The 51,636-nt window shown below is 41.4% G+C and overlaps 3 protein-coding genes across 4 annotated transcripts in view; 2 read left to right on the top strand and 1 right to left on the bottom strand.

Moving 5' to 3' along the window:
• LOC109882731 (leucine-rich repeat, immunoglobulin-like domain and transmembrane domain-containing protein 1) overlaps nt 1-4,854 on the top strand; it is a 6,729-nt gene extending 1,875 nt beyond the window's left edge. The window contains exons 1-4 of the mRNA XM_020474822.2: nt 1-476; nt 1,083-1,546; nt 2,203-2,508; nt 2,975-4,854. The exon at nt 1-476 is cut by the window's left edge and continues 1,875 nt beyond it. Coding sequence (XP_020330411.1) covers nt 352-476; nt 1,083-1,546; nt 2,203-2,508; nt 2,975-4,059 — 1,980 coding nt within the window. The 5' untranslated portion in view covers nt 1-351 and the 3' untranslated portion in view covers nt 4,060-4,854. The remainder of the gene's footprint in view (nt 477-1,082; nt 1,547-2,202; nt 2,509-2,974) is intronic.
• Nucleotides 4,855-10,356: 5,502 nt separating this feature from the next.
• Nucleotides 10,357-15,598, top strand: lrit2 (leucine-rich repeat, immunoglobulin-like and transmembrane domains 2). Its single transcript, XM_020474814.2, has 3 exons — nt 10,357-10,526; nt 10,791-11,578; nt 14,135-15,598. Exons 1-3 carry the CDS (start codon nt 10,414-10,416, stop codon nt 14,980-14,982), a joined length of 1,749 nt encoding a protein of 582 aa, XP_020330403.2. The 5' UTR covers nt 10,357-10,413; the 3' UTR covers nt 14,983-15,598.
• A 5,410-nt stretch (nt 15,599-21,008) lies between these two features.
• LOC109882728 (cadherin-related family member 1) lies at nt 21,009-48,223 on the bottom strand. Of its 2 annotated transcripts, none has more exons than XM_031800030.1 (18): nt 48,015-48,223; nt 47,882-47,884; nt 47,561-47,659; nt 46,490-46,635; nt 46,282-46,332; nt 46,068-46,157; nt 45,591-45,677; nt 44,722-44,838; nt 42,711-42,854; nt 39,621-39,699; nt 39,290-39,390; nt 38,126-38,332; nt 37,354-37,506; nt 35,308-35,472; nt 31,627-31,694; nt 29,749-29,977; nt 26,933-27,187; nt 21,009-23,490 (listed from the first exon to the last, which is right to left on the bottom strand). In XM_031800030.1, the coding sequence occupies exons 1-18, from the start codon at nt 48,085-48,087 to the stop codon at nt 22,873-22,875; spliced, it is 2,685 nt and encodes an 894-aa protein (XP_031655890.1). In that variant the 5' UTR covers nt 48,088-48,223; the 3' UTR covers nt 21,009-22,872. The 2 variants fall into 2 exon arrangements, with proteins under 2 accessions (XP_031655890.1, XP_031655891.1); XM_031800031.1 differs by having other exon boundaries at nt 21,015-26,228.
• Between the last annotated feature and the right edge of the window lie 3,413 nt (nt 48,224-51,636).

Raw genomic sequence — 51,636 nt, 5'->3', positions numbered from 1 at the left:
GTGTTTTTACTCTGCATTTAGACTAATGGTTCCCTCCCATCTCTATAATAAACCCCAACTATAGAGAAGTGTTTTTACTCTGCATATAAAAATAAGCAAACCTACACAGCTCGTTAATCAACTGCCAGGAGGCAATACTCGCGTAAATGAAAATAACCCAATTCCTTTCCACTAATCCCTCCGTTCTTTTTTATCTCAGGCTTCGGGAACGACGTTCAGACCAATATGGGATACTGAGATAGCAGGACACACACATGATGCATCGCAGGTTCGGGAAGAACAAAATAAACAGTACTTAAAAAAAAAAATCTAACTATCTTCTATATTTGATAGTGAAGTTTCGGAGAGAAAATGGTTCAAGGTTTTAGTCTGTGTTTCTGCTTGGCGTTACTTTGCCTCGGACGGTGTGTATGCAGCACGTGTCCGTTTCAGTGTAGCTGTTTCTTTCACAAACTATCTGACGGAACCAAAGCAAGGTAAGACCAATGCAATTATTACAACTAATTAAAATCTTAATGTCAACAACTTCTATATGTTTTTTTTCTGTTGTGTGCTACTGGGTCGGAATATGCAGGTAAAATCAGCTCTTTTTTTGTTTATATAGGTCTGAGGATTAATTTGCGCTGCTCTAATCCCCTTTCATTTTAACTAGGCAAATCAGTTAAGAACAAATTCTTATTTACAATGACAGTGGGATAACTGCCTTGTTCTGGGACAGAATGACATATTTTTAACCTTGGGATTCGAAGGGATTCGATCCAGCAACCTTTTGGTTACTGGCCCAACACACTCGGCTATCTACCGCTCTTCATTGATCCTGGTGTATTCATCACGTTTAGACCCAGAGGAATAAAATAAGCGAAAAAACGAACGATTAAGAACAGAGCAAATAAAATATTTAGTGTGATTTTTTGTTGTTGTATGCATTAATTGTCAAGCTATCCTATTTCATGAACACATACAAGGCCATGGTTAATTGAGTCAACCTTGTAATACAGTTGAATTATCTAGATACACCTGTTATAATAGGTTATACGGTGACATTCACTAACCTGTGTTTACCTTTCTTTCCATCTATCTAGGAGTGTCCTTTGCAATGACCCAGAGATCACTCTGATCCCACCCAACTTTCCTACAGACACCTTGAAACTGCGGATCGAGAAGACTGCCATCACAAGGATCTCCAGCGAAACCTTTCACTACCTCAACAGTTTGGAATTGCTCTGCATTTCTTTCAACTCTCTGAACTCTTTGAATGTAGACAGCTTCCGTGGCCTGAGAAGTCTGGATGAGCTGAGACTGGAAGGGAACGCTCTCACCTCTTTTCCCTGGGAATCTCTGACTGATATGCCCGACCTGAGGCTACTGGACTTGCATAATAATAAGATATCGTCGATCCCGGCCGAGGCGGCCATCTATATCAAGAACCTGACCTACCTGGACTTATCTAGCAACAGCCTAGTCACGGTTCCTCCTGAGGTTCTCTTTACGTGGTTATCTGTGAAACCATCTCAAGGAGATGGGGAAAGTTCCAAATATATTCTAGGTAAGGATCTAAACAACCAATTAAGCAATTAATTAATCAATCAATTCCAATTAAAGCTATCTTTATTTACCTAGAGGGAATCCCATTTGGTTTGCAAGCCGTAAATGACATGAAATTGATACACAGGTAAAGGTTGTTTAAAAAAAAATGCTATCTACAACATTGCTTGTCAAGGTGGTTTTATCCCAACGTGCATTTCATGAGTACCTTTGGTGTGTTACATAGCATTACATGGACAGTTGGAGGAGACAGCATCAGCATTTGGGTAGTAGTGTAAGGATTACCCTAATTATAGTAAAGGTAGCCATACTGTAGTGTTAATTGTGACTACATTCACTAGTCTCACTTCAAACTAGCATGATTACTTCTACTTTCAATTACTTTTTTTTGTTGCTAAACTGCCATTGTAAACACATAATACATGGTCATAGTTCAGACAGAGCAAAAACGTTAAGACCAAAAAGCATATCTATCTTATCTATTGCCATGCTAAAAATGATGTTGTTTTATTTTACCTTTGTTTAGCTACCATTGTTGTTATCTTACCTACTTTAGTTGAATGTACCTACTCTTAAGTCGCTCTGGATAAGAGCGTCTAATAAACAAAAACAAAAATGTATATCCTGGTGAAATGTTTATTTTCTTAATTGATGTAGGTCTCCATGACAACCCGTGGCTGTGCGACTGCCGGCTCTATGACGTGGTCCAGTTCCAGAAGTCTCCATCCACATCCGTGACTCTGATCGACACCAGGCTGCACTGCGCGGACCCAGAGAGCCTGTCGGGGGTGTCGTTCAGCGAGACGGAGCTCCGGAAGTGCCAGGAGCCCCGTGTCCACACGGCTGTGGCCCGGGTCAGGAGCTCCCTGGGGAACAACGTCCTCCTGCGCTGTGGGACAATCGGAGTCCCAGTACCAGAGCTGTCCTGGACCCGGGCAGACGGTAAACAGATGAACGGCACTGGTGAGTTCCATTGATCTATTGATTGAATGTATTTAATGTGTAACAAATAGATATACAGCCAAGAAGCAGTAGCTACAGTACATACGTAAAAAAAAATGGATAAAGGGTAACACAAAACAGTTAGTTTGGCTAAACCTGCTCCAGTCATGGCAGGTTGTAGCCTAGTCCCAGATCTGTGTGTGCTGTCTTGGAAACTCTTATGGTCATGTTTGGCGTAGTTGGCACGACAGCACAAGCAGATCTGGGACCAGGGAATACATGTCTGCCTGTTGCCTAAAATAAGTACGTACTTAGGAAATCTATTTTTGGCACTGTACAGTCAGAAGCTGAAATAGATTGGATTACAAATGGATGGATTTATTTCCTAGATTACAGATGGATGGATTTATTTCCTAGATTACAGATGGGTGGCCTGATTTCTTTTCACTAATTGATCCAACCACTTTCTTTCGTATTTCTTTGATAGTTCAGGAAGAAGTTTCAAAGGAGGGAATCATTTGGTCCATCCTGAGTGTTCGTGCTGTCTCTTACAGGGACTCTGGGAAATACATCTGCAAAGCGACCAACTTCCTGGGGACTGCAGATGCCATCATCTCCCTAGTTATCACAGACTCCTTAAAAAATGAGGAACAAGGTGGCAGCTCCAAGACTAGAAACCAAAGGGGACGGAAAACTGGTGGGTTTGGGAAAGCTGCCTACCAGGATAAACTTGTTGCAAAATACATACCTCCACCAACCACCACGGCAGCCACGCCTATCATCGAACCACTAGGACCGGGCGGTTTTACAGGACAGTATGATATCGAGAGCTACGATATCTCCAACAGCGTGGTTGACGGACAGACGCCCGGTCCTCCCATCACGGAGACGGCGATGCAGGAAGTGGAGAAGGAGGTCCTTAGCAACCTAGCAGCCAACGCCTCTTCTTTACAGGCGCCGGCACCACCGGAGAAACGGGTGGTGCGTTCGGTAAAGATAATCGGGGACACCGACCACACCGTCTCCCTGAACTGGCGGGCCCCGGCGGCCAAGAACACCACCGAGTTCAGCGTCCTGTACGCCGTGTTCGGCGAGAGGGACATGCGGAGGATCAACGTCGCTGCGGGAAAGAACCGGATCATTATTGAGGGCCTTGTGCCAAGGACAAAGTACATCGCCTGCGTCTGCGTCAAAGGCCTGATCCCTAAAAAGGAGCAGTGTGTAATCTTCTCAACGGACGAGGCGGCCAGCGCAAGCGGCACCCAGAAGCTCATTAACGTGGTGGTGATCACCGTGGCCTGCGTGATCGCTGTCCCCCTGACACTGATCGTCTGCTGCGGGGCGCTCAAGAAGCGCTGCAAAAAGCTACTGGGGAGAAAATCCAAAGATATCCAAGAATCATATGTGACATTCGAGACCCTATCCCCGGGACAGAACCCTAAGGGGATGGAGGGGGAGTACCTTGCCAGGCAACAGCCAGACGAGTCCAACAGACTGCTCTCTGCTAGGTGCAGTGTGGACTCCGAGGCCATTTGTAGGACTGAGGGACCGCCTAACGAGTACTTTTGTTGATACCAACTGATGGCCTCAAGCCTTTAGAGGGCAGAGATAGTCTGTCCTTTCCAAGCAGAACTTAAATATTTGTTACTAAGGTTTTGTATGATTTCAGCCAGTAGTTGACAGTAGCATGAGTGAAACTGCTCAGAGACTGGACAGAAACAAAAGGCTAGTTGCATTGACACTCTTTCCTTTGGAAAAAAAACGTGTGGTGAATATGTGAGTTAGATAAATAAATGTCGACATAAGTGTGATTATGGGAATACAGGCAACCCTTGACCTGGTGAACTGTAATAAAAAACATTTTTATATATTTTATATATATTATATATTTTTTTTCATAAATGATTTCTGATCTGCAAAGAAACATTTTGTATTTGTCATGCACTTTTAAGGGCAGTATTTAACTTTTCCAAAATTCCCAGGTTTTACAGAAATTCTGTGTGGAAGATTCCCAGATTCAGAATGGAATAAGGAACTCTAAATGGCCCATTCTACTAGAATACATTAAGCCCATCTTCTTAATGACGTTTTGCAATGAGATAGAGGAATGACAGAGTTATTCTGGAATTCATCTGACCTCAGAATTCTGGCACAGTTGTTATTTGACAAAATAAAGTATTTGTAAAGTATTGTTGAAGCAGAACTCATCTCTAGTGATATTTTATACTTTTTTGTATTTAACATGTATGTTAATGTGCCAGCTTTACTATCCAATCAAAGCTAACATACTATACATTTTGTAATATGTATCTATGATCTGATGTGTATGTATAAATGTATGACAAATAAAAACTTTTTTTAAATAAATGTTTGTGTCCTCTTAAATCCTTACCTGCTCTGTAAAAGCATTTTCCTCCCAAGATACATTTTTTCTCTTTAGGCATTTCAAATATTTATCAAACTCCCTGACAGTAGCTAAAGCAAGGGGCATAGCAGCACACAAGTAGACTACAAATGCAGGCTGGTCCGGGCATACTGTGAGCGCTCCTGGTGCGCTACTGGAGCGAAATTGGAGCGGGCGAGAAGGCCGGCGCTCCAGCCTTTGGGAAACTCGCTCCACGCTCCAGTCAAATTGAGCACGCTCCACTCCTCGCTCCATTCCAGCTCCACTCACATACTCTGGTATTGGCCAATGAGAGGCTTTGAAGCCACCGGTCAGCCATATTGGTACTCTTCAGAAGGCTCAACCATCAATAGGAATTACAGTTTTTTACAATCCCTTTGGCACTAATTTCAGAACCTTGTGGTCATTTTTCAAAACTCTAGACACAAAACTCTAGACACAAATCACTTGTAACACAGGCTGTCCAATGTTCAAAACATTGCATAGTGCATTCATATCTTTAAGGAAACCTTGTACTCGCAGAATCATTGGTTCAAATAACTCATTTATCATGAAATACCATTGGACCTTTCATTTAGATCACCCACACACAAGATACCGATAGTTTCACTGTGTAGTTGTTCGTACAATCATTAAATATTGTAGTACAAAATATGTGATACATGTTTCATTATGGTACTACACGTAAATACATCACTGTAAAAGGACTAGTAAAGAGAATACTACAGACACGGTGCAATCATTGAACAAAATATGAAATGTATTGATGAAATACAATAAAATCACTCATAGATTTCTTTGAATCAAAGCAAAAAATAATTAGCTACAAAAAAAGAAAAAAACTACAGTAAAACATCACTGCAGTGTTCCTCGCCTGGCTTACTGTAAAACATCACTGCAGTGTTCCTCACCTGGCTTACTGTAAAACATCACTGCAGTGTTCCTCGCCTGGCTTACTGTAAAACATCACTGCAGTGTTCCTCACCTGGCTTACTGTAAAACATCACTGCAGTGTTCCTCACCTGGCTTACTGTAAAACATCACTGCAGTGTTCCTCGCCTGGCTTACTGTAAAACATCACTGCAGTGTTCCTCACCTGGCTTACTGTAAAACATCACTGCAGTGTTCCTCACCTGGCTTACTGTAAAACATCACTGCAGTGTTCCTCACCTGGCTTACTGTAAAACATCACTGCAGTGTTCCTCACCTGGCTTACTGTAAAACATCACTGCAGTGTTCCTCACCTGGCTTACTGTAAAACATCACTGCAGTGTTCCTCACCTGGCTTACTGTAAAACATCACTGCAGTGTTCCTCATCTGGCTTACTGTAAAACATCAACTGCAGTGTTCCTCACCTGGCTTACTGTAAAACATCACTGCAGTGTTCCTCACCTGGCTTACTGTAAAACATCACTGCAGTGTTCCTCACCTGGCTTACTGTAAAACATCACTGCAGTGTTCCTCACCTGGCTTACTGTAAAACATCACTGCAGTGTTCCTCACCTGGCTTACTGTAAAATATCACTGCAGTGTTCCTCACCTGGCTTACTGTAAAACATCACTGCAGTGTTCCTCACCTGGCTTACAGTAAAACATCACTGCAGTGTTCCTCACCTGGCTTACTGTAAAACATCACTGCAGTGTTCCTCACCTGGCTTACTGTAAAATATCACTGCAGTGTTCCTCACCTGGCTTACAGTAAAACATCACTGCAGTGTTCCTCACCTGGCTTACTGTAAAACATCACTGCAGTGTTCCTCACCTGGCTTACTGTAAAATATCACTGCAGTGTTCCTCACCTGGCTTACTGTAAAAAGAAAAACAAAGGATTGATTACTGTACTTCTATATTTCCATCAACCCTGTCTTGTGGATTTGGCCACAGGTTCTCATCCACATCACAATTAATGTTTTCATTAGCCAGAAATCTTGGGAAGAATCTTCGGGCGAATCCAGGCCTGACACTAGTCTGCCATGATGTCATTGCATGCGTCATCCATGGCCTGGAGAAGGGTGGCTTGTTCGTGAGAGCGCCTATCATATACCTTCCACCTCCATGTGGAGAAAAATTCCTCAATTTTAGGAAAGGAGAGTATGGTGGTAAGTACAGGGTGGTAAATTGTGGATGGGCCTGAAACCATGCTTGCACCATTTGAGCATGGTGGAACCTGACATTATCCCACACAATGACATACTGTAGGTCATGCCATCAGCTCTAGACCTTATTTAGCCCATCAAAGAAGGTTACATTAGAACAGCGAATCATGTGGCTGCCTGCAACTCAATATATAGAGTGTATAGAGTAGAGAGCTTTAGATGTTGTTCGACCTAACATTAGAACGGGCAAGATGCATAATCTAAGATACTTTGACCGTGGCATGATTGTTGATGCCACACATGGTGATTCCAGCATCTCAGAAACAGCTGCCTTCCTGGGATAGAGACTACAGTCTCTAGAGTTTACAGAGAATGGTGCGATAAACAAAACACATTCAGTGAGCAGCAGTTCTGTGGTCAAAAACACCTTGTTAATGAGAGAGGTCAGAGGACAATGTCCAGACTCATTCAAGCTAACAGAAAGGCCACACATGCTCAAATAACAGCTGTTTTAAACAGTGGTGTGCAGAAGGGCATCTCTTAACGTACAACACTGTGGAAAAAGTGTTAGTGTTAGAGTTTTGAAAAATTTGCATTTTGATCATTGGTTGTGAGTTTTGTGTCTGGAGTTTTGAAAAATGACATCAAGGTTCCGAAATTAGTGCCAAAGTGATTGTAAAAAACTGTAATAGAATTATTCAGTATTTAAATTAAATATTTAAAGGACAATTTTTGATATATATATATTTGGATGTAACCTTTATTTAACTAGGCAAGTCAGTTAAAAACAAATTCTTATTTACAATGACGGCCTACCCCAGCCAAACCAGGACAACGCTGGGCCAATTGTGCCCCGCCCTATGGGACTCCCAATCACAGCCGGATGTGATACAGCCTGGTTTCAAACCAGGGTGTCTGCAGTGACGCCTCTTGCACTGAGATGCAGCCTTAGACCTCTGCGCCACTCGGGAGCAAATGTATTTAATCTTTTTTTTTGCTGTAGTGGGGACAGTGATATTGGTACTCTCTTAAAAACGATACTTTAACCCCCTAGAGTCGATGTCTAGCACGGACGTCTAATTAGCATAATAGACAAATCCACATCAAAATCCGTCTGTTTAAGCTCGGTGGCTTCAAAACAGCGCCCCCTGTCAGTCATCTAATGTATTATATAAATAATTGGTTGCGATCAGCACCATGGGTAGTGCCACCTGATATGTTTCCTGTGCAGTGTTGGAAAAAATACCCAATTGTCACACCCGAGTAAAAGTATAGATACCTTTTACTCAAGTAAAAGTGACCTCGTAAAATACTACTTGAGTAAAAGTCTAAAAGTATTTGGTTTTAAATATTCCTAAGTATCAAAAGCAAAAGTACAAGTAAAAGTATTAATAATTTCAAATTCCTTATATTAAGCAAACCAGATGGCGCCATTTTATTTACAGATAGCCAGGGGCACACTCCAACACTCAGACATCATTTACATGCGAAATATGTGTTTAGTGAGTCCGCCAGATCAGAGGCAGTAGGGATGACCAGAAATGTTCTCTTGATAAGTGTGTGAATTAGACCATCTTCCTGTCCTGCTAAGCATTCAAAATGTGATGAGTACTTTCTGGGTGTCAGGGAAAATGTATGCAGTAAAAAGCACATAATTTTCCTTAGGAATGTAGTGCAGTAAAAGTAAACGCTGACAAAACATATAAATAGTAAAGTACAAATACCTCAAAAAACGATTTAAGTAGTACTTTCCAGTATTTTTACTTAAGTACCTTACACCAGTGTTGGTTTGGTGTACAACTTGTTTCCTTGTCATGGTCACTGTAGTCCTTTACTTTGTACACGATCATCTGTACAAATACCCCAAAAAACGATTTAAGTAGTACTTTCTAGTATTTTTACTTAAGTACCTTACACCAGTGTTGGTTTGGTGTACAACTTGTTTCCTTGTCATGGTCACTGTAGTCCTTTACTTTGTACACGATCATCTGTACAAATACCCCAAAAAACGATTTAAGTAGTACTTTCTAGTATTTTTACTTAAGTACCTTACACCAGTGTTGGTTTGGTGTACAACTTGTTTCCTTGTCATGGTCACTGTAGTCCTTTACTTTGTACACGATCATCTGTACAAATACCCCAAAAAACGATTTAAGTAGTACTTTCCAGTATTTTTACTTAAGTACCTTACACCAGTGTTGGTTTGGTGTACAACTTGTTTCCTTGTCATGGTCACTGTAGTCCTTTACTTTGTACACGATCATCTGTACAAATACCCCAAAAAACGATTTAAGTAGTACTTTCCAGTATTTTTACTTAAGTACCTTACACCAGTGTTGGTTTGGTGTACAACTTGTTTCCTTGTCATGGTCACTGTAGTCCTTTACTTTGTACACGATCATCTGTACAAATACCCCAAAAAACGATTTAAGTAGTACTTTCCAGTATTTTTACTTAAGTACCTTACACCAGTGTTGGTTTGGTGTACAACTTGTTTCCTTGTCATGGTCACTGTAGTCCTTTACTTTGTACACGATCATCTGTACAAATACCCCAAAAAACGATTTAAGTAGTACTTTCCAGTATTTTTACTTAAGTACCTTACACCAGTGTTGGTTTGGTGTACAACTTGTTTCCTTGTCATGGTCACTGTAGTCCTTTACTTTGTACACGATCATCTGTACAAATACCCCAAAAAACGATTTAAGTAGTACTTTCCAGTATTTTTACTTAAGTACCTTACACCAGTGTTGGTTTGGTGTACAACTTGTTTCCTTGTCATGGTCACTGTAGTCCTTTACTTTGTACACGATCATCTGTACAAATACCCCAAAAAACGATTTAAGTAGTACTTTCCAGTATTTTTTACTTAAGTACCTTAGACCAGTGTTTGTTTGTGTCATGGTCACTGTAGTCCTTTACTTTGTACACTAACATCTGCAGACTATGTATGTCTGAAGACCTCTTCCAACATTCCTCAATTAAAAAGGCACTGCGAGCTCTTTGTTTTTTTGTGATCCTTTGTTTCATGCAGTATACAAATAATAGGCGTTGGGTATAGGGTGCCATTTTCTCAGCTGGTTTGTAAGTAAGGCACATCTATTGATTGCTTATTATGCTCCCTGATAATCTATTTCTATTTTTTGGGGTCAGGTCACATATTCAATATCAAGTCGTATTATTCCTGAAAACCTTCCCATTAATTCATAAGGATTAGTGAACATATGTTTAGTAGAGGCACATATAGACAGTCAGTCAATGAGGCTCATTGCTAAAAATACAAACCTCCGGTGTGTTTATCATGTCCTTTGGGGTCTTAAGAAATTGCGTCACTAGGAAGATTAAAGTAATAGCTTTACCTATACGGTCCGTCCCGGTGGAGATTCCCTGCTCAAATGCTTCACATGCGTTTCTGTTAAAGGAATATGGCCGCCAGCTTGTATTCAGTTTTAACTATAGCGTTGCTATTCTGTCGAGTTACTCCTGGATCAACATCTTGTTTACCCGGCTGCTCTTGCACAAATGACAACTCGGGAAGGTAAATTGTTTGTTGTCAATTATTTTGTAGGCTAACTAGTTTTGTACCGAGTTTCTTTACAGTGTCAGTACGTTATGCAGTCGACCTATTGACTGATCGACTTTAGCCTATTGCTAAACTCAATGGTGTTTTTCAGAACTTGTTTTAACAATGCACAATGTGGAGAGATAACTTAAATAACCTAGTTTTGTTTATTTCATTTAAACATTAAATTATAACTCTAACCGTACTTACATAACCCAGCATGTTTTTGTTTCATTTTAGATCCCTACTTTGCATGGAAACAGCCATGGGACGAATCCCAGACAATGTTCCAAATGATTTCAGTAAAATTCGAATAGAGAATTCTCATCTGACCGAATTACCCCGCGGCTCCTTCTCTAAAGTTAGTGCCTTGGTGTCTCTATGGTTGAATTTCAACGACATCACTCTAATGAACATCAAGAGTCTGGAGGGGCTGACGAATCTAACGGAACTACGGCTACAGGGGAACAAGCTGCGTTCAGTCCCATGGACAGCGTTCCAGGATACGCCGAACCTGAAGATTTTGGACCTGAAACATAACCGACTAGACGTGCTCCCGGAATCTGCCCTGAGACAACTTCCAGGCCTGACCTATTTAGACTTATCCTTCAATCAGCTTACTGTCATATCCAGGGATGTCTTCCTCAACTGGCCTCTCCTCAACACTCAAGAGAGAAAAGGAGGTACAGAGCCCAGCAGTGGAGAGACCAACGTTGTTTTAGCGCTGCACGACAACCCTTGGCTGTGTGACTGCCGCCTCAAAGGTTTCGTAGAGTTTATCAAAAGTGTTAGTCCGCCTCTAATTCTGATGAACTCGTACCTGATGTGCACGGGCCCCAGTTCCAGGGCGGGAAAGTTCTTCCACGAAGTCGGTTTGAAAACATGTATGAAGCCCGAGGCCTCAGCCTCAGAAAGCAACATGACGGTGTCACTGGGGGACAAGGTAACCCTCCGGTGCTTAGTCAAAGCCAGGCCTGACCCCGCCATCCACTGGTCATACAGCCTGAAGATTATACGGGGATTTACTGGTAAGGTTTTATTTAATTGCAACTTCTAAACTACCATCTATTAGATTGCTGTGACTTTGCTGCGGTAGGGTATTTACCAGTGACTGATATCACATGTCACCACTTTGATGACAGGATTTAAGCCAAGTAGGCTAAAGCATGTGTATTTCATACATTCATTTGACTATTGGTGTTTATAGATTAAAACAGACTATTGGTGTTTATAGATTAAAACAGGTAGACTATTGGTGTTTATAGATTAAAACAGGTAGACTATTGGTGTTTATAGATTAAAACAGGTAGGCTATTGGTGTTTACAGATTAAAACAGGTAGGCTATTGGTGTTTATAGATTAAAACAGGTATACTATTGGTGTTTATAGATTAAAACGGGGTTTGGTGGGCTATTGGTGTTTATAGATTGAAACGGGGTTTGGTTGGCTATTGGTGTTTATAGATTGAAACAGGGTTTGATTGGCTATTGGTGTTTATAGATAGAAACAGGGTTTGATTGGCTATTGGTGTTTATAGATTGAAACAGGGTTTGATTGGTTATTGGTGTATATAGATTGAACCATGGTTTGGTTGACTATTGGTGTTTATAGATTGAAACAGGGTTTGGTTGGCTATTGGTGTTTATAGATTGAAACAGGGTTTGATTGGCTATTGGTGTTTATAGATTGAAACAGGGTTTGATTGGCTATTGGTGTTTATAGATTGAAACATGGTTTGGTTGGCTATTGGTGGTTATAGATTGAAACATGGTTTGGTTGGCTATTGGTGTTTATAGATTGAAACAGGGTTTGATTGGCTATTGGTGTTTATAGATTGAAACAGGGTTTGGTGGGCTATTGGTGTTTATAGATTGAAACAGGGTTTTGTTGGCTATTGATGTTTATAGATTGAACCAGGGTTTGGTTGGCTATTGGTGTTTATAGATTGAAACAGGGTTTGGTTGGCTATTGGTGTTTATAGATTGAAACAGGGTTTGGTTGGCTATTGGTGTTTATAGATTGAAACATGGTTTGGTTGGCTATTGGTGTTTATAGATTGAAACAGGGTTTGGTTGGCTATTGGTGTTTATAGATTAAAACAGGTTGGCTATTGGTGTTTATAGATTGAACCATGGTTTGGTTGGCTATTGATGTTTATAGATTGAAACATGGTTTGGTTGGCTATTGGTGTTTATAGATTGAAACAGGGTTTGGTTGGCTATTGGTGTTTATAGATTGAAACAGGGTTTGGTTGGCTATTGGTGTTTATAGATTGAACCATGGTTTGGTTGGCTATTGATGTTTATAGATTGAAACAGGGTTTGGTTGGCTATTGGTGTTTATAGATTGAAACAGGATTTGGTTGGCTATTGGTGTTTATAGATTGAAACAGGGTTTGGTTGGCTATTGGTGTTTATAGATTGAAACAGTGTTTGGTTGGCTATTGGTGTTTACAGATTGAAACAGGGTTTGGTTGGCTATTGGTGTTTATAGATTGAAACAGGGTTTGGTTGGCTATTGGTGTTTATAGATTGAAACAGGGTTTGGTTGGCTATTGGTGTTTATAGATTGAAACATGGTTTGATTGGCTATTGGTGTTTATAGATTGAAACAGGGTTTGGTTGGCTATTGGTGTTTATAGATTGAAACAGGGTTTGGTTGGCTATTGGTGTTTATAGATTGAAACATGGTTTGATTGGCTATTGGTGTTTATAGATTGAAACAGGGTTTGGTTGGCTATTGGTGTTTATAGATTGAAACAGGGTTTGATTGGCTATTGGTGTTTATAGATTGAAACAGGGTTTGGTTGGCTATTGGTGTTTATAGATTGAAACAGGATTTGGTTGGCTATTGGTGTTTATAGATTGAAACAGGGTTTGGTTGGCTATTGGTGTTTATAGATTGAAACAGGGTTTGGTTGGCTATTGGTGTTTACAGATTGAAACAGGGTTTGGTTGGCTATTGGTGTTTATAGATTGAAACAGGGTTTGGTTGGCTATTGGTGTTTATAGATTGAAACATGGTTTGATTGGCTATTGGTGTTTATAGATTGAAACAGGGTTTGGTTGGCTATTGGTGTTTATAGATTGAAACAGGGTTTGGTTGGCTATTGGTGTTTATAGATTGAAACAGGGTTTGATTGGCTATTGGTGTTTATAGATTGAAACAGGGTTTGGTTGGCTATTGGTGTTTATAGATTGAAACAGGGTTTGGTTGGCTATTGATGTTTATAGATTGAAACAGGGTTTGGTTGGCTATTGGTGTTTATAGATTGAAACAGGGTTTGGTTGGCTGTTGGTGTTTATAGATTGAACCAGGGTTTGGTTGGCTATTGGTGTTTATAGATTGAAACAGGGTTTGGTTGGATATTGATGTTTATAGATTAAAACAGGGTTTGGTTGGATATTGATGTTTATAGATTGCTTTAAACAATGTATGACACTGCCTTTCTTGTAGGCAAACTCAACAATAATGCCTAATGCAACAAATAACATAAACAATACTGCATATTATACATGTACAATATGTTGATTTTTATCCACCCTTGTTGATTAAGTTGTAACATAATTCTCCTTTCTCTCCAGTCTCAGAGACCCGTGTGGACGATGAGACCATCAGATCTCAGCTGGTCATCCCATCCCTTCACCTGGCGGACCGAGGCGCTTACACCTGCTTCGCCAACAACTTCATAGGCAACTCCTCCGTCAGTGTCCTGGTTAACATCAAGTCTTTCAACGCCTCCTCCTCCTCCGTCAGTGCCGCCATGTCTCTACCCCCGTTCCCCCTGGCCTCAGCCGACGAGAACGTCTACATTGACATCCGCATCTCCAAGCAGACGGTCTACGGCATCACTCTGGAGTGGTACGCGGCGACGGACAACCCTGCAGAGACCTGGTTCACCATCCACTTGGGGAAATACCACTCTGAGAAAAAGGAGTTGACATACATCGGGCCGGGCATCAACACCTATTCGGTCAACGACCTCCTACCGGTTACTAAATATGAGGTGTGTGTAACGCTGAAGAACCAGATGCCCCGCGCCGGCCAGTGCATCGTGTTTGTAACAGGAAGTGACATCAGTCAGCTGGAACAACGGGAGAAGCTCATCCATATTATCGTGATCGTGTGCGCCATGGTGCTGGCGGTGCCCGTGGGGATGTACGCCTGCACCACCGACACCAGATGTACGTTCAGCTACCTGGACCGCTGTACGGAGCAGTGTAAGAGGAGGAGGAGGCAAGAGAAGACCCTGAGGACCAATGGGGAGAGACAGGGGACCTTCGACAGCCTCCAGGCCGCCAGCGATGAAGGACTCTGTGGAGACTCTGAAGAGGTGATGAAGAAGAGGAGTAAGTCCTCAGACGAAAAAAACAACCACAGGGGAAAAGCACAAGATCTACCAGAGACAACCACTGGAGCAAAGCTATATTAGCTGTAGGTTTAACGTTTAAAAATATCCACTAGAGACAACCACTAGAGACAACCACTGGAGACAACCACTGGAGCAAAGCTATATTAGCTGTAGGTTTAAAGTTTAAAAATATCTACTAAAGACAACCACTGGAGCAAAGCTATATTAGCTGTAGGTTTAACGTTTAAAAATATCCACTAGAGACAACCACTGGAGCAAAGCTATATTAGCTGTAGGTTTAAAGTTTAAAAATATCCACTAGAGACAACCACTGGAGCAAAGCTATATTAGCTGTAGGTTTAAAGTTTAAAAATATCCACTAGAGACAACCACTGGAGCAAAGCTATATTAGCTGTAGGTTTAAAGTTAAAAAATATCTACTAGAGACAACCACTGGAGCAAAGCTATATTAGCTGTAGGTTTAACGTTTAAAAATATCTACTAAAGACAACCACTGGAGCAAAGCTATATTAGCTGTAGGTTTAAAGTTTAAAAATATCTACTAAAGACAACCACTGGAGCAAAGCTATATTAGCTGTTTTTTTATTTCACCTTTATTTAACCAGGTAGGCTAGTTGAGAACACCTTTATTTAACCAGGTAGGCTAGTTGAGAACACCTTTATTTAACCAGGTAGGCCAGCTGAGAACACCTTTATTTAACCAGGTAGGCTAGTTGAGAACACCTTTATTTAACCAGGTAGGCTAGTTGAGAACACCTTTATTTAACCAGGTAGGCTAGTTGAGAACACCTTTATTTAACCAGGTAGGCCAGCTGAGAACAAGTTCTCATTTATAACTGCGACCTGGCCAAGATAAAGCAAAGCAGTGCGACAGGTTTAAAGTTTTCAAAAAAATATCCTCTAGAGACAACCACTAGAGACAAAGCTATATTAGCTGTAGGTTTAACGTTTTAAAATATCCACTAGAGACAACCACTAGAGACAACCACTAGAGACAACCACTAGAGACAACAACTAGAGACAACCACCAGAGACAACCACTAGAGACAACCACTAGAGACAACCACCAGAGACAACCACTAGAGACAACCACTAGAGACAACCACTAGAGACAACAACTAGAGACAACCACTAGAGACAACCACTAGAGACAACCACCAGAGACAACCACTAGAGACAACCACTAGAGACAACAACTAGAGACAACCACTAGAGACAACCACTAGAGACAACCACTAGAGACAACAGCTAGAGACAACCACTAGAGACAACCACTAGAGACAACCACTAGAGACAACAACTAGAGACAACCACTAGAGACAACAACTAGAGACAACCACCAGAGACAACCACCAGAGACAACCACCAGAGACAACCACTAGAGACAACCACCAGAGACAACCACTAGAGACAACCACTAGAGACAACCACCAGAGACAACCACCAGAGACAACCACCAGAGACAACCACTAGAGACAACCACTAGAGACAACCACTAGAGACAACCACCAGAGACAACAACTAGAGACAACCACCAGAGACAACCACTAGAGACAACCACTAGAGACAACCACTAGAGACAAAGCTATATTAGCTGTAGGTTTAAGACGTCTAGAGGAACACCTATCTGTAATAGTGGGGAACAGTCTTATTTGAAATGAAGCTTTAGGAAATACATTTGTGAAGCTTCACGTTGTCAAGTTAAGAGTGAAACGCCTTTCTCCATGTCTGTCGAAAGAGTATATTGTTAAAGGTAAAAAAAAAAATGTTCTTATTTTATTTTTTATGAGTTTATATACTGTATCTATTTATCTTGATTGACCTCTGTTTTTAAAAGAAAAATGGAGAATTCATCTCATCTGGCAAAAAAAACCTGTTAATTCTGTACATGCAATATAGTTGTTCTTGTCTTCAGAATGTAATGGACTGCATTTCCTCACGGTTCGTTGAAACTCATTCATTAGGAGAGGTTCAGTTAAATATACATGAATACATACTGTATACAGCCTTTGCACTACTACCTACATAATGTATGAGGCTTCTTTGCTACTCTTTTCCTGTTTTTGACTCACTTTGGGATGGTGAGGATTAGACTTGAGGGTGACGGTTGTTGGGATTAGAGTTAGGGGTGAAGATGGACACTTGAAACAACACCATCCTAATTGCTCCCTACCCAGATCCCATTGCCCTTAAGCTTTTGATTTTTACAAATCTGAAGGGTCTGGATTAGGGTTGTACAATTCTTGTAACGTTCACAAAATGTTCAGGTTTTCCAGAAATCCTGGTTGGAGATTCATGGAATCAGGAAATCCTGTTTGGCGATTCATGGAATCAGGAAATCCTGTTTGCCGATTCATGGAATCAGGAAATCCTGTTTGCCGATTCATGGAATCAGGAAATCCTGTTTGGAGATTCATGGAATCAGGAAATCCTGGTTGGAGATTCATGGAATCAGGAAATCCTGGTTGGAGATTCATGGAATCAGGAAATCCTGTTTGCCGATTCATGGAATCAGGAGGGAATAAGCAGGACATCTGCAATTGTCCAACCAGGATTTCTGGAAAACCTGGGAATTTTAGGAAAGTTACTGTAATTTAACCCTTGTCTGGATAGGTTATCCTATAGGATAGGATAGGTATAAGAGGTTTAGTTGTGGGACTTCCTGCAGATCTGTAAACATCCAAGGGATAGGGGCCAACAGGAAGGGAGTGCATGTTCACAGACTAACACTTTGATTTTAGCACCACAACTCAAAAGGATGTGTTATGTAAAAGCGTTGTTTTGGTGCATGTTTATTCATACACTGGTAAAGAGATTATCATATATTGTTTTTTTATCATCTGTATCTTGTATCTCTCTAGATCTTAACCACACATGTGTACCAAATGCCACCCTATTCCCTATATAGTACACTACCCCTATGGGCTCTGGTCAAAAGTAGTGCACTACTCCGTATGGGCCCTGGTAAAAAGTAGTGCACTACTCCGTATGGGCCCTGGTAAAAAGAAGTGCACTACAATGTGAATAGGGTCCCATTTGGGTCTCACCTAGATCCTAACCATGTCTCTCAGAGAGAATAGACAACATGAGATATTCTCTGAGTTTACTGAAAGCTGCATTAGATGATCATTTCTGATATTCGTTTTTAAAAAATCTATATAAAATATATATTGTCTGTCACATTAAGGGGGTAAATAATTTAGTCCTTAATTTACTTGAATGTATTTTTGTATTCAACAATTGCCTAAAATATCTGTCTTTCACATGCCAATGTGATCAAAACATGTATAGTCTTGAATAAAAGCACATCTATTGTGGAGTCAAAGATATTCTACTTCTTTGATTTGTATCATCGTAAGTTTACGTCTTTCAATTTATTACACCTAAAATTCCGATAACTTTCACAAAATGTTCAGTTGAAAGATTCACCGGAATTTGCTATCAACATTCTCAGACGGCAAAAGACAAAAGACAATTATGTCTAAGTGAGCGTTACCCATGAATGAGTGAATAGAGACGAGAGGGTCAAGAAAGAAGATTAGGAAGATGGTGCAGGTCAGTTTGACTGTAGAATAGGGTGTTAACGGTAAGGTTTAAAGGGTTAATACCACCCATTTACCCAGGGACAGCATTCACTTATGAAGACAATCAGGGCCGGCTATAGCCTTTTGGGGGCCCTAAGAGAGATTTGGTTGAGGGTTAAAGTTAATTTCTTGCAATTCTACACATTTTGCCATGGGGCTTAGAGAAAATGTTGCAATTTTAAAGGTCTAGTGCAAACATAATATATATATAATTTTTTAAAATTAGTTTTATATACATTTCCACACTATGAGGTTGGAATGATACTGTGTGATTGTGAACATGGTGATGATTTGGTGTAGGAGCGGTTAGAGAAATTGCAGAATGGCAGAGCGGAAGTGGAGAAAGTAAAAGTTGCCATTATTATATTCTAAGAGCAACTTGGCATATCCTGTATAACAAGACCATTAGACATTGCAGACACGTTCATTTTTCTATCTTAATCAGAATCATTTGAGAGTGCTCTTCTCAACCATTGATGGCCTCATGTTTGTGGAGGTAATTTAGCATACACTCTTCTCCAGAGTAATTTACAGTACAGAGTGCATACTGTTTCAACACTGGCCCTCCCGTGGGAATTGAACCCTTAACACTGATGTTGCAAGCCCCATGCTCTACCAGCTGAGCTACACGGGACCATGAACTCATAAATTCTACCTCAAACCTATGTGAACTTTCTTCCAAGTCTAAATATGATGAGTGTGCTGCATAAGCAAGATCTGATGAGAAGCTTGATGATATTGTCCCCGGTCTACCACACAAAGGCACTATGGATTTGACACAGATATGCTCAGGAAATGTTATATCACAATTTAAGCCTTCTACCTGCCTTCTCAATCCTACCCCCCCCCCCCCCCCCCCAACCTTCTTCAAAATAGTTTTTAATTGCATATCTGAAGAAGTGCAAGCTAATGTTAATCACTTTCCATACTGCACTAAACACTGCTATGGTGATACCCCTTCTGAAGGAAAGTAATATAGATTCTTCAGCTCTTCGCAATTTTCGGACAATCTCCAACTGTCACAACTTCCACCGAAGTCGGCTCCTCTCCTCGTTCGGGCGGCGTTCGGCAGTCGACGTCATCGACCTTCTAGCCATCGCCGCTCCATTTTTCATTGTTCCATTTGTTTGGTCTTGTTCCCCGCACACCTGGTTTACATTCCCTAATCACATTGTGTATATATGTGTGTATATATATTCCTCTGTTCCCCCTATGTCCTTGTGCGGAATTGTTTTGTGTTACGTGTTTTATGTGACGCGCCAGGCTGGTTTTCCATGTTCCGTGCTACCAGTAAGTTTGCACCTAAATCAACCATTTATCGGATCATCAAGAACTTCAAGGAGAGCGGTGCAATTGTTGTGGCACCCATGAAAGTCCAGCAAGTGCCAGGACCGTCTCCTAAAGTTGATTCAGCTGCGGGATCGGGGCACCACCAGTACAGAGCTTGCTCAGGAATGGCAGCAGGCAGGTGTGAGTGCATCTGCATGCACAGTGAGGCTAAGACTTTTGGAGAATGGCCTGGTGTCAAGAAAGGCAGCAAAGATGCCACTTCTCTCCAGGAAAAACATCAGGGACAGTCTGATTTTCTACTAAAGGTACAGGGATTGGACTGCTGAGGACTGGGGTAAAGTCATTTTCTCTGATGAATCCCCTTTCCGATTGTTTGGGACGTCTGGAGAAAAGCTTGTCCGGAGAAGACAAGGTGAGCGCTACAATCAGTCCTGTGTCATGCCAACAGTAAAGCATCCTGAGACCATTCATGTGTGTAAATTATCTTTAAAAGTCAAGTGCAATGCACTTGTCGACAACACGCCTTTGATTGAATAATGACATTTAGTACCGTACCTATCACAGGAGGTTGGTGGCACCTTAATTGGGGAGGACGGGCTCATGCGAATGGCTGGAGCGGAATCAGTGGAACGGTACCAAATACATCAAACATGATTTGATGCCATTCCATTTGCTCCGTTCCAGCCATTATTATGAGCCGTCCTCCCGTCAGCAGCCTGGTACACATCTACACATAAACATGTATTTATTTTATGTAATTTATTGCAGATCACAAAACTATTTCTGTATTGTAGTCTATTGTTATCTTAAGCTCGGACAAAGGCTGTGAGGGCGATGCGTAAAGCTTATTAAAGAGCAGTGATACGATCAAGAGTAGTGATACGATCAAGAGGAGTGATATGATCAAGAGCAGTGATACGATCAAGAGGAGTGATACGATCAAGAGGAGTGATACGATCAAGAGCAGTGATACGATCAAGAGGAGTGATACGATCAAGAGGAGTGATACGATCAAGAGGAGTGATACGATCAAGAGCAGTGATACGATCAAGAGCAGTGATACGATCAAGAGCAGTGATACGATCAAGAGCAGTGATACGATCAAGAGCAGTGTGCGGATTACTTCTTTTTTCTTCTCTCCGTTTATTGTTGTTATCTAAAACGTACTGTATATCTCGCTAGTTCTGAACTAACAAAATCACAACACAACAATTATTTTTCATACATTTATTCAAAACGAAAAAATAAAGACAATCAAGATTTCACTTCAAGAAACAGGCAAGTGTTACACCACATACATTATTATTATTGAATATATACATACACACACACACATATATAGAATATATTGTATCGTTATGTATCCCATTCATTTTCATGTAGTTTGCACAGCGTGGAAATTAATGCTTTAGTTTATGGCCAATTTTACAACATCTCCGTTCATACAGTTTGATATTTACTGAAACAACAAAATGATTCCTTCATTTAAGTGAGTAATCCAACACCAATCCCACCAAATTAAAAGAAGACCCTTTTGAAATAGAAAAGTATTTCAGCAAAAAAATAAAAAATAATAATAAATAAATAAATAAATAAAAGTTACTGATTTCAAACAAGCAAAGAGCTTTTGTTGTCTTGAAAGCAGGCAGTGGCACATCATAATCCTTGAACATCTACTTATCTAAATATGACAAACACCATTCGAATGTCACAGACACAGGTCCATGAGCACTCGTGTTTTAAGCAATGGCATTTATCCTGTCAAAAAATATCTCTTGTTTTTTTATAGCTGTTTCGATCTGACGCACAAGTCAAAGTTGGTACATTTTTAGGGATGGGCATTTGAAATGTTTTCACTGTTACAACAAAATCATGATAGTAGAAATACTACGTGTTTTAAACAAAACAGGTTGTTTTGGAAAACTTCAATGGAGACTTGCTCGCTGAAGTCACCTTGTTTGTATCAGTAGAAAGGTGGGGAAGAGGTGAGTGTAGAGAGGAATAGGGGCTCCGGCATGTGGCACTAGTTTCACAAACTCCTTGCTGCCATATGTTATCTATTATGCCATCTGCTAGTGCCCGTCTGGACTGCATCAAATCATTGTAAACAAGCTAGCTAGCTAGCTACAGTAGCAAGGCTGATTGAGGCTATTTTGAGGCGTCCTTTTAGCCAAATTAATTCCGTAATTTGAATTCCATTTTGCATTCTGGCAACATAGGCTACATATCAATCCTAATCATATATTTCAGCACTATTCTTGAAAACATTGCAGGGTCTTAAGCAAATTAAACTAAACCGTTTCAGGAATATAATACAGAAATATGCAGTAGTCTTTTCCTCAGACATGGTCCAGTATTTATCCCTTAGTCACTCTTGTTAACATGTTGTTTCCCTCGGGATGGCAGAAATGCAGAGACGTATCTAACAAAGATCCCATTACACATCTCAGGATGGCAGAAATGCAAACTTATCTAACAAAAGGATACCATTACACGTCTCAAGATGGCAGCAATGCAGAGACGTATCTAACAAGGATACCATTACACATCTCAAGATGGCAGCAATGCAGAGACGTATCTAACAAGGATCCCATTACACATCTCAAGATGGCAGCAATGCAGAGACGTATCTAACAAGGATACCATTACACGTCTCAAGATGGCAGCAATGCAGAGATGTATCTAACAAGGATACCATTACACATCTCAAGATGGCAGTGCAGAAACATCTCTAGTTATTTCTGGATGACAGTGTGTGTCTCAAATGGCACCCTAATTCCCTGTAGACTGCACTATTCTGGACCGGGGCCCATGGATCCAAGTGTCCAACGTTATGTTAACATCTTGAAGAAAATGTGTAGAGCTCGTTAGATTCAGTAGGTTCAATAATAGGACAGTGTTTCAACATTGCTTTGACAGAGGACTTACTTTGAAAACAAATACAGGGAATTTACCTACTGTCCTCAACCTTCTTTTACAATTGCAGTTTTACAATCCTAGGACTGAGCACATTCAGCAAGTCCAGACAATTTACTGACAGATTGGTTAGAGCGCCAGCACACCACACCTATCAGGTTCAATAATAGCTTGAGTTGCTCTCAATGATTTTCTGCTCCAGTCTCCTTTTGAGTTCAGAGACCAGGGCTGAGCTGACGGGGATTCTAGTAGTCTCAGAGCTGATGTTGCTCTCTCTGCTCTGGCTGGATCTTCTGGAGCCCTTTGAAGCCAGGGCCCCAGAGACGGTCGGCACTGCAGCCCGGGGCCTCTCACTGGGCCTGGGGTCGGAGGACAGAGGGGGACAGGATGGAGGAGACAGACAGGGGGCTCTGGGGGGCAGAGGATTGGGCTTTGATCTAGAGCACCGGGGTCTGATGTTTTTGTTGGGGTTGATGCTGACACTCCCTGCTTCCGGGTCGCCTACAACAAACTTGTTCAACGGGTCATTTCCACCGCCGCCACGGAAGGGTACGTTAAACGTCCACGGCTTACGGTCTCTTGACGGTCTCCGTCTGATGATGATGCGACGCGCCGGCATTATCCTGTTGGACTTTGTGTTGCGCAAGAACATAGCCGTGGAGATCAAGACAGTGACGCCTACCAATATGCTAATGACACCAGCGACCATGCCTAGGGCCTTCATTGGGTTGTGCCTACTTTGCAATAAAAAGGCTGCCATAGGCCCCTTGAGTTGAGTCTGTAAAAGAGCACAAAGATAATACTTTTAAATCGTGCCCATCCACGGGACTAAGATCATCAAACGTTTTAACGTTTCATATTTTGGTCCAAAAGCATGCAGGCAAGCAGCAGGATCAGAGGTCAGACATGAGCCAAGCACTGACAGAGGAGCCCCAGACAGACAACATCTCTATAACGCTAGCAGCATGATGGCCGCAGGAAGTCCTGTGTGGCTCAGTTGGTAAAAGCACAGGGCTAACAACAACAAGGTTGGGGAGTTCAATTCCCACAGCTAGTCCATACATGTACTGATAATGTATGTTCTCACTGTAATGATACGTTGTCAAACACCCTTTCATCCCAAACTACTGTGTCTGTTAATGATAGAGGCTTAGGGTGTGGTGCTCTACTTTAGGCTGTGCCATTTGGGTCATACACACACTGACTGTTGTGTGGCTGGTGCATCAGAACTTTTTGTTCACGCGCAGTGACATGTTTTCCGATAAGGATTGTATTGTGGATTAACGTCCTGTGACAGGTTCCTAAAGCCCTACGGTGAATGAAGAAAAAAAATGAAATGGAAAGATAGAGATTACTCTGTTCTTCTGACAAAGGGATTAACCTTAAACTCAAGACACTGGCTTGAAAGTAAATGACTTAATCTTTGTTACTTCAGTAGAGTCAAACTGTTTAAAATATGCTCTGACGTAGGAGAATTACTATAAAATAAGTCCTACATACTATAATAGTAGCACTAGAATTTGACAATATAATCAAAACAGTAAACAGTAGAGATAAAAATCAAGTAGATAAAAATACATTTTTAGGAGTAGAAAAACATATCCCAATCAAATATAAAAGATGGATATGAAATAACTATAATTGTTTTTATATAATATCATATGTATACAAGTTAGTTAAGAAAAAAAATCGTATTTACAATGACGACCGGTCAAAACCTTGTACTTATTTACTGTTCCTTTATAATGTACTCCAGTTCTCTCCTTTAACATGTACTCCAGTTCTCTCCTTTAACATGTACTCCAGTACTCTCCTTTAACATGTACTCCAGTACTCTCCTTTAACATGTACTCCAGTACTCTCCTTTAACATGTACTCCAGTACTCTCCTATATAATGTACTCCAGTACTCTCCTTTAACATGTACTCCAGTACTCTCCTTTAACATGTACTCCAGTACTCTCCTTTAACATGTACTCCAGTACTCTCCTATATAATGTACTCCAGTACTCTCCTATATAATGTACTCCAGTACTCTCCTTTATAATGTACTCCAGTACTCTCCTATATAATGTACTCCAGTACTCTCCTTTATAATGTACTCCAGTACTCTCCAATATAATGTACTCCAGTACTCTCCTATATAATGTACTCCAGTACTCTCCTATATAATGTACTCCAGTACTCTCCTATATAATGTACTCCAGTACTCTCCTATATAATGTACTCCAGTACTCTCCTATATAATGTACTCCAGTACTCTCCTTTAACATGTACTCCAGTACTCTCCTATATAATGTACTCCAGTACTCTCCTTTATAATGTACTCCAGTACTCTCCTATATAATGTACTCCAGTACTCTCCTATATAATGTACTCCAGTACTCTCCTTTAACATGTACTCCAGTACTCTCCTATATAATGTACTCCAGTACTCTCCTTTAACATGTACTCCAGTACTCTCCTATATAATGTACTCCAGTTCTCTCCTATATAATGTACTCCAGTACTCTCCTATATAATGTACTCCAGTACTCTCCTATATAATGTACTCCAGTACTCTCCTATATAATGTACTCCAGTACTCTCCTTTATAATGTACTCCAGTACTCTCCTATATAATGTACTCCAGTACTCTCCTTTAACATGTACTCCAGTACTCTCCTATATAATGTACTCCAGTTCTCTCCTATATAATGTACTCCAGTACTCTCCTATATAATGTACTCCAGTACTCTCCTATATAATGTACTCCAGTACTCTCCTTTATAATGTACTCCAGTACTCTCCTTTAATGTACTCCAGTACTCTCCTTTAATGTACTCCAGCACTCTCCTTTAATGTACTCCAGTACTCTCCTATATAATGTACTCCAGTACTCTCCTTTATAATGTACTCCAGTACTCTCCTATATAATGTACTCCAGTACTCTCCTATAACATGTACTCCAGTACTCTCCTATATAATGTACTCCAGTACTCTCCTATATAATGTACTCCAGTATGTAGTGCCGTCCTTGAGATGATCTTGTCTATTCATGTTCCGTATTATGTACATTTTCATGTTCTGTGTGGAACCCAGGAAGAGTAGCTGCTGCCTTCGGAAACAGCTAATGGGGATCCTAATAACGTACCAAATACCAATACAAGAATCCAATAGAAAAATCCTATACTTTATAATGTGCTTTGCTACTCTTTTACAGACAAAGAAGTTAAAAAAAATATATTGTCTTTAAAGTATCATAAAGTAATGTCTTGCAGACATAATAAGGTGATATATAAAATGTAGTCTGTATAGTCCAGTGGGATGGGTCTCATGATCATTTGGGCCTTCGGATAACTCTGATGAAATTGGCCTGGGGGTTGACACGAGCTTTCTTCACTGTTCTACAGTACAAGGTAGTGGATATACAGATTGTTAGAAAGATTGTGAAGCCGACTATGCCCAAAAAAAGTCCAATAACATTTGATGGGCGCTTGATGAGGTTCAGGAAGTTTGCAATTATTCGAGCTTTGATCTGAAAAGCACAATGCAACACAGAAGACAACAGAGATAATATTCACACAGAGATAATATTGTGGTATTCTATTCTTCTCGGATATGATGTTAAATATGTAGGGCGAAGTTAACAAAGAGGAAGGTAGGCTTTAAAATTCGTGCAATCAATGAATGCAAATTTGGAAACAAAAATACACTTAATGAGTATGTACATTTTTACAATTTAAAAACAAACAATATATAAACAATTGAAATAGCACTTTCTTTATGTTTCTATTAGAGGAGAGTTTGTTTTTAAAATATCACTTAACAGGCTTGACAGAGATAATGCTGCTGGCATTAGTTCACCCAAATTATTGATTTCCTTACCCTGTAAGCAGCCTATGGATAAGGTATGACAGCAGGGTTAGAAAATTAAGCAGTTAGGCAGTTAGGGTTAGGAAATTAGGCAGTTAGGGTTAGGAAATTAGGCAGTTAGGGTTAGGAAATTAGGCAGTTAGGGTTAGGAAATTAGGCAGTTAGGGTTAGGAAATTAGGCAGTTAGGGTTAGGAAATTAGGCAGTTAGGGTTAGGAAATTAAGTAGTTAGGGTTAGGAAATTGAGCACTTAGGGTTAGGAAATTAAGTAGTTAGGGTTAGGAAATTAAGCAGTTAGGCAGTTAGGGTTTGGCAGTTAGGTCAGGGTTATTACTCTACGGTTAAGGTCAGGAAACATTCAACCTACCGCCTCAGTGATGTCGATGTTGACCACGGCGGTAGTGCTGAAGGATGGAGACCCTCGGTCCCGGGCTTGGACCACCAGAGACCACCTGCAGTCCTTCTGCTTGGTGATGTTCTGCACGATCTCCATGGACTTGATGTACGACTTGAGCTTGATCTCTCCAGTCTCTGCGTTGATGTCGAAGATGTTGTCCGGCTCAGCTTGCATAATGGAATACTCAATGACGTTATTGGGCGACTCTGCATCGGCATCTATGGCCTGAATGGATTAAAAAAACGAAAAAGCAGTAAAACGAAACACATTATTTACTTAAAAATTGCGCTGGACTGGAATGGTTCTGGACACGCTCACATTTTTCATTTCAGGTGATTATCATCCAACAAAAACAAGCATTCAATGTACAGTGTTTACCAGGGGTGTAATGATTCACACAGTGTTTACCAGGGGTGTAATGATTCACACAGTGTTTACCAGGGGTGTAATGATTCACACAGTGTTTACCAGGGGTGTAATGATTCACACAGTGTTTAGGATCAAAAGGAACCGATGGCCAGTGAACCATTACAACTCTAGGACAGGGGTTCCCAAACCTTTTCACTCAGGCCCCCCTTCCAGCATCGGGGAAAATGTTTTGACTCATCAATCTACACATGATACCACATAATGACAAGACGAAACCTGTTTTTATAAATGTTTGCTATTTTATTACAAATAAAAACAGAAATACATTATTTACATAAGTATTCAGACCCTTTGCTATGAGACTTGACATTGAGCTCAGGTGCATCCTGTTTCCATTGATCATCCTTGAGATGTTTCTACAACTTGATTGGAGTCCACCTGTGGTCAATTGAATTGATTGGACATGAATTGGAAAGGGACACACCTGTCTAAGGTCCCACCGTTGATAGTGCATATCAGAGCAAAAACCAAGCCATGAGGTCAAAGGAATTGCCGGTAGTGCTCGGAGACAGAATTGTGTCGAGGCACAGATCTGGGGAAGGGTATCAAAACAACACAGTGGCCTTCATCATTCATAAATGGAAGACGTTGTGAACCACCAAGACTTCTCCTAGAGCTGGCCGAATGCCAAGTGTCACGTCTGGAGGAAACCTGTCACCATCCCTATGGTGAAGCATAGTGGTGGCAACACCATGCTGTGGAAATGTTTTTCAGTGGCAGGGACTGGGAGACTAGTCAGGATCGAGGGAAAGATGAACGGAGCAAAGTACAGAGAAATCCTTGATGAAAACCTGCTCCAGAGCACTCAGAAACTCAGACTGGGGTGAAGCTTCACCTTCCAACAGGACAACAACCCTAAGCACACAGCCAAAACAAAGCAGGAGTGGCTTCGAATGTCTCTGAATGTCCTTGAGTGATCCAGCCAGAGCCCGGACTTGAACCCGATCAAACATCTCTGGAGCGACCTGAAAATAGCTGTGCAGCGACTGAAAGATTAGTGGAATCTGTGTGGGTAGCTGGACAGGTAGGATGACTGACAGTGAAGGTGAACAGGTGGTCCTGGGTCAGGTGACAGAGGAATGGATGAGACTGAGGCAGGAATTCCTTTAACCATAAAGTGGTATATTTACTGAGTAGTCTGTGCTGCATCACAAAGGAAACAAATAACATGTATCCAATCAAATTCATAATCAAAGATCAAATCATTCATTATTAACATAAGTTAGGGAATTCAACAGTCCAGTTCATTAAGAAGTTAATAGTAATCATCCGCGAGTCATTTAGGCTCGTAACTATTTATCATAAATCATGAAAGAATACAAACAGGGAATGGTTATACAATCTATAATCCCCATGATCAATGTCAATCAGTTAGCAAACAATGACGTTTCTCATTTCACTCTTTCAATCGTGCGCTCCAAGCCGCAATAACTGATGGCCCATCTCCGGATCGCAACAGATAGTTCAGATGAAAGGTAACAGAGTCGGTGGATTCATGGACGCACAGAACTTCTGGATCAGACGGAGTTAAGGAATAGAAAGCAGCGAGATCAGGCGATGGCCATTTCCTCCTTTTATGGAGTTGAGATCTGTCGGACATTTCCACCTGACCTAATTAAAGCGCCCCTGGCCCAGCTGAGTAAATGGCAATGAATTAAAGGATTATTCCACCAACTCCATGGGCCTTTTCTACAGCGACACTCCCCATAAAACCTGACAGTGTTTGAGAGGATCTGCAGAGAAGAATGGGAGAAGCTCCACAAATACAGGTGTGCCAAGCTTGTAGCGTCATACCCAAGAAGACTCGAGGCTGTAATCGCTGCCAAAGGTGTTTAAAAAAAATACTGCGTAAACGGTCTGAATAATTATGTAAATGTGATATTACAGTTTTTTATTTGTAATACATTTGCAACAATTTCTAAAAACATGTTTTTGCTTTGTCATTATGGGGTATTGTGATGTCATTATGGGGTATTGTGATGTCATTATGGGGTATTGTGTGTAGATTGATGAGGGGGTGGGGGGGGGTGGGGGGGATTCATCCATTTTAGAATAAGGCTGTAACGTAACAAAATGTGGAAAAAGTCAAGGGGTCTGAATACTTTCCGAATGCACTGTATAGGCTAAGAAACCTAGCTAAATAACGTTAGCTAACATGGGATAGTTGATCTGGACATGACCAGTTAGTAATAGCTCTGGAAGGTATCCAATGACTGACATGACAAGAGGAACACAGATGATGCACTACACAAGTGTGAAAGTGCTCTACACATCACATGGCTTCTGTATAAACCTCTACTTTAGGGATCTATAAAGTGCTATCTTATCCTATCTTATCTTATTGCCACTGTACATACCTCTACCCTAACAGGTGCACCGATGATCATGGTCCTCTCCACAAAGCTGTCATCAAACTCTGGAACGTGGTCGTTCATGTCAAGGACAGTGACAAACACCTCTGCCAGGCTGTACTTGCCCTCTGTGTCCTCTGCCTTCACGTAGAAGTTGTACTTGGACTTGACCTCAGCATCCAGAGTGGCCCAGGCCTGGGTGTAGATGATGCCTGAGGACGGGTGGATGAGAAACCTGGAATACACAACAGTGTATTAGCAGGATATTGACAATGTATTAGCGGAATATTGGCAGTATTTTAGCATTATATTGGCAGTATATTGATAGTATATTAACATTATATTGACAGTATATTGAGAGTAAGTTGGCAGTATATTGGTAGTATACAAGCAATATATTGTCAGTATATTAGCAGTATATTGGCAGTATTTAGGCAGTACACTCTTAGAAAAAGTTGCTATCTAGAACCTAAAAGGTTTTTTTGGCTGTCCCCATAGCAGAAACCTTTGAAGAACCCTTTTTAGTTCTAGGTAGAACCCTTTCCACAGAGGGCTCTACCTGGAACCAAAAAGGGTTCTCCTAAGGGGACAGCCGAAGAACCTTTTTGGAACCTGTATATTGGCAGTAGTTTTTTACAGTATATTGTCAGTATTTTTTTTACAGTATATTGGCAGTATTTTAGCAGTGCATTAGCAGTATATTGGGAGTTATGTAACAATCAAGGTTATGCACTACTGTATGTACTGTGCACAACAGTTTAATCTTGGATTAAATCTCATGGGAAAAATATATCAATACCCGTGTTGCAGATGATAAATTATTCTGTATTATCACCAAGGTCATTTTTTGTCCAGTACACATTTTTTTATGTCCAATATTCTGTTAGTGGCACATATTCAGCCATTTTCCAACATTTTCTTTTTTTAGAATGTATTCCCTGTGAAAATTAACAAATACAAGGCAAACTGTTAACTTTCACACATTTATCATTTACTTCCTGCGTCAAGACAGCAAGCAAAATTGGAAGATAACTTGACACTTATTTTTTCAATGTTCTGCTTGTAGCCTGCCTGCCTTGCTTTCCATAGCAGAGCTCCAGCTGCCACATTGCATGTTAATTGGCCCTCTCTACACGAGACATCCAGGCCTGGCAGGCTATTTTTCACCCTGCAATCCAATTACAAGATTAACCAGTCAGTATCGTGCCCCAATCTTAGAGTAAGCTGTTACAGGAGGGAGGAGAAGAGCTACAAGCATAGCCAACCTAATACTGAAATACTGTCTTCTCCCATCTTCCAATCAAAGGGGAAGAATCTGAGTTGAGAGATGGTTGACCTGGAGCAGGATTAGTTAACCTCATTCAAGTCAAACTCATTCATTTTTATCTACAATAATCACAGCCGGCAGGTGATAGAATGCCATGAAAAAGATGAATCTCTCTGAGATTGATCAGTCAGTAGGAGGTTGGTTCATCTGATGGTGAGCGTTGTTGTTATGTCTGGGTGGAGAGTAGACACAAGTAAACACCGTTTACACAACTTGTTTTTATTTTTGCACAAGCGTTTTCACATCTATTTCCGGAAAAAGCCATAGAAAATAAACACAGCTGTACTTTATTCACTGTGAACGGCGATAAGCGTTTACCCACTTTTTTCTACCATTCTATCACTGTTGCTTGAGCGATTGGGACCCAATACAAAGACCCAGCGGGTTTCCTCACGTTTGTCCTAACGCATAATCAGGCGTAACAAATTATTATATTAAGTGATCATTTCTGCCCATTTTGGTCTATTCAACTGGCTCCACACCAACAGATTAATGGATTTTATTCAAATCTTCATGTTCAACAATCATTGGTATTGGCAGGACTCTACTGTACTTACAAATCAGATCCGGATCCATAGATGGAGTACTTGACTTCACCCCAAAGGCCAGAGTCTGGATCATTGGCCTGGAATGTAAAAAAAAGAGAAAGGGAGTTAGAATGCTGGAACAGAACATAGAGAGGACACACGTTGGAATGTTGGAACAGAACATAGAGGAGACGATAGAAGTTAGAATGCTGGAACAGAACATAGAGGAGACGATAGAAGTTAGAATGCTGGAACAGAACATAGAGAGGACACACGTTGGAATGTTGGAACAGAACATAGAGGAGACGATAGAAGTTAGAATGCTGGAACAGAACATAGAGAGGACACACGTTGGAATGTTGGAACAGAACATAGAGGAAAGGATAGAAGTTAGAATGTTGGAACAGAACATAGAGGAAAGGATAGAAGTTAGAATGTTGGAACAGAACATAGAGGAAAGGATAGAAGTTAGAATGTTGGAACAGAACATAGAGGAAAGGATAGAAGTTAGAATGTTGGAACAGAACATAGAGGAGACGATAGAAGTTAGAATGTTGGAACAGAACATAGAGGAGACGATAGAAGTTAGAATGTTGATAGAGTGCTGGAAAGAAACAGAGGATAGAAGTCAGAATGTTGATAGAGTGCTGGAAAGGAACAGAGAGGATAGAAGTCAGAATACTGATAGAGTACTGGAAAGGAACAGAGAGGATAGAAGTCAGAATACTGATAGAGTACTGGAAAGGAACAGAGAGGATAGAAGTCAGAATACTGATAGAGTGCTGGAAAGGAACAGAGAGGATAGAAGTCAGAATACTGATAGAGTGCTGGAAAGAAACAGAGAGGATAGAAGTCAGAATACTGATAGAGTGCTGGAAAGGAACAGAGAGGATAGAAGTCAGAATACTGATAGAGTGCTGGAAAGAAACAGAGAGGATAGAAGTCAGAATACTGATAGAGTACTGGGAAAGGAATATAGAGGAGGGGAGTCAGAATACTGATAGAGTACTGGGAAAGGAATATAGAGGAGGGGAGTCAGAATGCTGGAAAGGAACAGAGAAATTAGAATCCTGGTAGAATGCTTGAACGGAACAGAGAGGAGAAAAGAAAGTTAGAATATTGGAACGGAACATAGAGGAGAGGAGTTAGAATGTTGGTAGAATGTTGGAACGGAACATAGAGGAAAGGAGTTAGAATGTTGGAACGGAACAGAGAGAAGAGGAGTTAGAATGTTGGTAGAATGTTGGAACGGAACATAGAGGAAAGGAGTTAGAATGTTGGAACGGAACATAGAGGAGAGGAGTTAGAATGTTGGAACGGAACATATAGGAGAGGAGTTAGAATGTTGGAACGGAACATAGAGGAGAGGAGTTAGAATGTTGGAATGGAACATATAGGAGAGGAGTTAGAATTGTTGGAACGGAACATAGAGGAGAGAAGTTCGAATTTTGGTAGAATGTTGGAACGGAACATAGAGGAGAGGAGTTAGAATGTTGGAACGGAACATAAAGGAGAGGAGTTAGAATGTTGGAACGGAACATAAAGGAGAGGAGTTAGAATGTTGGAACGGAACATAAAGGAGAGGAGTTAGAATGTTGGAACGGAACATAAAGGAGAGGAGTTAGAATGTTGGAACGGAACAGAGAGAAGAGGAGTTAGAATGTTGGTAGAATGTTGGAACGGAACATAGAGGAAAGGAGTTAGAATGTTGGAACGGAACATAGAGGAGAGGAGTTAGAATGTTGGTAGAATGTTGGAACGGAACATAGAGGAAAGGAGTTAGAATGTTGGAACGGAACAGAGAGAAGAGGAGTTAGAATGTTGGTAGAATGCTGGAAAGGAACAGAGAGGAGAGGAGTTAGAATGTTGGAACGGAACATATAGGAGAGGAGTTAGAATGTTGGAACGGAACATAGAGGAGAGGAGTTAGAATGTTGGAACGGAACATAAAGGAGAGGAGTTAGAATGTTGGAACGGAACATAAAGGAGAGGAGTTAGAATGTTGGAACGGAACATAAAGGAGAGGAGTTAGAATGTTGGAACGGAACATAGAGGAAAGGAGTTAGAATGTTGGAACGGAACTGAGAGAAGAGGAGTTAGAATGTTGGTAGAATGCTGGAAAGGAACAGAGAGGAGAGGAGTTAGAATGTTGGAACGGAACATATAGGAGAGGAGTTAGAATGTTGGAACGGAACATAGAGGAGAGGAGTTAGAATGTTGGAACGGAACATAAAGGAGAGGAGTTAGAATGTTGGAACGGAACATAAAGGAGAGGAGTTAGAATGTTGGAACGGAACATAAAGGAGAGGAGTTAGAATGTTGGAACGGAACATAAAGGAGAGGAGTTAGAATGTTGGAACGGAACATAAAGGAGAGGAGGTAGAATGTTGGAACGGAACATAAAGGAGAGGAGTTAGAATGTTGGTAGAATGCTGGAAAGGAACATAGAGGAGAGGAGTTAGAATGTTGGAACGGAACATATAGGAGAGGAGTTAGAATGTTGGAACGGAACATAGAGGAGAGGAGTTAGAATGTTGGAACGGAACATAAAGGAGAGGAGTTAGAATGTTGGAACGGAACATAAAGGAGAGGAGTTAGAATGTTGGAACGGAACATAAAGGAGAGGAGTTAGAATGTTGGAACGGAACATAAAGGAGAGGAGGTAGAATGTTGGAACGGAACATAAAGGAGAGGAGTTAGAATGTTGGAACGGAACATAAAGGAGAGGAGTTAGAATGTTGGAACGGAACATAAAGGAGAGGAGTTAGAATGTTGGAACGGAACAGAGAGGAGAGGAGTTAGAATTTTGGTACCTATGCATAAGCATGTCAGGGCTCTTTAAAAAGTATCCAATCACACAGGAAATAAACGCATATCAAACATTTTATTTTTCTAATATTATATAACAATAATATTCATAATAATAACAACAATTTCCACATTAATATTTATAGTTTTAACAACTTATTTTGGGGGACAATATTGTTGAGTAGGGAGTCCATTGGGACACAACTCCTGAATGAAGGTCATTGAATGAAGGTCACTGTCCATTTGCTGATTGGAACAGTCTGAGGATAACACACTAGAGAGGATCTTACTCTAAGCTAAAACACACCGAACAATGTGGGGAGGATTTCACCCCAGCAGGGTCTGTCTACTAGGCTCCCATTCCCTGGGGTGATTAGGACACAGTCACACCACAGGGACACCACAGGGACACCACAGGGACACCACATGGACACCACATGGACATCACAATGTAAAGGCCAATATGATTGACCCTAAAGAATTGTTACCTTCTCACCAACTCTAATTTCTGCTAAACGGTAACTACTAGTAGTGTAACATTATAAATACTAGTAGTATGGAAGCAGATTCATCCCAAAATAAATACAGATAACAACATTGAAATGAAATTGATATTGGAGTATTGTTTCTTCCTATTATTGTTGTTTTAATACATTTATTTGCATTTATTGAATCTGGTTCCATAGTTGAGTATTGTATGGAGAAAGTCAATCATATAAGCATTACGTCTCTACGGGCATTTTGTGGAAATCCCTCAAGCTGGAAATCCCTGCTTCCTCTTAGCTTCCAATTACCCATAACCATTAATATCCATCTATCGGTGGATTATCGTTGGGAGATTACATAATCATATTTTGGTGGCAGTGATGTTTGTGTAGAGTTGAATAATCCAGATGTACTTACGGTGACAGACACAACGTTGGAGCCTCCGGGGGAGTTCTCCGGGATACGTGCCATGTAATACTCTGAGGTGAATCTGGGAGTGTTGTCATTGGTGTCCAAAAGGTGAATCACAATATCAGCCGTCGCACTGAACCTCTCAGGGGTGTCAATCTCCACAGCCAGTAACTGGTAGAGGAAAATGTTATGTTAAATCCATAAAATACTCACTGCTATTCTTGCTGTTATACTATAGTAAAGAATTGTTGAAGGAATGAGCATGATGCCTGCAATGCCAGAGTTGTGGGTTAGATTCCCACTGGGGTCAAAAATACAAAATATATGGATGGACTTTAAGTGACTTTGGATAAAAGAGTCTGCTAAATTATTTATTATTTTATAAGTCATAGGTTATTACTGTATAACTGTAATTTCTTACCACATAATTACTATTGTAATGACTTATTGTATAATTTCCATTGTAATTACTTATTTTTTTTATTTTGTATTTTTTTATTTAACCTTTATTTAACCAGGCAAGTCAGTTAAGAACACATTCTTATTTTCAATGACGGCCTGGGAACAGTGGGTTAACTGCCTGTTCAGGGGCAGAACGACAGATTTGTACCTTGTCAGCTCGGGGGTTTGAACTCGCAACCTTCCGGTTACTAGTCCAACGCTCTAACCACTAGGCTACGCTGCCGCCCTTATTGTATAATTACTATTGTAATGACTTATTGTATCATTTCCATTGTAATTACTTATTGTATAATTACTATTGTAATTTCTAACTGTATAATTACCATTGTAATGTCTTAGTAAATACCTAGTAATTTCTGTACCATCAAAATAAAATCATATCCAATCTACATTGTCCATTTTAGGATCAAATATTTGTTTTTCCAGTTTGTCATGGAGTACCAGTCAAAAGTTTGGACACACCTACTCATTCCAGGGTTTTTCTTCATTTGTACTATTTTCTACATTGTAGAATAATAGTGAAGACATCAAAACAATGAAATAACACATATGGAATCATGTAGTAACCAGAACAACAGTGTTAAATCTAAATATATTTTAGATTTTAGATTCTTCAAAGTAGCCACCCTTTGCCTTGATGACAGCTTTGCACACTCTTGGCATTCTCTCAATCAGCTTCATGAGGTAGTTAACTTGTGGAATTTATTTATCTTTCTTAATGCGTTTGAGCCAGTTGTGTTGTGACAAGGTAGAAGATATACAGAACATAGCCCTATTTGAAAATACCATAATAAAATACCATAATATGGCAAGAAAAGCTCAATAACTAAAAAAAGAGAAACGACAGCCCATCATTACTTTAAGACATGAAGGACAGTCAATACAGAACATTTCAAGAACTTTGAAAGTTTCTTCAAGTGCCGTCGCAAAAACCATCAAACTCTATGATGAAACTGGCTCTCATGAGGACCGCCACAGGAAAGGAAGACCCAGAGCTACCTCTGCTGCAGAGGATAAGTTCATTACAGTTACCAGCCTCAGAAATTGCAGCCCAAATAAATGCTTCAGGGTTCAAGTAACAGACACATCTCAGCATCAACTGTTCTGTGAAGACTGCGTGAATCAGGCCTTCATGGTCATATTGCTGCAAAGAAACCCCTACTAAAGGACATCAATAATAAGAAGAGACTTGCTTGGGCCAACAAATACGAGCAATGGACCTTAGACCGGTGGAAATCCAAATTTGAGATTTTTGGTTCCAACCGCTGTGTCTTTGTGAGACACAGAGCAGCCAACAAGTGCTCAGCATATGTGGGAACTCCTTCAAGACTGTTGGAAAAGCATTCCAGGTGAAGCTGATTGAGAGAATGCCAAGAGTGTGCAAAGCTGTCATCAAGGCAAAGGGTGGCTACTTGCGTAACACTTTTGGCTACTACATGATTCCATGTGTTATTTCATAGTTTTGATGTCTTCACTATTATTCTACAATGTAGAAAATAGTTTTTTTTTTTAAGGAAAACCCTTGAATGAGTAGGTGTGTCCAAACTTTTGACTGGTACTGTAAATGCAGCTGAAAATGGTGTGAAATACCTTGTATGTTAAGGATTTGCCTTTTTCATAGTCAATGGCAGCAGAGTCTTCAACGATGACGGTGACCTGTGCTTCATTTAGGACCGTCTGGGGAACCACTCTGAGTACACGACCAGGCCCTACCAATCTTAGTTTAAATTTAGCATTCGCCCCCTGTCAGAGAAAACACACACCTACATGAATCTGCCATCTATGACAACATTCTTGGCAGATACCAAGATCTCTGACCTCTGTTTGACAACAATCATTTTAATCTATCTAATGGGCTGAGGGGGGAAAAAAACTGTCAATGGATACAATTATTATATAATGTAAAAAATTGCAGACGAGAATTCTGGGAACAATGACATAATGATGATAATGATGATAATGACAGCCATCTTAATCTAAATGAACTATTGACATTCCTGGGATGCTTAATAGTATTATTGGGCGAATATGGGGATTAAGATATTTATTTCTAAAATGGGTTTACATAATGTCCCATACTGTTTTGTGGGGGGTGGGGATTAATGAAAGCATCCTTTATGAAATGTAGATGTTGGGCTAACAAACATGTTTAGGAGACAGGTTCAAGGCCTATAACGAAGCATAAAGGAGTCATTTCCATGAAAGTACGAGAGGTGGGAAATAGAATGTCTCTGGTTGTATCCGAAATGTTACCCAATATAACGGACTACTTCTAACCAGGGCCCATAGGGCACTGATCAAAAGTTGTGCACTATATAGGGAATAGGGTGCGATTTGGGAAACAGACTTTGCCTTCCAGTACCTGATCAGAGTCGTTGACCGTTATCTTCAGCCCCCTGAGGATCTCCCCCTCTGGAGGGTGCTCATACATGGTCACCTCAAATTGGCTCTGGGGCCCGTTCTCTCCGTAGAAGGTAGGAGGGTGGTTGTTGAGATCCACCACTCGAACCGTCACCATAGTCATGGCATTGTAGTCCAACAGCTCCTCGCTAGGCCCCAGCTCAGTGGCCTGAGACACAGAGACAGAGAGACAGAGAGAATGGCAGCAACAGCGAGAGAGAGAGAGCGAGAGAGAGAGAGAGACACACACAAGCGAAAGAGATCAGACAATAAAAAAGATGTGCTAAACATGTAACAGAGCACTAACACTGTAATAACAGAGCACTGACACTGTAATAACAGAGAACAGACACTGTAATAACAGAGAACAGACACTGTAATAACAGAGCACTGACACTGTAATAACAGAGCACTGACACTGTAATAACAGAGCACTGACACTGTAATAACAGAGCACTGACACTGTAATAACAGAGCACTGACACTGTAATAACAGAGCACTAATACTGTAATAACAGAGCACTAACACTGTAATAACAGAGCACTGACACTGTAATAACAGAGAACAGACACTGTAATAACAGAGCACTGACACTGTAATAACAGAGAACTGACACTGTAACAACAGAGCACTGACACTGTAATAACAGAGCACTGACACTGTAATAACAGAGCACTGACACTGTAATAACAGAGAACTGACACTGTAACAACAGAGAACTGACACTGTAACAACAGAGCACTAACAACGTTATAACAGCGAACTAACACTGTAATAACAGAGAACTGACACTGTAACAACAGAGCACTGACACTGTAATAACAGAGCACTGATACTAATAACAGAGCACTGACACTAATAACAGAGCACTGACACTAATAACAGAGCACTGACACTAATAACAGAGCACTGACACTAATAACAGAGCGCTGACACTAATAACAGAGCACTGACACTAATAACAGAGCACTGACACTAATAACAGAGCACTGACACTAATAACAGAGCACTGACACTAATAACAGAGCACTGACACTAATAACAGAGCACTGACACTAATAACAGAGCACTGACACTAATAACAGAGCACTGACACTAATAACAGGGTAAGAAAGCTCTTATTACCTTGACTTTGATTTCATATAATTCATTCCTCAGCGTGACTGGATAAGTTGTTAGGCTGATACAACCAGTTGTGCTATTGATGGTGAAGACATCCTCACTACCTGAAGAAGGAGAAAGGTAGGAACATCCCCATAGTATGTGAATCATGACGCATACAGAAATCACAAATATCTGTAGACAAACACATGCTCAACTGCTGACAATGATAGGTTATTATCAGTTTGTGAAGTGTGTGTGTGTGTGTGTGTGTGTGTGTGTGTGTGTGTGTGTGTGTGTGTGTGTGTGTGTGTGTGTGTGTGTGTGTGTGTGTGTGTGTGTGTGTGTAACTTACCATTGGTAATAGAGTAATGAATAGGATTAGGGTTTCCTTCGTCACCATCTTTGGCAAACACAGTGGCTATTTCAGAACCCTGCAAATACAAATTATACATCATAAAGAAATGTCTTGGAAAAGTTTTCCAAAACATCAGTTGAACATACTGTATGTTAATACGGCGACATGATATTCAAAATAATTAAAGTTCAATTTATTGAATATAAACAAATGTCTTGCAAAAGTTCCCAAAAGTTTTAAAACCTGTGTTTGAAAGACCAGAGGATCATCAGGTTGTGTTGTACTTACAGGAAGTGAGACCTCGTAGATGTAGCCAAAGTAAGGAGGTTGTGTTGTACTTACAGGAAGTGAGATCTCGTAGACGTAGCCAAAGTAAGGAGGTTGTGTTGTACTTACAGGAAGTGAGACCTCGTAGATGTAGCCAAAGTAAGGAGGTTGTGTTGTACTTACAGGAAGTGAGATCTCGTAGACGTAGCCAAAGTAAGGAGGTTGTGTTGTACTTACAGGAAGTGAGACCTCGTAGACGTAGCCAAAGTAAGGAGGTTGTGTTGTACTTACAGGAAGTGAGACCTCGTAGATGTAGCCAAAGTAAGGAGGTTGTGTTGTACTTACAGGAAGTGAGACCTCGTAGATGTAGCCAAAGTAAGGAGGTTGTGTTGTACTTACAGGAAGTGAGACCTCGTAGACGTAGCCAAAGTAAGGAGGTTGTGTTGTACTTACAGGAAGTGAGACCTCGTAGACGTAGCCAAAGTAAGGAGGATGTGTTGTACTTACAGGAAGTGAGACCTCGTAGATGTAGCCAAAGTAAGGAGGTTGTGTTGTACTTACAGGAAGTGAGACCTCGTAGACGTAGCCAAAGTAAGGAGGTTGTGTTGTACTTACAGGAAGTGAGACCTCGTAGACGTAGCCAAAGTAAGGAGGTTGTATTGTACTTACAGGAAGTGAGACCTCGTAGACGTAGCCAAAGTAAGGAGGTTGTGTTGTACTTACAGGAAGTGAGACCTCGTAGACGTAGCCAAAGTAAGGAGGTTGTATTGTACTTACAGGAAGTGAGACCTCGTAGATGTAGCCAAAGTAAGGAGGTTGTGTTGTACTTACAGGAAGTGAGACCTCGTAGACGTAGCCAAAGTAAGGAGGTTGTGTTGTACTTACAGGAAGTGAGACCTCGTAGACGTAGCCAAAGTAAGGAGGTTGTGTTGTACTTACAGGAAGTGAGACCTCGTAGACGTAGCCAAAGTAAGGAGGTTGTGTTGTACTTACAGGAAGTGAGACCTCGTAGACGTAGCCAAAGTAAGGAGGTTGTGTTGTACTTACAGGAAGTGAGACCTCGTAGACGTAGCCAAAGTAAGGAGGTTGTGTTGTACTTACAGGAAGTGAGACCTCGTAGACGTAGCCAAAGTAAGGAGGTTGTATTGTACTTACAGGAAGTGAGACCTCGTAGACGTAGCCAAAGTAAGGAGGTTGTGTTGTACTTACAGGAAGTGAGACCTCGTAGACGTAGCCAAAGTAAGGAGGTTGTGTTGTACTTACAGGAAGTGAGACCTCGTAGATGTAGCCAAAGTAAGGAGGTTGTATTGTACTTACAGGAAGTGAGACCTCGTAGACGTAGCCAAAGTAAGGAGGTTGTGTTGTACCTACAGGAAGTGAGATCTCGTAGACGTAGCCAAAGTAAGGAGGTTGTGTTGTACTTACAGGAAGTGAGACCTCGTAGATGTAGCCAAAGTAAGGAGGTTGTATTGTACTTACAGGAAGTGAGACCTCGTAGACGTAGCCAAAGTAAGGAGGTTGTGTTGTACTTACAGGAAGTGAGACCTCGTAGACGTAGCCAAAGTAAGGAGGTTGTGTTGTACTTACAGGAAGTGAGACCTCGTAGACGTAGCCAAAGTAAGGAGGTTGTGTTGTACTTACAGGAAGTGAGACCTCGTAGATGTAGCCAAAGTAAGGTTGTGTTGTACTTACAGGAAGTGAGACCTCGTAGATGTAGCCAAAGTAAGGAGGTTGTGTTGTACTTACAGGAAGTGAGACCTCGTAGACGTAGCCAAAGTAAGGAGGTTGTGTTGTACTTACAGGAAGTGAGACCTCGTAGACGTAGCCAAAGTAAGGAGGTTGTGTTGTACTTACAGGAAGTGAGACCTCGTAGACGTAGCCAAAGTAAGGAGGTTGTGTTGTACTTACAGGAAGTGAGACCTCGTAGACGTAGCCAAAGTAAGGAGGTTGTGTTGTACTTACAGGAAGTGAGACCTCGTAGACGTAGCCAAAGTAAGGAGGTTGTGTTGTACTTACAGGAAGTGAGACCTCGTAGACGTAGCCAAAGTAAGGAGGTTGTGTTGTACTTACAGGAAGTGAGATCTCGTAGACGTAGCCAAAGTAAGGAGGTTGTATTGTACTTACAGGAAGTGAGACCTCGTAGACGTAGCCAAAGTAAGGAGGTTGTGTTGTACTTACAGGAAGTGAGACCTCGTAGACGTAGCCAAAGTAAGGAGGTTGTGTTGTACTTACAGGAAGTGAGACCTCGTAGATGTAGCCAAAGTAAGGAGGTTGTATTGTACTTACAGGAAGTGAGACCTCGTAGACGTAGCCAAAGTAAGGAGGTTGTGTTGTACCTACAGGAAGTGAGATCTCGTAGACGTAGCCAAAGTAAGGAGGTTGTGTTGTACTTACAGGAAGTGAGACCTCGTAGATGTAGCCAAAGTAAGGAGGTTGTATTGTACTTACAGGAAGTGAGACCTCGTAGACGTAGCCAAAGTAAGGAGGTTGTGTTGTACTTACAGGAAGTGAGACCTCGTAGACGTAGCCAAAGTAAGGAGGTTGTGTTGTACTTACAGGAAGTGAGACCTCGTAGACGTAGCCAAAGTAAGGAGGTTGTGTTGTACTTACAGGAAGTGAGACCTCGTAGATGTAGCCAAAGTAAGGTTGTGTTGTACTTACAGGAAGTGAGACCTCGTAGATGTAGCCAAAGTAAGGAGGTTGTGTTGTACTTACAGGAAGTGAGACCTCGTAGACGTAGCCAAAGTAAGGAGGTTGTGTTGTACTTACAGGAAGTGAGACCTCGTAGATGTAGCCAAAGTAAGGTTGTGTTGTACTTACAGGAAGTGAGACCTCGTAGACGTAGCCAAAGTAAGGAGTTCCAACGAAGGCTGGAGGAGTGTCTTGGGCGTCGAGGACGTTGATGGTTATGGTGGCTGTAGATGTCAACACCTGATGCTTCCCTTTGTACTGCCCGCCCCCATCCTGATGGATACAACAGAAGGTTAGACATTGGACGACGACTCATGTGCTGACTGATTATTTAGCGCTAAAAACCATTGCGAAGCAACAGAACTGTTTGCATAAGTTAAACAAGGCGGCAGGTAGCCTAGTGGTTAGAGTGTAGGGACGGCAGGTAGCCTAGTGGTTAGAGTGTAGGGACGGCAGGTAGCCTAGTGGTTAGAGCATTGGACCAGTAACCGAAAGGTTGCTGGATCGAATCGAATCCCTGAGCTGACATCTGTCGTTCTGCCCCTGAACAAAGCAGTTAACTCACTGTTCCCCAATAGGCTGTAAATAAGAATTAGTTCTTAACTGACTTGCTTAATTAAATACCAAAAAATGTAAATACTCTGTGTGGAAGGATGTAACACTGTTTGCTTAGTGAGGAGTACCACCTCCTCCATCGCCCTAAAGAAAAAGGCCTTCTTCAATTGCGAAAGGAGCGACACTTCAGGCTGAGAACTCAGTGTCACACATCTCCATCTGCTAGATATGTGAATTTCAACAGCTTTCTATTTGTGTGTGAACTTCAGAATCTGGCTCCCATGAAAATACACTCAACGTACAGTAAAGGACCTAAATAACATGCTCCTTCACACAAGACAATTAGTCAATCAACTGCCATGGTGTGGGATCAAGGGCCGAGCCGTAGTGTGGCCTTAAATAATCTGGGCAGACCCTCCCCGAGAGCTTAGAGACGGATGGAGGAGCAGAGCTGATCCTCCCCCTGAGGCTTAAAGACAGAGGGACCCCTAGCCCTTCAACCTCCTCAGAGAAGCGGATAGAGACAGAAGAAAAGCTTCCCTCCCCAGGGATCAGAGAAGAGGATAGAGACAGAAGAAAAGCTTCCCTCCACAGGGATCAGAGAAGAGGATAGAGACAGAAGAAAAGCTTCCCTCCCCAGGGATCAGAGAGGAGGATAGAGACAGAAGAAAAGCTTCCCTCTCCAGGGCTTAGAGAAGAGGATAGAGACAGAAGAAAAGCTTCCCTCCCCAGGGATCAGAGAAGAGGATAGAGACAGAAGAAAAGCTTCCCTCCCCAGGGATCAGAGAAGAGGATAGAGACAGAAGAAAAGCTTCCCTCCCCAGGGATCAGAGAAGAGGATAGAGACAGAAGAAAAGCTTCCCTCTCCCAGGACTCAGAGAAGAGGATAGAGACAGAAGAAAAGCTTCCCTCTCCCAGGACTCAGAGAAGAGGATAGAGACAGAAGAAAAGCTTCCCTCCCCAGGGATCAGAGAAGAGGATAGAGACAGAAGAAAAGCTTCCCTCTCCCAGGACTCAGAGAAGAGGATAGAGACAGAAGAAAAGCTTCCCTCTCCCAGGACTCAGAGAAGAGGATAGAGACAGAAGAAAAGCTTCCTTCCCCCAAGGCTCAGAGGAGAGGACAGATTGGGATGACACATTGTTGTTTGGGGTTTTAGGCTGGGTATCTGTAAAGAACTTTGTGACAACTGCTGTATAAAAAAAGGGCTTCATAAAAATACCAAAAAAAATACAAAAAAATGGATTGACACATAGCTAGCGGTCATCTACACATAGCTAGCGGTCATCTACACATAGCTAGCGGTCATCTACACATAGCTAGCGGTCATCTACAAATAGCTAGCGGTCATCTACACATAGCTAGCGGTCATCTACACATAGCTAGCGGTCATCTACACATAGCTAGCGGTCATCCACACATAGCTAGCGGTCATCCACACATAGCTAGCGGTCATCCACACATAGCTAGCGGTCATCTACACATAGCTAGCGGTCATCTACACATAGCTAGCGGTCATCTACACATAGCTAGCGGTCATCTACACATAGCTAGCGGTCATCTACACATAGCTAGCGGTCATCTAACCTTGGCAACCACCGTCACAAAGTGTAACGTTGTCGTCTCAAAGTCGAGCGTCTCGCCTGGTTTGATCCGCAGGACCCCACTGTGGCCGTCGATGGTGAACTTGGTAGTAGGAGCTCCCTGTGAACAGACACAGGACCATCAGTAAACCCTTCGTTGTGATGATGTACGCTGAGTTCCCTGTGAACAGACACAGGACCATCAGTAAACCCTTCGTTGTGATGATGTACGCTGAGATCTAGACAGATCTAACTAAGCACTCGCCATTCAATTAACTGTTTAGTTTCAATGACATTTCAAATACACTTGAAGTACAACCAAGACCACATCACACATCAAATCCAGGCCTAAAGAGGGATAAAGCGTTACATTTCAGCCGTTCAACCATTTTCTACTGTTGTTCTTTCAGATATCTAAAATCATCAGGATGGTTTTAGACTCCAGAATCTGCTTTGTGAATCTCCCAGTCGACATATGAACGGTGCCAACGGCTGTTTGCTTGCTGATGGCCAAAAGCAGCCCTAAGCTCCGGCTAAGCCCTCGACACCTTGCTGAAATGTAATTGAAATGTAATCCACTAAAGTAACACCATTTCCTGCCTCCACTCCAGTGTAAAAAATGAATGGTTTTCTCTCTGAGGATGGTTCACTTCCTGTGTTGATTAAAGACATGGCCTTACCATTCATCTACAGTATGACAGTGGATCCTCCGTATAGACTGTATAACATTAGAGCTAACCCTGAACCCTCTGGCAGACCAGGACTGTGTTCATTATGAAACACGTAGCAAAAAATCTATTTTTAGGGTTCATATAGTCCCTTCCTGTTTCAGACCATTTTCTTCTTCTTTAGTGATCAATGGACGTTGTTCACCTGTAAGTAGTAGGTGACACTGCCTCCAGAGCCCATGTCTTTATCCACCGCTTGTACTCTGTAAATGCTGCTTCCAGCTGGAGTGTCCTGCAGAAGACGCAGACATGGATGGCATTTGACATTAAACATAACATGTACTAGATAAGTGCCCGTGCACTTACTTATCTAGTACATATCTGGTTAGACTTTAACAACGGTGTCATTACTTGCCAGCATGTCAGACAGGCCCCTGGGGTAGTGACACCCTATTATGTCTAAAAACATGATACCAGTATTGACATCTCTGTCATTATCACTTAACATTATCTCTAAAGACATGATACCAATATTGACATCTCTGTCGTTATCACTTAACATTATCTCTAAAGACATGATACCAGTATTGACATCTCTGTCGTTATCACTTAACATTATCTCTAAAGACCTTTTAAACCAAAGACAGAGCTGTCTGTATGGCGATGAGGGTTTAACACTGACCTCTGGGACGTCTACGGCGAAAGGCAGGTTCTGGAACTCTGGTTCTTCATCATTGGCATCGGTGACAAACACCCGTATCGTCTCGGCAACCTAAAGGAAGGAACAAACAGATGACATCACAACAGCCCAGCTGAGAAGCCAGGTATGATTATTTGATATGTGAATGGGCCTATACATTCGAAGCGACGAATGTTGCTGTCAAAGCTCAGCTCACCTTATTCCGGCCATCTGTTATGCTAACGAGAGCTGAGATTTCACCTTGTTTCTGACAAAACAAAGAACACGTTGTTAACAGCACTCTAAATAGCACATCCGGTACTAGGAGGTAATGATAGTCTCTGGCGACAGACGGCAGACTTGGTTCTGGGTTGCTGAGATGACCAGATATATAGTTTTCTTAAAGCTCCCTGCATTACACTCACCTCTCTGTCTAGTTCCTGAATGAGAGTTATGTTTCCTGATTTGGGGTCCACTCTCAGGTATTCTCTGGTGCCCTTCTCAAAGGTCAGGCCAAACCACACGGCATCCCCCTCTGGGTCAGTGCCATTTAGGATATATACCTGTGTTCCTGTAAGGTTAGAGACAGAGATAGCACCTGCTTATGAATCTGTTATGAATGCGTTATGAATGCGTTATGAATGCTTATGAATCTGTTATGAATGCTTATGAATGTGTGATGAAGTCTTTATGTAGCTACACTTCAAATTTTAAAGTAATGGTAATAACATTACCTATCAAATACATGAAAGGTAACCCATCTCTACCTCCAGTTGTACAGGAGAGAATATCCTACAGCACCATTAACCTGACCTAGACATAGTTGTTTAGGAATAGGAATTCTGAGGTGTACCTTTCCCAAAATCCCAGGTTTTCCAGAAACAAGCAGGAAATCTGGGTATACCTCCAAGTGGGATTTCTGGAAAACCTGGAAACCTGGAAACCTGTTTTCCGTAGTATTGTCTGATTGTTTTTCCTATTGTTGACAGCCACCCCTGCCTCGTTATTGTTTTCCCTGGCTAAGCTTGTTAGCACGCGTCACCGTCCTCTGCAGGGCATTATGGTGATAAATCTAAGGCTCAATGCTGCTCAAGTGATCACTGATCAGTCCATCACAAGCAGACCTGGGTTCAAATACTATTTGAAATCTTTCAAATATTTTTGAGTGTTTGCTCTCGCCTACATGGAGTGCAGGGTTTGCAGTTTTGGGACTATTCTGTTGGTCAACGAAGCTAGGCAAGCTCAACGAAGCACACATCATCTCCTTGAAATTATTACAAATAGTATTTGAAGCCAGGTCTGATCCTTAGCTACTGTATAACACTGTTCTTGAAACAGTCCATCACACTTTGATTTTCTTTTAATTTAGCCACATTATACATGCTATTTGTAAACCACATGACATACTGTATATTATCAATTCACAACTTCACTGACTCAATTGAATAATTATATTAAATAATCATCTCATTTATTTAATTGTTCACAACACTTACCGACTGGTGTGTCTTCTGAGATACTGAAGAGAGCCATATTCCCATTGGTGCTGCTCGGTCCTTTGTCGTAGAAATAGGGAGCATAGTCTGACGTTTGCCCTGGTGGAGAAAAACAAATGAATCGAAATGTGTCACTTATAACAAAACAGCACTATCAAGCGTATTTACAATCGCAAAAAAAGATAGATGACAATCTATGGATCACGAGTAAACTTTTATACAAGTACAGAAATTATAACACATGCTGTCATAATCCATTCAATACTTCTGACACCTGTGGTCCTATTTATCTGAATATTCCATTTGAATTATTGTACTCACTTCCTGAAACGGCAGGAAAGCAGAGAGAAACAAGACAGTTCAAAGTCAAAAGAGGTTAAGAAAATGGTATTATCTAACAGAAGGCAAAGGAAACCCAGTGACAAAGACCAGGACAGAGAAAATAAAAACCTACCCAACGAGGGAGGAAGAGTAACCAAGAAGACTAAGAGAAAAATAAACCCTCTCTTTTTCTTTTGGTTCTTCATCCTGATGGAGGAGGCAGAAGACGGTTTGTCAGGATCATACAGGGTGGAGGTAGAGACCAGGAAGAGGGAGACCGGCTGAGAGGCTGAGTGGAACAGAGTCAGTGTCCTTCTGGAGGTGTCTACAATATGCCAGGCATCTCGCAAGACGGCTCAGCTCAGTGTAAGAAGCTGGAGCAGTTTCTCAGAGCAGCCTGGTCTCATAGGCTAGACGTAACATAGTAAATTTTAAATCCAGGAAACTCAAATTAGTATGATAAGTTATGTTTGTTATGGTTACATAAGACAGGAGGTTAATTAAGGCAAAAATGAAAGTAGGTTGGTTGGTCGGAGTGAATGGGTGGGGGTATAACGTGAACGTCCAGCATGCCAACGGTAGTGTTTTCAAAAATCATCACGGACAACTTTAGCATTTAAGCTAATTAGCAACTTTGAAATGAGTTACTACTTTTCAACTACTTTGCAAATACTTAACACTTCCCTTAACCTTAACCCTAAGCTAACCTTAGCCACCTAGGGAACATTAGTGGCATAATATTGGAATATCGTACCATATCATACGTTTAGCAAATTCAGCACATATTGTACGGATTACAGTTAGTAATATATCGTATGCGTTGTTAATTTGTAACATATCATAGGAGATGGATATCCACAAATGAATACACCCCATACAAAACGGAACATACAGAGCATTCAGAAAGTATTCAGAATCCTTGACTTGTTCCACATTATGTTATGTTACAGCCGTATTCTAAAATGGATTCAATAGTTTTTTTCCCTTATCAATCTACACACAATACCCCGTAATGACTAAGCAAAGTGAAAACACTTAAATATCACATTTACATAAGTATTCAGATCCTTTACTCAGTACTTTGTTGAAGAACCTTTTGTAGCAATTACAGACTCGAGTCTTCTTGGGTATGACGCTACAAGCTTGGCACAACTGTATTTGGGGAGTTTCTCTCATCCTTCTCTGCAGACCCTCTCAAGCTCTGTCAGGTTGGATGAGGAGCGTCACTGTACAGCTATTTTCATGTCTCTCCAGAGATGTTTGATTGGGTTCAAGTCTGGGCTCTGGCTGGGCCACTTGAGGACATTCAGAGTCTTGTCGTGAAGCCACTCCTACATTGTCTTGGCTGTATGCTTAATGTCGTTGTCTTGTTGGAAGGTGAACCATCACCCCAGTCTGAGGTCCTGAGTGCTCTGGAGAAGTTTTTTATCAAGGATATCTCTGTACTTTTCTCCATTCATCTTTCCATCCATCCTGACTAGTCTCCCAGTCCCTGCTGCTGAAAAACATCCCCACAGCATGATGCTGCCACCACCATGCTTCACTGTAGGGATGGCGCCAGGTTTCTTCCAGATGTGATGCTTGGGATTCAAGCCAAAGAATTCAATCTTGGTTTCATCTGACCAGATATTTTTTTTCTCATGGTCTGAGAGTCCTTTAGGTGCATTTTAGCAAACTCCAAGAGGGCTGTCATGTGCCTTTTACTGAGGAGTGGCTTCCGTCTGGCCACTTTACCATAAAGGCCTGATTGGTGGAGCGCTGCAGAGATGGTTGTCCTTCTGTAAGGTTCTCCCATCTCCACAGAGGAACTCCAGAGCTCTTTCAGAGTGACAATCGGGTTCTTGGTCACCTCCCTGAAAAAGGCCCTTCTCCCCTGATTGCTCAGTTTGGCCGGGTGGCCAGCTCTAGGAAACTTCTTCCATTTAAGAATGATGGAGGCCACTGTGTTCTTGGGGACCTTCAATGCTGCAGACATTTTTTTGTACCCTTCCCCAGATCTAGATTGGGTAGATTGGTGAGACGGAAAAAACATGTAATCCATTTTAGAATAAGGCTGTAACGTACAAAATGTGGAAAAAGTCAAGGGGTCTGAATACTTTCCAAATGCACTGTATGGGCTAAGAAACCTACCTAAATAACGTTAGCATACTGTATCAAACTAATTGGACTGTCCCGGATTTACATTTACTATGTTACGTCTACCCCTGAGTCCAAGTTGCTCAGAGCAGTATTAATCCTACCTGTACTTCTTTACTTCAAAGCCACAGCAGACATCTTAGATAGACCTCGTCTACTGCTGCTCTCACTCCCAAATGTGAGACTGTTCTCCACAGACAGGCTAGGAGATATCTGTCACAGACTGTTCTCCACAGACAGGCTAGGAGATATCTGTCACGGAGTGTTCTCCACAGAGCGGCTAGGAGATATGTCACAAATCTTTCTCCACAGAGAGGCTAGGAGATGTGTCACAGACTGTTCTCCACAGACAGGCTAGGAGATGTGTCACAGACTGTTCTCCACAGACAGGCTAGGAGATATCTGTCACAGACTGTTCTCCACAGGGCGGCTAGGAGATATGTCACAAATCTTTCTCCACAGAGAGGCTAGGAAATATCTGTCACAGAATGTTATCCACAGAGAGGCTAGGAGATATCTGTCACAGACTGTTCTCCACAGAGAAGCTTTAAGTCTAAGGTGCTTACGGCTGTGAGGTTCAAATGGCACCCTATTCCCTATTTAGTGCAATGCTTTTGACTAGGGCCCATGTGTAAGCGATAGGGTACCATGCGAGTCTACACCTCCAGGCTCAGGGAGCTGTACGGTGCATTCGGAACATATTCAGACCCCTTCACTTTTTCCACATTTTGTTACATTACAGCCTTATTCTAAAACAGATGTAATGTTTTTCATAAATCTACACACAAAACCCAATAATGACTAAGCAAAAATAGGTTTAGATATTTGTGCAAAAAAAAAAAAAAAAAAAAAATAACAGAAATATAACATTTACACACACCCTTTACTCAGAACTTTGTTGAAGCATCTTTGGCACGATTACAGCCGAGTCTTCTTGGGTATGACGCTACAAGCTTGGCACACCTGTATTTGTGCAGTTTAATCCATTCCTCTCTGCAGATCCTATAAAAGCTCTGTCAAGTTGGATGGGGAGCGTTCTTGCACAGCTATTTTCAGGTCTCTCCAGAGATGTTCGATCCGGCCTCTGGCTGGGCCATTCAAGGACATTAAGAGACTTGTCAAATCAAATCGTATTAGTCACATGTGCCGAATACAACAGATGTAGACTTCACAGTGTAGCACTTACTTACGAGCCCTGAACCAACAACGCTGTTAAGAAAAACACACAAAAAATAAAGAAAAGTAACAAATAATTAAAGAGCAACAATATAATAACTATAACGAGACTATATACAGGACGTACCGGTACAGAGTCAATGTGGAGACTATATACAGGAGGAACCGGTACAGAGTCAATGTGGAGACTATATACAGGGGGTACCGGTACAGAGTCAATGTGGAGGCTATATACAGGGGGTACTGGTACAGAGTCAATGTGGAGGCTATATACAGGGGGTACCTGTACAGAGTCAATGTGGAGGCTATATACAGGGGGGTACTGGTACAGAGTCAATGTGGAGGCTATATACAGGGGGTACCGGTACAGAGTCAATGTGGAGGCTATATACAGGGGGTACTGGTACAGAGTCAATGTGGAGGCTATATACAGGGGGTACCTG

Source organism: Oncorhynchus kisutch, linkage group LG20 (genome assembly GCF_002021735.2).
Source record: "Oncorhynchus kisutch isolate 150728-3 linkage group LG20, Okis_V2, whole genome shotgun sequence".
Taxonomy (NCBI): Eukaryota; Metazoa; Chordata; class Actinopteri; order Salmoniformes; family Salmonidae; genus Oncorhynchus; species Oncorhynchus kisutch.
This window is presented reverse-complemented; position numbering and strand designations above follow the sequence as displayed.

Excerpts from the sequence above, each read along its gene's own strand:
- lrit2 (XM_020474814.2), top strand. The coding sequence starts at position 10,414 with ATGGCCGCCAGCTTGTATTCAGTTTTAACTATAGCGTTGCTATTCTGT. Across the intron at positions 10,527-10,790 it reads ACAAATGACAACTCGGGAAG|ATCCCTACTTTGCATGGAAA; the intron begins GTAAATTGTTTG and ends GTTTCATTTTAG. Across the intron at positions 11,579-14,134 it reads GATTATACGGGGATTTACTG|TCTCAGAGACCCGTGTGGAC; the intron begins GTAAGGTTTTAT and ends CTTTCTCTCCAG.
- LOC109882728 (XM_031800030.1), bottom strand. The coding sequence starts at position 48,087 with ATGAAGAACCAAAAGAAAAAGAGAGGGTTTATTTTTCTCTTAGTCTTC. Across the intron at positions 46,333-46,489 it reads TTCAGGAACTAGACAGAGAG|AAACAAGGTGAAATCTCAGC; the intron begins GTGAGTGTAATG and ends TTGTTTTGTCAG. Across the intron at positions 39,391-39,620 it reads TCATTACTCTATTACCAATG|GTAGTGAGGATGTCTTCACC; the intron begins GTAAGTTACACA and ends CTCCTTCTTCAG.